The 71,906-nt window shown below is 44.4% G+C and overlaps 2 protein-coding genes across 2 annotated transcripts; both read right to left on the bottom strand.

Annotated features, from left to right (window-relative positions):
* Positions 1-22,200: 22,200 nt before the first annotated feature.
* LOC129736142 (glutamate receptor ionotropic, NMDA 2B-like) lies at positions 22,201-36,988 on the bottom strand. The gene is made up of 5 exons (XM_055711048.1): positions 36,827-36,988; positions 30,337-30,497; positions 27,970-28,157; positions 25,949-26,187; positions 22,201-24,108 (listed from the first exon to the last, which is right to left on the bottom strand). The coding sequence occupies exons 1-5, from the start codon at positions 36,986-36,988 to the stop codon at positions 22,201-22,203; spliced, it is 2,658 nt and encodes an 885-aa protein (XP_055567023.1).
* Positions 36,989-46,507: 9,519 nt separating this feature from the next.
* Positions 46,508-53,401, bottom strand: LOC102049246 (glutamate receptor ionotropic, NMDA 2B). The gene is made up of 5 exons (XM_027808351.2): positions 52,953-53,401; positions 52,462-52,633; positions 51,641-51,794; positions 49,982-50,107; positions 46,508-46,947 (listed from the first exon to the last, which is right to left on the bottom strand). Exons 1-5 carry the CDS (start codon positions 53,204-53,206, stop codon positions 46,520-46,522), a joined length of 1,134 nt encoding a protein of 377 aa, XP_027664152.2. The 5' UTR covers positions 53,207-53,401; the 3' UTR covers positions 46,508-46,519.
* Positions 53,402-71,906: the final 18,505 nt, after the last annotated feature.

Here is a 71,906-nt window from a genome sequence, read left to right as displayed (position 1 = left end):
TCATTTTTGCACTAAGTCACTGTCAAAAAACCCCAAACATTCCTCGTCAAAATGGTACTGTTTTGAACTCAGAAATAGAAGGGTGAGCACCTCTGCCTTAGTAGTTAAAATACATGTATTGAGACTGAAAAACAATACCTTGATACTTTTTTTTTTTTGCCTTCTGGTATCACTAAGGTAGCTATTGCACTGGTGGATTTTGAGGTTGGGAAGAACCACTGTCACGAGACCATCCACACGAGCAGCTGAGTCATTTCACTGCAGCAAGCCCAGTGCCTTATAGCTGGTAAGAGAACGGGGCAGGTACCACAAGGGACACAGAGCTGTGAGAAGGGAGGCCTGGAGCTGAGGCCCTACTACTGCACCCCTCAGAAAGGTGTCCAGTTGGGTCTTAGATAATGTCCCACTTCCTTTGGTGAGGAACAACAGTGCTGACGTTACCTGCTGTCTCTCCAGCTTCTTATCAAAATGGAGTATTGAACGTTTCAGTCTCTTCTGTGCTATTATTGACTTACCTTTCACAGTTAGTACTTAACATCTATTTTTGGGATTCTCAATAAACATGTATTCATGTATTTATGTATATATAGTCTTTACCTTTACATCTACTAGCCAGGGATTTTCTTTCCCTGGCTCATAATTTTGCTCCCCTTACCAATTATCTGCATTTACTAATGTTTAGTTTCTGTCAGCTGTTATGAGGTCCCTTGGCTGAACACTTTTCCTGTTCTCAATCTGGCTTGCTGCATCTGAGTTTTTCTGTGGTGTTCCACCCTTTTAATTGCACAGCACAGGTAGTCTAGCATCCTGTGACTGGCTCAGCTAGTCTGCTTTCTTTATTTTTAGCTCCCCTAAAAATAGGTGACTGCCCTCTCAATATTAAAGGTTACACAATGCTCCATGTTTCCAAAACTTGCCACTTCTTAGCACTTCTTCACAAATATCCTCTTTGACCTTTTCGGTTGGTTGAATCAGGGTTACCTCTGCAAAGATCAACTTCTTCTCTCAACTTCCCTGTAGTCTTGGGGGTCACGATTAATGGCTGGTACCAAGATGAACTGACATCTTTGGAGACCTCCCTATCATCTTTGCCACCTTGTCCTCCTCTAGAGTCCCAGACTGGGCTTTGTTTTATGAAGACAATGTGCCAATGCCTTGTCACTTGCTGGCCTGACAGAAGATGTTCAAGACAGCTCCTAAATACTACAGGTTGTTTAGCAGTGTTATCAGCAGCTTCATGGTGGCCTTCAGTGTGTAGCCCCCAGCCAGTTTCCAGGCAGTATAAGGAGATACTCAACCCATGGAGATGGTCTTACATTCATGCCTCTGTCTCAGTATCTGTTTGTGCTTCTCGAACGTAAAAGGTGCTAGAACCTATTCCTGCACTCTCACCATGTAACCCTAAGACACTAGCCTGGACCCACTGCTATTAGCAAACACCAGGACAAAAGCCCCTCTCAAGTAACATTGTATTCCTAATTTCATCCCTATTTTAGACTTTTAAAACACCATACATGCAGCAAAATTCCCAGGCATTCTCCAAATTAAGAACAAAATGAATGAAGACAACCAAGAAAATGTTCTGATTACGGGTTCCATTTTTTTTTTAACCCTGATATTCTGTGGTAGGTTTCTTTATTTTTGAATATAAAGTGACAGAAATAATTTGTTGTTAGAAAAGAGAAAGTATCTTTAACTATTTACAGGTTTTGTACATCACAAAGATTTTCATGGGTTTTGTTGATTTTTCTTCCTTTTTTTTTTCTTTTATTTTTTTTTTCCCTCCACATTCCTTAAACAATGTTGAACTGGAAATCTCAACAGTTCACAAAAGCTCTCTTCCCCAAAAAGCAAACCCCAATGAGAAACAAGAGAAATCAAAGGGGAAAAAATCAACTCTTTTCGTAGTTCTCCAGGAAATCCATTTGCTTAAATATATATATTTATATATTTATATATATTATTTTTTTTTCAAGTTCAAACACCAAAATTCAAGAAAGGAAGGAAAAAACCAAAACAAAACAAGTGTCTTCCCCGCCCCCCTCCAGAATCTGTTGATCCCTGCTTGTCCAAAATCAGAAAGAGTTATTTACAGAAAGAAGAACCGGAGGGGGGTGAGGGTGTAGGGAAGAGGAGGATGAGGTTGTGACTGGTGGAGGATAGATAGTAGGATTAGGGCCTCGGAGAGATGAGGCAAGCCTGAGTTCGACTGCGCTTTCCCTTAGGAAGACGCTACACTGGGAAAGTATCCACAGTGTCCCCTTGCACCCATGTTCAGTGCAAGGGTGCTGCCTTTCTGGGTCCCCGTCTCAGCCCCACACCAGCTGCTTGGTGGTCATCACTGCCCTCCTCCCTACATCCTCCACTGCTCCTCCCCATGTCAGCCAGCCAGCCCTGAACATCCCCAGCCAAAATTACTACAGGGAGCAGAGCAGAGCATCTCAAGGGTCTCTACTGCACCTAGCTGAGCACCTTCATGAGGATCAGTGCCAAGGTAACTAGGCCATTTCTGACAGCAGTGGTTGCTGGCCCTTCCCCTCCCACCAGCTCCTCTTGCTGTTTACCCATTTCACTCCAAGCCTAAAGTCACTGAGCGTGCAACTAAACTGCATGTCCACAGGAGCCTGACCCTGGGGCCACAGCATTACATGAAACTCATCCTGTTGCCAGCTATCCTTGGCATCTTCTTCTTCTGTTTCATGGCTGCAGGGTATCGGCAAGTAACGGGTGCTAAGAAAAGACCACAAATCCACCTCTGATCCCTGTTCCTCCTTGGTTTTGTTTTCCTGCTGTATCCTGACTTCAACTGCAACCTGCTGGAAAAGTTCTGCTAGACAAGTCAAATATTACATTGCACAAAATGAAGTTTATGCTGCAGATGTGACCCTGCAATTTACACATTATTTGTGTGTATTATAATGTATTAATCAGGAAACACTATGTAAATGTGTGTAAATGCAAACCACGATCTTAAATCAGTTTTGCATAATGAAAGCAAACAAATTAGTCTCCCAATGTACTTGTAAACGTTAATAAAAAATTGACATTAATCATTAAGTTTAGATAATGTTACTGGGTGAGAAAGCAGTGTTGCATGTCATATGTGCCCTTGAAATGCAAATGAGTAAAATTTACATGTCCTAGACATACATGTTCTTGAGAACTCAAATTGCTGTTTGCTGCTAGTCATGTAAGCTTTACTTTTTCTGCCAGCAATTTCATTTTCAAAAACTGCCTCCTCCCTGAAGAGAGTAAACCATCCAAAATTAAATGCATGGAACCCTTGAATATTTGAAGAGTGGCAGCGATGCTGTAAGCAGGAGTATGCATAATTTAAAGGGGTACTTGCAAGGCAGAACTAAAATTTTGGAGCAATTATGAGACTGGAACTTGAATTAAGCTGAACTGTAACCCTAGGATGATTTTATCATCCTAGCTTTTTGAAGACAAAAGGAAGCTAGGTCAGCCTCTGTCCGCTTGCATGTTTGTTTGCACTACAAAGCATCCTGCAAGGTTTGGAAGCAAAGCCCAAGAAGAAGCTGGCCAGGAAGCTCAGTCACTATTCAAACAGATCAGGAGGTCTTGGATGAACTTCATCAAGAGATGCCAAGTTGGATGAGCACTTTGCGTGGTACAAAGAGGCTCTTGATGAAGCCTCTCCAATGTGATAGCCTGAGGTGTTACTGCACACTGGTGGAACCAAAAAAGGAAATTATTTTCTATACAATGTTTTGACAGCCTCCCTGTAAAAGCTGAAAGTTTATAGCAGGCTGACAAAAGCAGCAGAGGAATGTTCAAGACTACTTGTGAGGAGTACACTAAGACCTTGATGTGCAAGTTTCCAAGGAAGGGAAATGAGTTGTATTTTAAATCCTAGCAGAGCCTCCATGATAAGCTCAGAAGAGTCAGGTCAGTGTGGCAGCAGAGGCTGAGGCCCATGCACTGCACACACCCTCAGAGAGCCTGTACAGCCCAGCACCTCTCTGGATCAGATCCCAAGTACTTCTTCATGCTACCTGTAAAAGTGGAACTAATTAAAAATGCACAGAGAAAACTGCCACTATTTGTGGTTCATATTCTCTTTTTCCAAGGCTGGGATGAGGTAGGCTCTGCCCAGTGGAAGAAGTGAAATGAAGCTGGCAAACCAGAGCATTGTCAAAATAGCAAAATTTCTCACCAAACTCACCTGAAGCAAAAGCTGATTGCCCTGGGCATAGCTTTGCCAACAGTTTTCAACCCTTCATGACCTCCAGAGGAGTAAGAAGAAGACAACAACCTGCCAGGTATTGAAGTGGTGACAGGCAAGTCTGGGGTCTGGTGGCCTGCTCCTATATGGATCACAGACTTGCCTCCTCACTGTTCCCTGCCTGTGTAGGAAAATCTTGTCCACTTACCAGATCGGGGGAGCTCAACTGAGTGGTGTTTACACAGTGCTGCAAAGAGGGAGTGTTTCTCAAATCTCAAAAAAAAAACCCCCAGGCTGAGACCCTGACTAGCCCTTCAGGTTGAAGACTCAACATCCCAAATCATGTCTCCCAGCACGAGCTTCCTGCACTACTTCTGACCATATCCCAGAGAGATTCCTACACTACTTTCTCCAAACAGCAACCATAAACACAATATTTTTATGTATGAAAGTGTTGATGCCCTTTTCCTCTGCCCCTGGGCTTTACCACAGTTCAAACAAGCCACATCAAGTCACCTAGCTTCTCATATGTCTGGACGCCTCAATTATTTCCCCTATAAAGTGTACATCTCATTTAATCTCAAGAAAATCAGATGCAAATGCATGCGAGATTTCAGGATATTTGCATAATATATGTAAACTATGGCATCTGTCAATTTACTTGTTAATGTAAATGCTAATATTAACGTATTTCAGTTTAGCATCAAAATTGCAAACTCTTTGAAGTAAGGACTATGGCAGCGCAAAGCTTCAAATGGACAAATCTTGTTTGAAAACAGAACCTAAATGGTTTTGATCAATTTTATGTCAGGGTTTCACCCTGCTGGCAAAGCATTTCACTTTACATGCTGCTTCCCAGATTAATGACTGATACTGACACTGTCCAACTCCACAGCAATAGTGTTGTTTGTTATTAGGAGAGATGGAGTCATTTTGACCAACACAGAATTACCCCTAAAGTCACCAATCACTTCTTGCATTCAATGTGCATCCCCAAGCGTATCTTTCTGATGAAATCCTGCCCAATGTGCTACCTACTCCTGCTTCCTGCTCTGTGGCAGGTGCTATTAAGGAAGGAGCTCCTGCACCCTCTGAAGGTAGCTTTGTATCCTCCGTTCAATCCAGGGCATCTTCCAGGAGTAGTTGCTAGTTAAGATTACTATCACAATATTTTAGGCTCAGGAGAGCTCAACTGGTTTACCTCACTATTAAATAATCTAGACCCTTCATAAAGAGATTTTAAAAAAGAATAAACATTCTTAGCTTTTGTAGCAGAAATTTCTAAAAGCACCTGAGCAGCTAAGCACTACTGGCTTTCAGTGAGATAGGGTTTGTTTTAATAAATCTCTCGGGTGCTTCTAAAAATCCTCTACTTGACGCAAACATGGTACAAGCATTTACTAATTATTTCTTCCTAACACTCAGTGCTGCTGACCCACAGGCATGTCCAGCTATCCAGGGCGTGTAGTAGGGTGACTTGAACAGAACCATGCAAGCACCAAGTGCTTGAGGCTCTGGACTCATGGCTCATCCCTTGAGACCAAGGTGGCCCTGCCCTTTGTAACAGAAACTATGCTATTCCCTCAAGATAGAGGATGTAGAAACACAACCAGAGCCTGTGTCCAGGCACCAGCCAAAGACCTGTCTTATTCTAGCATTGTAAGACAGTACTCTACATGGAGAGACAATAGTCTGAGTTTCAGGGGAGGGAAGAACCTCCCCTTTCCCCTTTTTCAGGAAGTTTTCCCTTGGAACCAGAGGAAATAGACAAGGAGAAAACCAATCTCTTCTTTTCTGCTAGATGCAAGTCTACACACCAGTCATGAAAGAGTGGTGAGTGCATGGTGTAAGTCACTTAGCATTCCAGTGCACATCCCATCTGCTAACAGCGCAGCAGCAACCTGCAGCTGAAGGGTGATTGCTTACCCAAAGCCTAACCTTGTGGCTGGCAGGCCTTGGTCTCTTGCCTCCTCAGTGAGGATAACTAATCAGAGAGCCACAGAGGCAGGTCCAAAACGTCATGCTTCTCCAATTTTAATCTAATGCCTCAGATAAGAAAGCAGCCACAAAGCCCTTACTCTCTGCATATAGAGAAGAGGAAGGTCAGCAGGGACAGCAAACTGGGCTGCCACTGCAGCACAGGGAGAGACCAAAAGTGGCTTGAGGAGCAAAGAGAACATCTGAGCAGTTAGTCTCTAAGCAATATGAAGCTGCAAAGTTGGGAGAAGGGGCTGGTTCATTACAGCTAGCTCTCTTTGGTAACAAAAGGGGTGCTTCCATCTGTATCCTAGTACAGCGAAGTTAAGCTCCCAGAGCTGAAAAGGGAGCATCTGTGTGCAGACAAGGGTCGTAAGAGGTGGTGGAAGTGCTTGTATCACTTGGGAAAGTCCCTATGTGTGGGAGGTCAAAGCCCTGCAGTTGTTTGCTCCAAGAAGTGAAGTCAGCTAATATCCCCTAGGTAGGGGGTATTCATCTTTGCAAATGCCTTGTTCTGTAACTACAATCCTAGTACCTTGTTCAAATGTCAAAAAGCCATATTGAATAGCCCTTCTTCACTGACAGAATCTTGTCTTCCTGATGCACCATGCAAACCATCTGTGAGGGCAAACCAACCCAGTGGCATTCACGTTAACAAAGACACAGAGATGTTTCAAGGAGAGCATCTAGGGCTTGTGTGCTCAAAACCCCCAGACTCCTGCCCTTGCTGTACACATGTACTGGAAGGACTTCTGCCCTTGCTCTGGCCTGGTTGAATGTCTGCCTTGAAAGATCTGAGCACTGAAGTGCAGAGACAAGGTGGGCAAAATGCAAGCTGTTCCACTTCATTGTTAGCTCCCTCTGGCTATGATGAGGCATGATGGCTATGATCTGCTATGATGGCAGATGAGCCTGCCCCTTCACTCCAGGGAAGGGAAGGTGAGTAAGTGCAGAGGATGGAGTAGGAGTAGAAGATTTGCTTCTGGCTAAACTTCCAGATAGCATAAAACATGGCCAAAGCCCCAGTTTGAGACATTATGCTTGGAAATCTGAATTTTCAGAGCATTTGCTAAGTTTCTGCTTTAGCTCTGTTCCCCTCTACTTCCAGGGAGTTGTTTTCAAAATGTACTCCACCCAGACCCATATTTCCAGGCCATGATTTTCCTCCTCCTAACATCCTGTGCAGCAAGGGTATCTGTTCTTCTTGACTACATTCATTCCTCTGCAGACATTTCCTGATGAAAGGTAAAGCCCCCAGAGCTGAGGTTTTAATTGTGACTTTTCTTTGCCTGCTGCCAGAGGCAGCACTTGTGCTGCCAGGTCAGCAGCCTGGGCTCTGATGTGCACCATGCAATTTCAGCACCGAAGCTGAGGTCCCTGCATATGCTCAGACCCTTGCGCTGTCCCCTGCCTCACATCCTCCATGGGGCAACCTGCTGCCCAGGGAAGAGAATGGTGGAGGAGACAAGAATACCTGGGAGTCATAAAGTCACAGTAGTGAGAGCAGCACTGCATTACATGGCCACCCCCATATCACCCTCTCCCTGATTACTTTTCCTACCCTATCTTGCTGCTACTGCTATGATCCTTGACTCTGCTAAAGAGTCACATATAAATAGGAAGCTGCTGGTAGAGCACCAGTCACAGGATGATTGTCCAGGCTAAAGATAAGAGGCTCTTTTTGATTCTCCTTATTGTCTTGAGTGAGCAAAAGCCAACTGGTAACACAAACACAGACCTAGTCCACAGTGGTCACAGATGTGAGATACCATGTTCTTTGTAAGGAAGGGAACTGGAATGTCCAAGTCACTGGAGGAAAGAAAGGTAAGCAATGCCCCTAAGCTGCATGTAGTGAATTTGCAGCCCTCATGGTTCATTGAAGGACACAGAACAGTACTAGCTTCCTCCCATAGGAGAGAAAGGGCCCCTTTTCTTAACATGCAAGGACAGGAGGCCACAGAGAAATACTGTTCCTCACAGCAAGACAATCTTGCTGTCAAGATTTGATGGCAAGACAATGGAACTAGGAGACGGAGCAAGTGGGAAGAAGGATAAATAGCCAGATACTCACTGGAGGAACAACATGGATTTGTAATTAATAATGGCAAAAGCTTTACAAGGCAGAGGAAAGTCACTCTCTGCTTTCCTGTAGGAATCAAAAAGCAATAAAAGATAGTGCATTGTATAGAGATTGGCAACAGCCAGAGACAGGCTAACTCAGACCTGGATAAGCCAAGAAGTTGCTTCAGGATTTGGACTCTCCTATGCTAAAAGGACCCCGTCTCTCTTTCCTCAACCAAGAGGTAATGCTCCCATGGATCTTCTTTCATACCTATATCTGGTGGTCAGAATTCAAGAACCCACCAGTCAAGTTGGTCTACACCACCGCTGCCTCCTGGTCCTCCCTGTCTACTGTACCCAAGCCTATCCTGACTTGAGCAGGAGATAAGACTTTGACCCAGGTGACTTTCTCTGCACACTGTCAGAGAAGTAGTGTAGGCTAATATTGAGTCTTTACTGATTTTCATTCTTCTCAGTCAGTGCTGAACCCATACTTCAAGCTACATAGTGTGCTATCTGTCACCTCCCTTTCAGCCTATGATGTAGAAGACACTCGGATGGCAAGGACAGGAGCAACAGAGAAAGTCCCCTGCTAGCTGATGGGACAGTGTTTTAATGATTGTGTGGGAGATGAGAGCATGAGGGAGGAAAGATGAAGTTCATATGTAGGAGGTCTGATTCACTCAGGCACAAGGAATATTTTCAAGACAGAATGGACAGAGCAACCTACCAGCTTCCCTGGGACACTCCAGAAATAAGCATCTCCTTTCCTCTGACAATTCAAAGGAGGAACACCTTGATCCACAGCAGGGTGGGTCGGGTGCTACCGCCTCCTCAAAGGCAATCTAGTGCTCCAGCACCTAAAGTCAGAGCCCCCAAAAGAAGCAAAGAGCAATGAAACCCCACTTCCTTCGGGGGAGCAGAGAATCACCATCTCTCCAGAGGGTCTGGAGTGCTGAGAGGATATTTTGTCTGAAATTGGGAGAGGCAGTCTGCTTCCTTTAAGAAACCTGTAATTTTCTTTTATTTCTTTCTTTCTTTCTTTTTTTTTTTTTAAGGAAGAGTGATGCCAATATACCCTGCAAAAGGACACTACCTTGTTCCCTTACTCATGAGGAAATATGAAGAGACCCTGGTTTAACTCCTGTGCCTCACGTAACAAAACACAGAACTTTGTCAGCCCTTTGTTAATGTCTTACCTCCTTCACACCTGCCTCCCCTATACTGCAACTTCAATTACTCAAAAATCATAAATCAGGTAGAAAAAATTCATGATAGCTGTTATCGTTTAAAAGCAATTCATGGCCATTTTCAGTTTGCCTTTTATTTTTTGAATCTTTGGGATTAATTTTGTTCTTATTTTCAAGGTTTTCTCCACAGCAATCAGAAATAAAAACATCTTTTCGTAGAAGATGAAAATGAGTTGTGTTATTTTCCTTTTTTTTTTTTTAACATAATCACAAGAATCCAGTTACCAAGACTGAAGAAAAACATAATGTATTGTAAAACTCACAGTAAAAGCCATGGCAATAGCATCCCTCTCTCATACATCACTGCTTCTCTGTTCCTTCTTTTTCCTCAACAACTAAACAAAAACACCCTCTGCACAGCTTTTATTCTTGATCATTTTATTTTGGTGGTTTTCATGCTACATAAAAATTAGGTTTTATATCAAAAAATTATTCACAATATTTCCAAAATAGTTCAAGGGTTTTTTTTTCTTTTTTGTGTTTTTTAAATATTTTTAATGTATTTTTATTTATTTTTTTTTTTTACTGCAGCTAGGGTTACAAAACATCCCATTTCCTCTCGCCACCACCAATTCACTGTCGGTTCCCGTTTACATTTGCATATGTAAAAAAAAAAAAAAAGAAAAAGAACAAAACTTTTTTATCATTTACTTGAGAAATAAAAAGTCGTTTGGCACTCATGTCTCTGTGGCTCTGATTTTCACCAGTGGAGTGGCTGGAGGTGGGCACATGTGTGTGTGTGTGCATAAAGGGAATGATGAGGAGGCAAAATTTAGGCAAAGATGGTTTCAGAAGCAGATAGGATATATCTGCTGTGTGCAACAGCCTGATGGGTGGCCAGGTTCACCACAAGATACCAACAGCTCAAGAGAAGAGGAGGTAGCAGTGTTGGGCAGTAGAAGACTTGCATGAGAGGTGAGTATTTCTTTTTCTTTTGGTTGATAGATTGAGCCCATCAAACATGCTCTTCAAAGTAAATGTACATTAGTTAGAAAGCAAATACAGCTGAAGCTGACCTGTGCCAGCTCTAGAGATGCTACCTGCCCCAACCCTAGTAGACACGACAGTCCTCCACTACTACTCTCAGCCACTTCCAAGTGCCAAAGGATGAAGGTATTGGGCTTTCCCTTGTGTGTCATGACATTAAGAGCTGGCCAGATACCCATGCACCACCCTTAACCCCTACTTCATGGTCTGTGAGGCTCTGCTCAGCCTTGAATGACATTGTCAGAGTCGAGGGTCAGCCCTACTCACTGGCAAATAGCTCAGGAGAGGCAAGGCTGAACCCCTCTGGCCTGTTTAGGGTCATTCATTTGTCCCTGTTGCGAACCGATGTGCCCTGCTCCTGCTCCCGCATGGGAAGGGCTGAGCAAGGGTCAGTGAGCCATCTTCCCCTGCTTGTCCTCCAGCCTGATCCATGTGCTGATCCTTAGCACAAGCCAGAGGAGATCTCCTGAGGATGCTCATTCTCTTTGGGTCAGGTCCCTCAGCAGCCACAGGGTCCCTGTCCCACGAATGGCCATGGAAACTGCCAAAAAGGACCTTTCTCCTTCCTCTCCCAGGCAATCCTGCATGGCTTCAGGAAGGCAGGACCCAGGGGTCAGACACCCTTCCCTGCCTCCTACCCACCTCACAGAAGCCTTTGGGGCAACGGCCAAAACTTGCTGGAGAATCTTTTTTTTCTTTTTTTTTTACAGGGAAAAAAGAGAGAAACAAAAAAAAAGGAAGGAAAAGACGGGGAGTACCAAAAAAAACAACCCCAAAACCCACCAGTGCAACAGTTAAATAGTTTGCTTTCTGTGACTTCGCAGAGAAGTCGGTGGAAAGCTACTTCCCAAAAGGCTGCTGCCTCCTCTATATACTAGCCCTTGCCTCCAGTTACAGATGGTGCTTTGGTCACTGGCAAAGAGACGTTTCAAGATAGCCCTGCCATTCAGGAAAAACACATACAAAGGAAAGACCCCAAACACAGCTAAACCGTACAAACAGTAACTGCACAGAACTGAGGTCTCGGAAAGTTGTATTGCTGAAAACACCTCCCTGCTCCCACTAAAAGGACTGTATAAACAAACAAACAAACAAACTAAATCAACAAACATTTTTCCCCCCATGTTAGAAATTTTGAAAATGCAAAGCTAAAAAGAGCAGTTTGCTGCATGTCTGAACACATGTGAGAGAGAGCCTGCTCCAAATATAAGAAAAGCAACCAGACAGGCAAAGAGGCCTCCAAAGCTAGCAGCTTTCTGTGCTAACCTCCTCACTAGCTGCTGTCTAGTGGGAAGGTCATTTCCTACAGCACCTCTTGAAGGCTCCAGCTGGCTAGGAGCTTTTAGGTGTCTAGCATGTTGATAATAGTAATAATACTTAACATACACACACATGTGTACACGCACTCACACACATATATCTTCTCTTCCATAAAAGACAAGCCTGGCAGAGCACAGGATACAATTTGATGGAAAGGAAAGAGCAGCTGAACATGGAAGAAAGCAGAGGAGGTGGATGGATGTGGTCTGATAGGAGTTGTCACTGGAGGCCACAGATTATTCTGTTACATTTTATATATATAAAAAAAAAGAAACCATCAAACAGGTCCAGTGACATCAGCACTAAAGGGCTGGTTAAGCAGACTTGGTATAGATGATGAGGGCCCTAGCCCCCGAGTGTTGCTCCTTCCTTATCTGACTAGTCATGGCATCTCTTCATCAGGTCCTGATTGTCTTTTCTGGCTACTGATAGACAACATCAGTGTCTTGTTCAGCAGTTTGCCCAGTTAAAGTGCTGTGCTGGCTGGCACTGTAAGGCCTTCCCAGCAGGTCATCCTCTCTGGTGCTAACAGTGTAATGATCTCTCCCAGAAATGAATGGGACAGAGAACAGCTGCAGAAAGTTCACTCCCTCCCACCCCTGACTGATCTCTCCCTGACCTCCCTTTTACTAATCCCTCTGAAGACACTGGACCACTCCAAATCTTGGGATTTGCAAGCTCTGTACCCAGCTCCAAGCAACAATGGTGAGGTTCTTCCAAATAGCAGGAATAGGAGATCAGTGCACCACAGCTCAGCTTTTGCCAGTGTCTATCTCACACAGGAGCAAGGAAGGACAGGCTAGTGTTCGCTTGCAAGTGGAATTTTGGTGCTTGCATTGCCCTAGGAGGCAGTGGAAAGAAAAGCAAGGGAGCCTCTTGTTTTAATCACAGGACAGATTGACCAGATCTCTCCCAAAAGATCTTAACAATCAGTGCGCGATTGTCTTCCTGCTCCACCTACTAGTTAAGGCCAAACTAGGCAACGAGTGTCACCCAATGGTTTGTAAATATGGCACAGCAGATTCAGCACAGAAGTGAATGAACGCATGGAATGGGTTTCTGGTGCTGTATTCAAACCATCTCCAGGAGAAGCCTGTGTCCCAGCCTTGTCATTGATTCAGAGCTGGTCCCCCAGAGTCCAAACAAAGCAGCCATGCCAGGGCTTACCAGGTAAGCAAAAGCAACAACAGGGTTGCCAAGGTACCTACAGGTACTTATCACCTGGCTTTAGCAGCATACAGCTTCAAAGACTTTTCTCTCCGCTCAAACACATGCGTACAAACACCTCAGCACACATACAGACTATGGCACCACATGTACAAATGTGTGCAGGCTGCATAAATACACATACCAATATGAGCCCACCCCTGCCCCCCACAAGTAGACACGTGCAAGAAATACAGACAAGTAGCAACAGGCATGCAACATACAATGGTGATCCCAAGCAGAGGGAGCCCCTTTAAGCTATTTTCAGGCACGGTGAGTTCCTGGGAGATGAATCCTGGCAAAATGCATTGCAGGAAGAGGCCCACCCAAAGAAAAGAATCCATAAAAGGCATTCTAGGCATCTGAAACCCCTAAGCAGCTGTTTCAAAAGGTCCTTGAATGTCACAGTTTAGCTGCCTGTGTCAATGGATCTGGTTTCAAGTCCTGGAAGGAAAGCAGAGGGAGAAAGCACAAAACTTTCATCTCACCCCGTAACTGGTTTTGACTGTTCAGGGACAGGTGCAATCTTTCCCCAGCTGAGATGGGACTTAGCAGCCAGTGCCCATGGGCCTAGATAGAAGTCTCGTGTGAGAGACATGTTCTCTCTGGACACCCTGAAATGTTGCCTGTATGTTGTGCTTATGGCACATTGAATAAGCAAAGGAAACACAGTAAGGACGCTGGTAATGCTGAAAAGGTAACTCACTATTTTGGCCAAAAGCTAATCTATGGCATCTGCTCCCAAGGAGTACAATGCCCACATCTTTGGGGTAGCACCAAATGGGCCAGCAGTTTCCAACTTCACTTATTTTTGGAGTTCTGCCAGGAGTCACTCAAATGCACATACACCTCCTCCCACACTAACATGTATCTGCAGCCAGGTATTCACAAGTACACAGGCCACTGTGGACCACTCTGGGACAGCCATGTCAAGGTCATAGCTAAGGTACATGAGAGGGATGTCTACCCTGCTCACGCCTTTGAGCAGAGCTCCATTCCCATGTGGCTGTAGTGGTTTATCCCACCCAGAAGTCATAGATGCAGGCCTGCAATGGCAGGTTGAGCAAGAGTTAGCTGCAGCTGTGGGAAGACTGCTGCTCTAGAAGACTTCTAGTCATGCTGACCCCTTCCATTGCTCCCTGCACTGCCCATATGCTTTCATACAGTACAACTCAAACCTTCAAAGACCATGGCACATGGCAACACACATGCACACTGTGTTTCTCAGGCTGTTACCAGCAGACCCAGATGTCTTCAGGGATGAGCAGCCAGTGCCATGGCTGTGGAGGATGGTAGGTTGATGGGTTCATTAAGGAGCAATGCAAGTTGTCCAAAAGGGAAGGAGGGAGGTGTCTTAGCATCTGCCTAGAGCCCCCATCAGTTTTGCACTGGCTCTGTCTTTGCTTATCCACCATGTCAGACCCTGTCACTCTTCTCCCTTACTGACTTGACACTAGACCACAAACCCTAGGCAGCTAGTGCCTAGCACAGGTTATAATGACTTGTCAGACAGAAAGGGACCAAGTACTACCAGGCATTCACTCCCAGGTTTGCAACACAACAGAACATCATGTAGGTGTTTACAAGCCAATGGCCTTTAGGCAATAAAGGAAGCTAGCCCTGTGCTTCTAAAAGACAGCATACTTCTCTCCAGCAGCCTTGCCTTATCCACACAGAATAAAAGCAAAGAAACTCTGCCAACCCTGATGCAAGTCAACCTAGACTGGATAAAAACTGTATCTGCCCCTGCTCTAAATTCATCAGTCAAACACCAAGAATGAAAAATATGTTCTTTCTCTTGACTTTCTCAGAAAAGACAATTTCGCTGCTTCCTTGCACTGGCTAATTTGCCAGACTGATCATTCCTTATTTCTTGCCCATTGATGAGTGGGCAAGAGCAGATCACCTCAGTGAAAGTGACGCAGAAGTCAAAAAAGGCTACCAAGTATGATCTAAAAATCTGGTCAATGCTAGAATTTTCCAGGAGAAGAGAAGTAGAGGCCTGCCTTTCACTGATTTTCTGCACAGCATTGCACAGTTTGATGAAGACAACAGAGCAACAAGACAGTAATAAGAGGAGCAGAGTGGGCAAACAGCCAGTGTAAGTCATTCTGAGGGAAGAGGCGTAGAGATGAAATTGAAGAACTAGTGTGAGTAAGATGGGAAATAAGTAGATAGGAGGCCAGGGAGATGAGGCAGTAAACTGCTGGAGAGATCAAAACACCTGAAAATGAGTTTCTTCTTAGAGGATGGAGAAAGAGGGTCTAAAGGAGAGGAAGCAAAGTAGACAAGAATGGCACAGAGGGTCTGAGACTATGCCGCCTCCTCCCACACTGGTACTGGGAAGGCCACAAAAAGAGGGAGATGGAAGAGCTGGTCAGGAGATAAAGGCCCAGAGAGAGATCCCTGTAATCCACAGTAACAAATGTACTCTGCTGACGTCCCAGGGAGAAGACAATGGGGACCAGGGAAGAGAAAGTCATCAAAGAGCAAAGCACATAGAGAAGGAAACAGCCCTGTGCCTCACACAAACAGTCCCTAGCAATCAACACGGCTTTTATTACAGGAAATTATTAACACCCTCTGCTACCCACCACCCCTTACCAATCCCAAACCTCCCCTGTTTGGGGACCCTTTCTTGGCACACACATATAACATCCAGATAAACTTTCCGAACCAGCAAAAGCAACCACTGAAACAACTTCAAACACCACAGACCAATAAAACCACAATTTAGAAGTTAACTTTCCCAGCCCCCCCCATGCCATTATTTAATAAGGAAATACTGTACAGATATAAAACCCACCCTTTTCCCAACCTGAATATAATTGCTTGAGTTAGTCTCTGTACATATATACACACATATTTACACAGTAATGCTGCAGTCAAGAAAGCAGATGATGTAAAAGTCACAAAATGAATACATAAATTAAATATCTACCAGCAGAACATTAGGAAAGGTCACGTTGTTCCTACTTGGCAAAAATGCATTGTGGGACAGAGTCATTAAGCGTACTGCAATGTACTGTGTGTGTCTGTGTGTGTGTGCGTGCGTGCAGGCACGCAAGCCTCACAGCTTCCTGCTGTGTCAGGTTTGTACATGTGTGTTTCACTTCCCCAGTATGTCTCATGTGTGTGTGTGTGCCCAGAGGAACCCCGTTCCACAGTGTGGAATATTTTTCTGACCTGTTGGAGTGTATATCGGTGCTTGCTGTGAACCTTTAACGGCAGGAGGCCAGCAGGTTAAGAGATCTGTAACGCATCACAGAGATCCTCCTTTACATCAGCACCCAGGCGACTGTACCCTTGGCATTGGCAGACATGAGTCCTGCTCTCTGTATTACGGCTTCATTGCCTTATTCTATACACAAGCAGATTCATGCCGTGTCAGTTTTGTTGTCAGCAATGACAGAAGGGTGCCAGAATTCACTCAAATGGCATGGCTAGGAAAGGAATTTGGGGATGCTGAAGAAATTAAGAAAGAACTCAAAGCCAATTGCAAAGTGGGTTTTGTTGTTGCTGTTGTTGCCATTCTAAAGGCAGACACCCAGGTCTGTCTGCAGTCAGCCACAGGGAGGTCCAGAGAGCCCATGGTGAAGATGAAGCAATAGTATTCATATTGCCAGTGAGAAAGTCAGCGCCCCAGTTTGCCTTTGACAGGGGAGGAGGGAGGGAGCCACAGGAAAGTGTAGGTGGGTGAATGCAGCGAGGGTCTATGGCTTGGAAATCTATTTGGCTGCAAATTGAAAATAAGCCCTTGTGGGGACAACAATCAGGTCCCACTAGTTACTATCTCAATGTGCCCTGCAGCATCCAGCAGCATGGTAGGTGTGTTCCAGGTGGACACGCCAGGTGTGTTCAGCAGCAGGGAAGCACTTATGGGAAAGAGTGGGTGCAGACGGGGATCGTGGCATAGAGTCCGTCCCCATTTGTTGCCAGTAATCCAGTTCCTTTCTTGCACATGGCTGCCAAGGGCTCCTGTGGTGAGCCAGGCACACACCAAGGAGAGGCAGTATAATTGGACCCTACTCTTTGCCAGCTTGCATTAAGCAGACAGGGTGAAGTGTAATTCCTTAGAGCAATGGTGCAGAGTCAGCACAAAGTCCCTTCAACACTCCTCATCTTTATCCCCTCTCCTTTTTCTTTTCTTCTTGGCAACCATAAATATGTGGGGAAATGCAACCTCCCACCCTTCTCCATGGGAAGGGCTCATCAAAGGTTGCTTGACTGGAGTGGAGGATGTGTGAAAGGCCTAAGTCTGATCATTGGCTGTGTTCCCAGGCTTGCTTCCATCTGTTGATAAGCAATGGAGGCGGGAGGATATGCCACATTTGATAGAAAGCTCTAAAGCAAAGACTTGCCTATAAAGATCCCTGAGGTATCTCTGATCACTCTAACCTGTCACCACCATCATATTCATTCTCTGTCTCCCCCTCTCTCTTTTGCTGGCAATGATGCTGTGAGAAACAACCCTGATTTGAAGGTAAAAGGGGCTTTATTCAAGATGGATGTTAGTGTCTTCTTGGAGTGAGGAGTTCAACATCAGCATGCATTGCTGCAAAGTCAGAAACAAAGAGGCCCATCCTGGCAACTCTTAACTCTTCCACCAAGTCCTTCAGGACATAACAAAGGAACCTTCCTCCCACCATGCACTGGAAATTGAAATATCAATTCCCTAAAGGGCAAAGTTCATACTTGCATATTGCTGAGCATTTTGAACCCACTAGGGTTCTTGCCTGGAGAGTTCTGACAACATGTGCTGGATTTCAGAGAGAACAGGATGGTTTTTTGCTGAGGAGATGGGGCCAGTGTGCTTCACTGTCTCAACTGACAAGTCCTGACTGCAGCTTTTCTTTCCTGTTTCTGATGTGACACGGCAAGTTCTGACACTGCCCTCACTGGGAGGAGTGATGGGAGACAGAGAACTGCTGCACCAGCCTGTGTTGTGTTGCACTACAGTATAAAGCTAGTGTGAATACTCCAAGAAGGTTTATGATGTGATCCACAGCTGCAAGTTCTACCTGCCAGCTGCTTTCCACTGTGCATGGCACATCTCTGATATTTTTTGAATATTCCCTCCATCTCCTTCATACATATCCTCCTTCAGCTGAGTACATACTTCAGTACCACTTCAGAAGATCATGGCACATGAAAATACCTCTCAGAGAGACATGCCTGGGGCTAGAGTGAGGAGACAAATGTCAGAAACATTGCCAAAGGCGCCTAATCTTTCCCTGGAGGCTGGCTGCAATTATGTACAGTAGAGGTCACCAAACTGTAGAGGACACAATGGTTTTTGCTTGGTATTCTTGGGTGCAGAAACTTTCAGAAAGGGGAAATGTTCCCAGACACTGCCCCAGAAAATTCTGGTGTTCCTACAGGAGAGAGAGAGAAATGGCAAGGGAGGGGATGTGGAGTTTTGTCAGGCTCTGGTATGAAATCCCGTTCTTTTCTGGACAGGTAATAAACAGCACAGTGGTGGTTTTCTAGTATAGGCAACACCTGCTGCTAACATTACCTGATTGATTCACTTGAATACTTAGAATGAAAATACACCAAATCTAAAATTCTAAATATATAATCAGAGTTTAATAACATCATTGATTTATTTTCTGGATTATGAATTATGCCCTCCCACCTTCCACCCCCTCCCCTTCATCTCTGTCCCAAAACTTGTTGACCTGTCAGAACTAAAATAAAACAAAGCAACCAGAAAAGATCGCTTATAGGAGAAAGGATTAACCTGATGGACACGTGGCCTAATCTATTATGGGAGAAGGCAAAATACCAGGCTCCTGTGGTTAGACCAGTGGTTCAGTCCAGAATTTCCAGTTCTTCTTTTCTGGTTGCCCTAGAGCATTCATTTGAGTGGTTTGTGGCACAGTTAATATTTGCAGAGCACTCAGAGTGTTAACAGTGCTACAACAGTATCAACACTAGATAATGATATTGGCAAACTATCATTTGCCAATCAGTGGAACAAGGGACAGACCAGTTCAGAGAAAATACGAACCAACTTTCACCCCAGAACACAAAAATCAGAACCTTTAAGAAGAGATTTGAAAAAAGTTCCATTAACTTCTTTTTGGTTTGTTTTCGTCTTAATTTCCCTGCAGAGCCACCCTCCAGGTTTCCTCGTTCCAGGTGGGGAGGGACGGAAAAGTACTGAGATAACCACCAAAGAGATTAGCTGCCCTCTCCAGCTGTCAAGCTGCCCCCCAAGCCCTTAGGAAATACCAGAAATTATCACGAGCTTTCCCAGGTCCAAGATTTCTAAACCAAAGTAGCATTGGAGAAGTCTCTTAACGTCAAAGTGATGGTCCAACCTGAGCAGCCAACTTGATGGTTCACCCCACCACTATCAAGACAGCGTAGTGCCTTGAGGCCCAAACTCCACAGAGAGATGCTGGTACAGAGAGTTTATATGCAAAAAGGAATTGGGGGTGTTCCCATCAAAACATGAAACCCTGCTGGCAAGGCTTGAAGTGACGTTCCGGCGTCTTCCATTCATGAAGATAAAGGTGACAGGGCAATACGGGGGGCCTCAGGGGAACACAACACACATGGGTTTCTCTTTCTCTCTCTCTCTCTCTCTCTCTCTCTCCCTCATTCATACGGCCTCGACCCGCGTAAACCGCTTCCAAAAACACAGCCTGAAAAGTTGTAAAAAACAAACAGAACGGAAACAAACTTCCCAACCCTCCCACCCCACGACCTGAATATCACGAGAAGAGAAACACCAATTTATACAAAAACGCAATAAAAAAGAAATATTTACAAATGAAAGGAACGTCTTCTCAGTGGCTGCTGTCAGAGGCATCTGACAAGCTGCTATGTGTTCTGGATTGCAGATCGCTCTGTTAATTTGTTTGGTTTCTTTTTTTTTTTTTCTTTTCCTTTTTGTCCTTGTAATGAGATAAGAAGGAAAGAGTAAGAAGCTCCCTTACCCTGAAGACTAAGGGGTGGCATTACAAAGACTCTCCCCATCTTCCCTCCTTAATTTCCTCAGTGAAATGTAAGAAAATAATTCCCCTCACCAACCCTGCTCACCCTCTCCTCACATTCTTTGTTTTTACAGGCAACTCCCACCCTCCCCCCACCCCAGCTTTAAAAAATAAATAAAATAAATAGGCAAATAAATAAAAGGCCTTCTGTTGGCTTAAAAAGAGAAAGATAAAATCAACCAGGGTGTGGTGAGGAATGTGAGAGGTGGCTTTCAGCTCCAAGAAATGTGGCTCATAAAGATGGGGCTGCCATCCCCTTCCCAAGTCAGTCCCCAGCAGTGTCCCCATACCCTAAGCACAAGGCTCTCTCAACCCTTCCCCTGGTGAGCCACAGTCATCAAGACACTGTCACAGACCCAGGATAAGCAGGAGAGACTTTGCCATATCTCTCAGGACAGTAAAGGTTGGCCCACACACCCACCTCAGGGGAAAGAAGACATATGAAAGGGGAAAGCTTCTCACTTCTACCATTGCTCCCTTCACTTTAGTTTAACTTGCATCTAAAATGAGACAATGGAAAAAAAACCCCACTTTTATCGATACTAGTTGCACCAGGAAAGCTGTCACTACAACTGCAGGGATGGGAAACCCTAGGCTATTCCAGCTTTGCACCTGTGCTAGTATCAATCTCTCTTGCACACAGAGGCACACGTACATGTACACACACATCTCAGCCTTGCACATTCTTGTCTTCAGCCCTCAGCACATGTTTCTGTGCTCTCTGGCATTTATTCAAGCACACCCTTTCCCAGGAAGACAAGCTGTGTACTTCCCCTGTACATTCAATAGTAAATATACATATGTGTTTCCCATGGGTGCATACACACTCCTCCCATTTCCACACGTGCAAGGAGGCATTGAAACAGTCCACCAGAACCACCACCACCACACACACCCTTTCAAGGCATTTTTTTTCCTCTCCAGCACCATGCCACCATTGGCAGAGGACACCCTATTCTGTTTGTTCCAACCTGCTGGCCAAGGGTAGGGAGAACAGAAGGACAAAAACCCTTTTTCCCCTGCCCTCCTTGCTGAAAGGAGATGCCAAAACAGGCTTGTTGTCCCCTGAAGTGACAGTGACAAAACTCCCCACTTTTTCTTATTCTTTAGTTCTGTTCCACTGTGTCTGTTTCCAGACACTTTATAGGATTGTGGGTTCATTTTGCTTTCTCCACAGATATTTCAAGTATAAAGTTATTGTATATACTCGCATATAGGCTAACCCATACTACACACTGCTCCCACCCTTGAAGTATGTCACAATTAGTAAGCAATTCACAGCTAATGAACCAACCCTGTGCCCCTTCCCCCAAACTCCTCTCATTTCAGTGCAAACCAGCATCCTCTGTCAGAGATCCCAGCAAGCCTCCCTGACTCCAGGGCTGCTTTCCCAAACTCAGACCCTGCTTCCTTTCCATCTCTTCCACTGGTCTGCCACAGATTCAATGGCTGTAATAGCCATAGTGAAACCATTAGCCAGACCTGCAGACAAGCCTTCTCTCCCTCCCCCCACAACCCCCAGCAGACAATCCAAAATTTTAGCATAAAATCTCTCAGCATATACGCAAATATATATATATATATTTCAGCCCTAAACCCCCATAGTCTTCACAAAATAATGTAACGAGAACCTCAGTATAACTAACATATAAGTGCATCGTCAAGTTAGTTGTGTTATTCCCCCTTCCCTTTCTCCACATCTTCAAACACTACTCTTTGCTAGGCAGTTTTAGGAAGAGTTGCCTGAGCAAGCGTATTTTCCTGCATGTCCATTACACTGCTTCTGCTGTCTTCTCCTGCCATGTGTGTGTGCACATGCCTTTCTCTGCCAGGAGCCAGCAAAAGTGAAACAGTAGAGTCACTGCCACTCTCCCTCAACCCACCCCTTCCCTGCCTTTTTCTCCATTTCCTGAAATCACGAGCAAGGATATCCAACTCCAACGTCACTGTAAAGTGCAATGGCCAGGAATGGAGGAGAATGGAAGGAGCGAGAACATGGAAAAAAGATAAAAGGGGAGGGGTGGGAAAGAGGAGGAGGAAGAGGGGAAACCAAAGAGGTGGCACTTGTCACCAGTGCTGCACTACTCAGAACTCCAGTATCCCACTAACTAAGGATGACCCAGGAGAGTAGCCAACGGGATTGATCCCACCCCACCCTCCCACACTCCACGTACACCCCCAGTCCCTCCCCGCGTTCTTCCCCTCTCACTCAAACGTCAGACTCAATACTGGAGAGTTTCTCATAAACATGCCCGTTGCTGGAGCCATTGAAAGCCCTGGGGTTTTTGTTGTTAGGCACACAGGGGTTGGACTGGTTCCCTATACAGATGTCCTTCTGGAAACGGGCTGGCACAGCCCCGTGAAGGGCTGAGACCACCGGCTTGTTGGTGGTGACAATGGCTCGGAAGTCTGGCCTGGCTTTGGGCCCTCCTGCCACCACAGGCTGCCTGAAGAAATAAGATTTGCTGCCGTGGAGCAAGCATTGGTCATCCCCAAAAGTGGGGATGAAAGGGTTTTGGGTGACCCGGTCGGGGTAGAGCGACTTGCTGAGCATGTAGCCCCCGCTGCTGCCGGGGTTGTTGTGGTGGTGGTAGCTGGTGGCGGGCACTGAGGACTTGTTGTTGGCAAAGGTGGTCTCACTGGCTGGCATCTCAAACATGTGGGCGTAGGGGCTACCCTCCAAAAAGCGGCCCTTGTCCTTGAGGCTGACGCTGCGGGGGGCCAGGGCTGAGTCATCCTTCTGCAGGTCCACAAAAGTGTCATAGGAGTGCTGCCGGCGGAGCTTGTTGCGGTTCTTCTTCTGTACCTTGGAGGCAGAATTGGAAGGGCTCTGAGGATATTTGGAGGAGGAAGTGGCGCTGGTGGCCATGGGCACGGGGGCAGGTGGCTGATCCAGCTCTTGGAGAGAGTTGTCCTCACTGATGTCATACAAGTTGCCTGCTTTCTTGCAGGCCTCACAGCGGATGCAGGCCTGGCGGGTGGAGTTCTGCCCCACCACTGATGGCGTGTAGTTGTGCAGCTTAGAAGGGCAACCACGGCAGAAATTAGCCCCAGGCCGGTCCTCCCAGTCTAGATTGGTCAGGTTCTTCTCCCACGGTGCTGGGACCCCACTCACAACGCCATGCTTGTGCTCGTTGCCTCCACCAAACTCGCCTGAGCTGTGCTTGTGGTGGGCCCTGTTGGTGCAGGATCCACCTCCACCTCCTCCTGTGTCACGCTTAAAATCATCTCCCCGTTCTTTGTAGATATCCGTCAGATCCACATGTTCCCAGTGCGGTGAGTTCTCTTTTGCCCGAAACTGGTCTAGGTAGAAGTCCCGTAGCCCTTCCTTGTCCCTGAAGTAGCGCTTGTGGTCGGGTGAGCGGGGCGGACGCCGGCGGTAGGCCAGCTCTATCTCATCAAACTCCCTCCGGGACTTGGCGGAAGCCGGGCGCTTCTTCAGGCTGTCCTTGTACTGCTGCTTCCGCCGCTTGGCTGCATTGCCTTCAATGTTGCCATAGGTGACCGTGTGAGTGGAAATGTCAGAGACATCTGAGCGGATCAGGTCGTCGTGGGCCCCACTGCCCCCATAGCGGTCACTCTTGAAGGAGAACTTGCCATAAAGGTCACCCAACTGGCTGTGCTTGGCAGGGGGTAACCCCAGGTCCAAGGGTTTCTTCCCAATGGACCGTGACTGGGCATTGAAGGGTGGATTGTCACAATCATAAAGCCCGTCGATGGAGCTGGTGCTGCCAATGCTGTGAGGGCGGTGGTGGTGGTGGTAGTGGTCCTGATACACATTGCTGTCCTTCAGCTGGAGGTTGCCAAAGGTCCTTTCCACCTCACTAATATAATCACTAAAGAGGTTCTCCTCACAGGGGGGGTTGTTGTAGGACTTGCAGTCTGAGTGAGTGAAGCTACGGCGGTGCTCAGAGATATCATAGACCGATGACTCACGGCGGATAAAGTCCAGGGCACTCTGTGGTGAGCCATTGACCCCTGACAGGTTGGCCATGTTCTTGGCTGTCCGAAGCAGGCGGAGGATGTTGGAATGGGTGTTGTTCATAGTCGCCGTGGGGGAGTTCATAGCTGACTGGCGTTCCTCGATGGCCACGCCATGGATGCAGCTGTAGATACCCTGAAATTAGAAAAAGCAGGAAGGTGAGTGGTCCTGCAAAGAATACATGAAAGAGGACCTGGCCTGGAAGCCAGGAAGCACCCTGTGCAGCAGTAGCATGTTCCTCTAGGACAGAAGGCCTGTCAGCCTTCCATCATGATGTACAATCAAATCAAATTAAATCAGACCTGCCCTACAAACCCTTGCTGTTTTGCCCCTCTTTCTCACCTGTCACACATTTCCTTCCCCCTCATTCCTCTTCCTCTGCTTTGCCTCATGTTATATCTGTAGGATGCAGGAATACCTGTTTGCATCTCTAAGAGTTACTCAGATCTAGTAGGTGTAACAGAATTGCTAATGGGGACAATAATATCCTTGGGAAGAAAAGCATCAAGACAGATGATTCTGTGTGGATGAGAGGAAGAAAGTCTGTTTTGGCCCTTGAAATTCATCTGGACATCAGTGAATCAACAAGACAGGAGCTATCTTAAAAAGGGAACAGCTTCATTTGTCATAAACCGAGTTACATTAATCACCAGTACAGATTAGAAAGGGAAACAGAGAAAGAGCAAGACTGCCGAATAGGTATTTAGGTCTTTTGCATCTGGTTGAGTGAGGTACAATAGAATTTTTAATTGCATGCTGTTAAATTTAACAGTGATAACAGCCTCCAAATTGACATCCCAGATGAAAGCGTAAAGTCCTCTATTCAACCTCAAATCAGCCAGCAGAAGTGCTTGGTTCCTTCACATTCTCCACTAGCTCATTTCATCCATGACACAGACTGTTTGCGAGGGCTACCCCTAGGAGCAGAAGGAAAGGGGCTCGTTCATTCCCTGGCCTGCTGAATGGCGCCTGCTTAATAATGTCAATTGTAAAATGAACACCATCACATCATGTTACCATGGTTTCTCAGCAGCTAGAAGATGATTAACACTTTTCATACTTTTCACCAACCTGGTCCAGGTCTAACATAACCCTAGCTGAGGATCACCAACCACAATTCCGCACTGCATCTCCAGAATAAACCAGGTTAGAAATTAACAATATAGAAGAGAGGCTGTGCCCCTGCCTTCAAAAGGCTTTGTCATTTCTCTTCAACGATATGATATGTGACAATTATATACTCCTTTCATAATCAAAGTTAATTCTGTTACGTTGGACACTGAAGTAAAAAATGCTGAGATTTGACCTCACTTCAGAATGGATCAGGGGAAGGGACCAGTGGCTTAAAAGAAGATAAAAAACCTCCAAATGGAATACTGTTACAATAATATCAGAAAGATGACTCAGAAATGACTAGAACCTGCTTTAAATGTAAATATTATACCCTAAGGCAGATGTGCATAAAGCAATTGCTAAGTTTATGCGGTCATCCTCTCTGGAAGGATTTCTGCATGGTTTAGGGTATGGCTTTTGGTTAGGGACTTATGACTGTCCATAACAGCACACTTTTAGTTAACATAAGGTCAAGTGAAAAGCTGGAATACAGAGGACAATGAAAAACTCCTGAATTTCTAACCATGTTATCCACCGTTACTTGACTTACTCTCCCCAAATCTGGCCTTCTTGCAACTCACTTTGGAGGAGCAGACAGTTACACTTTACTTCTCTTTATACTGCATTTTCATTTCCATGGTAAATTTTCATTTACATGACCATAATCCAGCAGAAACCAAAGGTGTCACAGAAAACCATCAGATGTTCTTGCAACATTAATGGTGAAAAGACACCAGCCTTTATCGTGCAGACCACTACTCTATGCTGTGTGTTAGACAGTCTTGGTGGATTTCCCCTTCTCCAGTACCTAGGACTGTCTGAATAAAGCCTCTGTTCATCCCCACTAGCCAATGACACTCACCCTGCTGATGGAGAAGACTACACCGGGCTTGCCAGAGCAGACGCCCATGAAGCAGTGGCGGAATTGCCAGTAGAAGAGATGCTCACAGATGAAGGTGATGAGACTGAGAGCCATGGCTGCTCCCAGCATGTAGAAGACACCTGCCATGTTATCTATATCCAGCTGGCTGCTCATAACCTCGTTCTTCTCATTGTGACAAATCCCAGTGAGCCACAGTGCTTCCAGCTCCTCCATCTCCCCTAGAAAGACAGAAAGAAGGAAAGAAACAGGTTAGATAGACAGCTCTGCAATGGTTAAAGAACTCAAGCCAGGGCAGACTGAAAGCAAGAAGCTGATCTAAGGTCATTTCCAGTGGCCATGCTTTTTTTCCACTTCTATTACATCCATGAAATACCCTGACTGCCCTTCTGATAGGGGCAAGTGCAATTTGTCACAGGGAAGGCAACAGTATTTTTCCACAGCCACAAAACCCGTACCACAGGACACAGCTATCACATTTGCCAAATGTCTACAGTGAGATCCTGAAAAAGTTATCCACCAGATGACTGAAAACTTGGCCTCAGAAATTTCCACTTTCATATTAGGTCAATGAAGGGGAAAATCAGTGACTGATATTGGTAGACAAAAATTAATCACCTCTAAATAAAAACATTGTATGTTTCCAATTCAAAATTCAAAATGTTCATTTTTTTAAATGATTTTGAATTTGTTCCCATCATATCCATAGCTCATTAAAACTAGGTGCAATACTCCCAAAATATTTGTGCATTTTTACATGGTTTTCTTCCCTTCAATTTTGTTCAAATTCAACACTTCCAAGCCCTTTGACCAATCAAAAATATTACTAATCTGTATCAGTGCGGAACAAATGTTCTGTAGTCTAATTTCATACCCCACTTACTCCCATTATATTATTTTCATGAGGAGGGAGAGAGATAAACACTCTCACACACACACACAGAGACATACACTGAGATATTCAGAAACAAACTAATTTTGCAGGTTGGCAATTCTTTTCATGTTGTTAGGAAATCTAGTTTTTCACTTTTTCAACTTCCAATCCAATGACAAGGAGGAAAAAAATCTGTATATTTATGTGGTGCTATAGCACAGTCTTTAAAACTTTATGGAGAACTTACGTTTCTTTCTGAAATAATACATATTAGGCTGTTTAGATGACAGAACGCCCTATCCATCAGGTGGCCAATTTTCTGCTGAAGTATGTCAGAGCTACGTTCTTTTCATATTTCTTATACCATATGTTATTTTCAGATTTCAGATAAAAAGAAATACTTATAAATAAAATAGCCTGTGAATTTTATGTATTCAGAAAAAGGGCACAGCAAGATATAATACGGAATGGAAAGGGAAAGCCAGGAAAATATTTTCTAAAAAGGAATCCCTTATCCCATGAATAATTTTTTTAATAATAGCAATTTCTCTGTGAAGGCTAATATTGAACTAGGTAACTATAATGTTCTGATTAAAAACTCACTTCCAAATATGTTTCTGAGTCTCAAGTGTTTCCTTGGGGGTTTTTTTTTATGTTTTGGGAAATCTGTGTTAACTTTTTCATACATAAATATTTATTCTTTAAGTCTGTAAACTCTGCATGACTTGATCCTGGCTAGAACTCTAACACATGTGATGACCACAGAAAGTCCAGTGTAATTAGTGGGTTTGGTCATAGCAAAACCTCAAAGGTAGTGCAAGTTCACAACAGAAATCTTGTTTTTACAAGACATTCTTCGCACAAGATATTTTTCAAACACACGTGAGCTGGTCCTATGAAACCTTTAGTGCTTTTGACATTGCCTTTGATGATACTTCTACCCTGCATCAACAACATAAAACAAGTGACACCCTTACATTTTTGGTGTAATGTCTCTAATGAACCCTTCTTAATAATTTCCTGTTCTCAACTGAAATCTGACATGCCAATGCCAGGAACTTCTATTTCATACATGCAAAACTTGGAATTTCTTAGGAAAACCCCAACTCCTCTTTTTCTTGTCACTTACCATCTCCAAAAAGCTGTAGAATGGCAAGATCCACCTGGCGCTTCCAGCCTGAGTCCTTTTGGATGGCAATGCCATAGCCAGTGGAAGCAAACACTTTCCCACTCCCAATCGTCACCAGCTTGCAGCCTTCATCTCTGCCAGCCATGTAGTTTAGCACTGCTGCATCATAAATGAAAGCATCCAACTTCCTGCACAGGTGCAAGAAACAAGAGGGGTATAGTACAGAAAAGACAGAATCTGTATAAGTTCAATGGTGTTCTTGGGTAATTAAGGCAGAAACAAACTTCCTTCAGACAGACAATAGGTTGCACCTTCACCTTTATCAGTTAACTAAAATCTGAGCCTAGAACCTGTTTATAGGTAAAGTTAGATTATAAATGAGAACTATTTCTTTCTGACTCTTTGATAATCATAATTTCTGATCTGAAAGAAAATTTGGAATACAAACATACTGCAAGATAAAGATGAATGAAGAGGAAGTCAAGGGGATCTATAGTCCTAAGAATAGCCTGTATTTCTGTACTGACTTTCTTCTCAAAGGAATCTAAAGATGCTTTATAAAATCATAGAATCGTTTAGGTTGGAAAAGACCGTTAAGATCATTATGGAGTCTGACTGTTAAGCCAACACTGCCAACGTATCAATATTAGATAGTAAAGTAGGGGCTGAAGTAAGGAAAATATCTCAAATTCAAACTGCTGGCATGACTTAGCTGAGCAAAATGCAATTGTTTTCAAATTAATATAGTCAGGGCGTCGTGTTTAACACCTCAGTTACTGTGAAAAGCACTACTGGATCTTTCCCAGTGTTCAAGGGGACATGACAGCAGTTTCATCGTTTACCATGCTGAGTAGCTCTTTGGTAAAGAGTGCTTAGAGGAAAACCAGAAGAAAAAATCTTTTTCAACACAGAGAAATCTCCATTATTGGCTGGGATGGGTAGACAGCACAACAGACTAATGAAAGCCTTCCTCTCAATGCAACAAATTGATTTGGATGTGGGGGACAGTCTCAGGGGGCTGCATCTTCCACATAACCAAAGACAGCGGATGAGTAAATCTTCCCACTAGATCTGAAAAGAAGCACTTTCCGATAAAAGACTGAAGACCTTCCACCTTGCACATTCTCACACCCACGCTATCTTTTCAATCCACCTCCTGCACATGTATTTCCAGTACGGTGATTATCTCAGTTCAAGTGTGTATCTGTGGGGAAGTCTGTCCAAGGGTGGATTTGAAGCCAGGATGACATCTACCACAAGTGATGAGCTCTATTTCATCCATATATTTCCAGGACAGAGCATATTTATTTCCTGGATTATGACTATCCTGGCAAACGTACCTTCCCAGGATACCATCCAACAATGGTACAATCATTTATAATGGGCTGTGTGCCTTTGAACCTGGCAATCAGGTTTAGGAATATTCAGTCAATCTAGTAATTAAATTGGCTGAACATCTTCATTCGTGCTTTGGAATGAACTTTCTTGTAAGGATGCAATAGGAGTGTAAGCAAGCGTGTTTTTTTTTCACTGGGCCTGGGCTATGACAATCAAAATGGTCAGCTCTGGGGCAAGGTCTTTACCTGGGAAGATAAAGGACAAAAGCTTGCAATATGGTGTTTTAAGTTAGCTCCTCTGCAGATTCACTGATATTAAAATAGGATGAGCTGTTCAAACATACATTTTGCTAATGATTTTTCCCACATTTCCCAAATTACCCAAATAAATGCTCCCATTTTATATACTTCTTTATTATTCAAACATTTTTTTCAGTCCTTGACACTAAAACATTCCAGAGAGAAGGGCTACTTCCAAACTATTTGCTTCAAGCACGCCTTCCATAACAGTATATTAGCTGGTGATACACTGGGGTGGGATTGGTCTGGCAAGGATTGTTTCAGCTTCCTGATTAACGTAATCTTTTATAACCAGAAACAACAGCAACAAAGGGAAAACAAAGGAATTTCGAGGTGACAGTATAAATGCTCTGAAAAAAAAACTTTGTCTACAGAGGTCTGTGAGCTTTTCCTGCGTATGCATAAGGACCCATCAGCATGAAACACCTTGATGAAGCAAGGACTAATATACACTAATACATACTAATATACACAAGGCTAGCATACACAAGGATATGGAAGATCCTCTTTCTCTTAAATAGTCTTATAAACACAGCAAAACCAGAAACTCTTATACAGATGTCAATAGAAAAACCTAGCTAAGAGAACCACAGAATTATTCTCTTGTGCTGTTTGTGGTCTTAATCATGGAACGATAATGGAGGCTCATTTTCCAAACCCTACAAAAAATTTTTCAGACAAACATGCAAAGAAAGTTTCTGTGGTGAGCAAGCATGAAAGAAAGCCTTACCCAGTCTTCAGTGAGAACAGTGCATCATCCACCCCCCTCTGATTGAATTTCACCATGTAGCTGTGCATTTCAGGGTAGTTGTTGCGAATGTTCCTTTCTGTGCTGCCATTGGGAACTGTCCCGAAGCGGAAAGGAGGTGAGAAGTCATTGGGTTTCTGGAACTGGAGAGACAGAAAAAGAACATTTCTCACAATCTTTCAGCAAGAAGCAGTCATCTGAATGGAAGAACACGTTCTCCTCAGAAGATAGTTCTGATTTTATTTTACTATCATGTAGAAAATAATACTGAGAAGATACTATATTTCACCGTTTTCAAACACAAACATCTCCTGTTAGTACCTAAGAACCAAGAAGTGAATCTGAGCAATGTGGTCTTTCTGTCCCCTCTGGATTAAGTGCAAAAAATAGCCAGTGATCAAAGATTAACAGGAGGATAGATAAAAAGAAAAAGGAAAAAGGGAAGGGAAAATGTAACGGCAGCTTTGGAACACAATCAAGAGAAGATTTTCAATAAAATCTATGTGCATTTTATCTACAAAGTGTCATTTATTTTCTAAGAAGTATCTTTTTCAGCTCTGTGGATGTCTTTGCACTTCCTGATTCTGTCTGAAGTGGAAAAGTAATTAATGGTGAGAGATGCCTCTCAGAACACCTCACACCGACTTCACCAAAGGAATGATCACCTTTCAAACTTTTGGGCAAATGTCCCAAATGAAATGCTGTTAGTGGCTCAAGTCACTAGTAACATTTGATGCCCTGAACAGAGCTGGCAGAATACTCCAAACCTTTTGCTGCTCCCAAGAAATACATTCATCATAACATTCCCCTACGGCTGAAAGGCTGTGAGATTTTATATGCCACTTGCTTAACTCAAGTCATAATCAATGCTCTCTGGTGTTTTATGAGCAGTAAAATTTAGACTGTAAATTATCGAGACTGCTTAAAACCCCTAGAACTAGCAGACAGGAAGGAGCACGGAATTGTAAGCCAGGAACTGAATAAGCAGTAAAGAAAAAGGTGCAAAAGTAGGTTAAATGGAGAGAAGCTTCCTCCTCTCTCGATTTATCAAGCAGTAGCTTGCCTGGTGTTAATTCTTGACTCCCACCTGTGACTGTTTATTTGGATGATCCCGAGAAGCATGCTAAGAACATGCTAACCATCAAACCAAACCCATTTAACAGCAACAGTTCACCTGTACATGAACATATGCAGTCATATACTGCGACCTTCTATAGTAGAAATGTGGCTGCAGTCTACAGCTATAGCTTAAAAAATATGCAGATGAGCCTTGTTCTTGAGTTCTGCTCAAAGCCAGTTTGGAACCCGGTCAACTCAGCTGAGGAGGCCAAAGCCACTAAAGCAGTGTATCTCATTCACATCATCTCAGCAATAAGGCCAACCAGGAGTTCTGTCTGTGGATGGGTGAATACACCGTTTACATCACCCGTTTCTACATACTAGTCAACACATCCAGCTGTGCAAGAAAACATCTCTCCAGTTTGGATGGTGAGATGGGCTGCCTTGTATGTGCACACATGAGTGTGTGAGAGAGAACACGTTCTACTGCTTTAAGCCAATAGAAAACAGCAGGCCTGTTTTTTGAAACACAGGTTAGCACATCACCAAAAAGAAGAGGTTTCACACAGGATGAAACAAGCAGTAAGGTGGCTCTTAGAACCCCGTCACACACCCTAGGGAGGAAGACAAACTCATAGCTATCAAAACCTGTAATGAAAGAAAACTTTAATGGGAGAAAGATCACTGCAACATGCTAAAATTATGCTTTTTCTCCAAGCTGACTGTAGCAGCAACTTAGGGGACCCATCACAGGAGTCTGCAAAGTGGACAGCTTGTTTTCCCAGCCTTGAGGCCGAGGCACCCTCCATCCCCAATAGAACCCTCCAACAGAGTAAAGTTAGCAGAGCAAACAGCAGCAGGCCTGACCAGCATCGGTGTGACCTCAGCTTCAGCATGTCCTTTGGAGAAGCAGCAGCTATGAGACCCTCTCTGGGCCCAAAGAGTGTTAAGAGAAAAAAAGACCCATCCAATGTCTATTTTACACTTCCACTCTCCATTTGCAGTGACACAATTTCTAATTTTGTCTGCTTCCATCACTGCACCTATGAACCAGAGCAAGAAGGATTACAGAGTTAAGCAGCGCTGTGATAACCACCCACCTCTGAACTATCTACTGTCCCCACTGTGTTCAAGGGACCATCTTAGCAGTCAGAGATAAAAGGTTCCATATTTAATTTTTATTTTATTTTATTAATTGAATTTTTAACCTCCTGAGAAATCAACAAATAAATGAAAACATTCCTCCAGAAGGAAATTATTGTTTTCAGCAACTGGAGGAGCATGTTTCTAGAGAAGGAAGCCAGGCTGATGCCTTCTACAAAACCACATACTGCACATTCACTCATCATCCCTTACCCCCTGCTCATTCCTCAGTCAGAACAGATCTGTAAATGCAAATTGTTCTCCACACACCCACATGTGCACACACTTCAACCACAGTCTGGTGGACAACAAGATGAGAAACAGTCTGAAAGGATCCATAAGGGACTCACACCAGAGAGCCTTAGATTGAATGCCTAAGAGGAACATGCATCCCCAGCCACCTGGTTTGGTGTTTGCAAAGCTGGAGCCAGAGATAAGCAGCTAACTTCTCCACATTTTAGAAATAACAGGGGTACACAGACACAGCCTTCTTACAGGAGATGGCATCTGAAACCCCCCTGTGTTTGTTACTTGGCAGTATATGAGCATAGCTCAGTCCAGGGATGAAGGGATACCTAAAGAGCTCTCCAGAGCCAAAACCAGCTGCACCTTTATGAGCTCACTTCTGTCCTACACAGTTCATACTGAAGGAACAAGAAGACATACAAGCCTTCCCAGAAAATATATGGGACAGATGGGGAGAGTGTGTCCTCTCCTGGCAACGTGGTGGAGGAACATGCGTGGAGAAACTGGACAAGATCTATAAGAAGCAAAGTTAATTGACACTGTCATGTTTAACCCCAGCCAGCAACTAAGTACCCCAAAGCCACTTGCTCACTCCCCCCTGCCCTGTGGGATGGGGAGGAGAACTGGGAAAAGGTAAAACCTGTGGGTTGAGCTAAGAACAGTTTAATAATTGAAATAAAGTAAATATTAATAACAACAACAACAACAATAATGGAAAAGAGAGAAAGGAATAAAACCCAAGAAAGACAAGTGATGCACAATACAATTACTCACTGCCTGCTGACCAATGCCCAGCCAGTCCCTGAGCAGTGATCAGCCCCTCCTGGCCAACATTCCCCAGTGTATATACCAAGCATGACATTCTATGGTATGGAATATCCCCTTGGCTAGTTCAGGCCAGCTGTCCCTGCCAGGCTCCCTCCTGGCTTCTTGTGCACCTGCTCACTGGTAGAGCATGGGAAACTGAAAAGTCCTTGGTTCAGAGTAAGCAACAACTAAACCATCAGTGTGCTATCAACATTATTTTCATATTCAATCCAAAACACAGCACTGTACTAGCTATGAGGAAGAAAATTAACTCTATCCCAGCCAAAACCAGAACAGACAAAGAGTTCAGTAAGGAAAGGCAGTTGTTTGGCTTTTGCCAAATGCTGGAAGACTGGTCCTGGATCAGAATTGTCAGTCTCAGGGGAACAAGGCACTCTGGCAGGCTTGTCTAGAAGGAGTCTGAGAGACATGTGGCAGGAGCTGAGGCACAGTGCAGGGGCCATTACATGGAGGCAGCCTGCACAAAGATAATCTCGATGCCTCAGTAAATATCGACAAAGTAATTAACCACAGATATTGACAGAAATGGTCAAAATTTAGATTAATGAGAGAACTGTCCCACCATTTCATGTAAATGTTTCTCCTGTCAGAGCCCCAAGTCACTACTCTACCCCAAGCATGTGCCAAGAGGAGCCTTGTGAGGCTTTGGCAAAATGTATGGTGATAACAGGGGAAGGGAAGATTAACAACTGCACCGGTTGCTGAGCAAACCCAGCTGCAAAGTCACAGGGAGCCGAGCCACAAACAGGGCTGTACAGGGTCCGCACTTGCAGCAGGCCCATCTCACATTTCCCTGCATCAGGATCCCTCTCCTGCTGCCCAGCTCTGCCTAACTCGAGGGGTGCCTGGGAGGGAACCCACAGTGCATGGCTACAACCCAGCACCCAAAGAGCCCTGGGCAGAGGTGTAGCCCATCTGCGGTGTCATACTTGCTCACCATGGGGCTTCAGCCATGAGAAGGTCCCCTTGTACCCAAAGTGATGTGACATGCTCTCACCCATGAAAGAAATCCCTTACGGAGCTGGCTTCACATCAAATGTAGGGAGGAGGTGGATGCTAGAGATGGGGGTAGAAGCAAACACCAAGAAGCATGCCTGAAGGGCTGGGGTAGCTTTGGGACATGAGATGTCTGTGCTCAGAGCCCAGCGGCTGCCCACTTCTTCAACCCCTTACTTCACAAATTAAAATCAAGAAACATTAGGTTGAAATCAGACCATGGCTTTGGGAAAGTAACCTCTCAGAATCAGACAGCAGAAATCTTCCTGCTCTGGAGAGCGATAAACACACAGGCTGGAAGCTATTAGCACATTCAGAGTGGAGAGACCCTTTCCCACTCCCCCCTGCAACTCACCATGAGAGCTGTCAGCAGCAGCAGCAAGAGAGGGTTTAAGTGACTTGTCTGGCAGAGCTGTTTCATTAGCAATTTGGAGCCCTGCCGTGCAGAAAGCAGCATTGTTCTCAGATGTTCGAATATCAATCTGCATAATGAAACAGGTGATAGGAGCTCTTCCCATTCAGGCAGTTGCTGTTGGAGGGGATTCAGGGATGAGGGAAGGGGTTGTGTCTAATTGGCCACAATTAATTTGATGAGATTTTTTTTTTCAATATATTGTCTATCACCAAATGGTTCCTGCAGAAAAGCACATCTGCACTTATTTATCTGCCTGATGTAGGCCCTGTTTACACTGTAAAGTGTTTGCCAGTAGCATTGAAAGCGGTTTCCCAAGCTCAGCAAGCTCTCACAACAAAAAGGCTCTTTTATCAGTCAATCTACTTTTACATTGCTTTTAAAAAAATAATCCCCTGCTGGATAACATAATGAGCTGGCAAAACTTGGTGTGTGTGTGTGTACGTGTGTACATGTGTAGTACCTTACCCTTACACAGATTCTCTGGGAGGGCTCCTTTCACTTTGTAAGGCCCAGACACTCAGTTTAAATTTTCTATCGCAGGAAGCGCCACAGTCCTGACCCACCAAAATAAAGTCCACATGTACAGCTCCTCTGTTAGCTGCAAGTCCAAAAAAAGCTTAAGACCATGTTAGATACTCTGGGTTCAATTCATTTGCCCAAGTGTTAAGTGTCAAGTTGAGATGCTGAGGGAATTTCACCCTGGCAACAGTTGTCTCCTAGGCCCTGTGTCAGATTTGCCAGCCACCCAAGTATCTTCGATATACTAGTGCACCTAAATTGGCTCTAGACATCTACATTTGTACAGCTGAATCTAGCCACTGGACCATTTGGCCCTCAGGACAGTTTCTCCCACCAAAAGCACAGGAAGCCAGCTGCTGTGGGTAGCAGACAGCCCAAAGTGCCCACCACTCTCTTGAACTTGCCCATTAGGGCATCAGTCACAACCTTTCGCGTAGGCACCTATAAGCAGCACTCTGCCTGCTCTTTGGCAACCATACAACCCACAGATAGCTGTTGCGGCATGGGCCAAATATCTCTAAAAAAGATGGCATCTATGAGTGAGCTGCAATGTAAGATTTAGTGATATCAGGCTAGAAAAGTGAAGTCCATGCTCAGGTGCACAATTTTAGCACAACCTCTCTGCATTGCCCAAACATCTTTGATTATCCCCTCTTGCTCTGATTCAATTGCATGTCACTACAGCCAGCTTGCACCTTCCTTCATTGCCTGAGAATCCAGTCAGGCTGTTTGCACAGAAACTTCATCCAGAACTTGTAAAAAATTGTAGAGCAGATCAGTGGTTTTCAGGTCTAACTCTGAGGTAGTTCTATCCCTACACTTAAGCCTTGATAGACTACACATGTCCATAGCAACATGGCTTGCCCTAGTTGCCTTGCTTTTGTATCCTCTGCTTCATCCAGGAAATTAACTCCTTCACAGCTAATAGATAGCTTTCAAAGAGAAGAGGCTTGTCCTTTTCATACCACCAAAAATTATGCCATTTTTGTCCCCAAGTTGCACCATGAACTATGCCACAGAATCATAAACCTGGATCTGGCCCCAGTAAGATATCTGCTCTGCCCCTCTCTCCCTGGTGGGTGTCTGCTAGACATCACTGTTCCTGACAGCTCTTCATTCAGACGGCTGTGGAAGATGCCAGGTGCTAGAGATCCCCCCCATTCCCTGAATAATCAAGACCAGGGCTTTACTATTGGAAAGTTCCTCCAAGTGTCTGAACTAAAGCCTTCCTGTTGCAATCCAACTACAATAATTTGTTATCTTCACCATGGACATGGGAATCAGAATAGTTTCTTCTTCTCTGAAAGTGCATTTTATGTTTTTGAAGACCGCCAAGCTGTTTCTTCTCCGTGTTATTGCATTGGGGATAAAGAGGCCCAGTTTCCTCGGTCTTTCTTTGCAAGCTGTATTATCTAAACCTGTAACCATTCTTGCTGCTGTCCTTTGGCTGTATCCAGTAGGTCCTTCCTTGACTTGCCTTTGGTTTGTAGACATGCTTTCTACCATACCAAGAACAATCTGATCAGGACCCCAAGATGCTGAGAGAACAACACATTAAAAAAGCCTTCAGCAAGACAATAAAAACATTGCTAGTGAGAGTAATGCTCATTATTACTTTCCTCAGTGCCTATGTTATATCTTTTTCCCTCTGTCCTTTAGTCTTGCAAGTTCTTCAAAGCTGTAACTCTGTCCTGATTTGCATTCAGGTGGTGACCAGTTTGTTTCAGGAATGTCAATTGTCACTCCCAGCACTGTCTTAGGGCTTTTACTGTATTCTTTTCTTCATCCAGCTTGATTATGCACATAGGCACATCCACACCACTGTGCCTCATCACTGGTTCTGGTAGAGGAAGTGCACTACAGATTCCCAGTGTACAGCCTGCTTTATTGGTATGTTGGTTCAGGGCATTTTTACATTGCTACAATAGCATCCCAGCTAGAGGCATGCCAGCCCAACAGTACAGGTAGAAAATCGTGCTGCAAATCTAAATCATAGCACTGATACAATAATCTGTGAGGAGAGAAGACTAAAGAGACTGTGCTTGTCATTCCTCTATTACTCATGAATCTCTTGTACAAATACTTCTCAAGCTTCATTCCTAAAGCATCTTTCTCCCCTCTGCACCAGCACCTAGTTTTGACATTTCAGACATTTTTTTCTTCCAAAGTGGAACTCATACCATTTCTAAGTGACTACAGGTTTTCAGACCCTCCTTTTACCCTAGTTCAAATTTCCTCTCTTCTTCTGTATTCTTTCATAACATCATCCTCCCCCTCCCCAGCAGTGGCTGGGACTCTTCACAGCTCAGAATGGAGTCACCACATCGATTCTTCCTGATTGTTGGGCCCAGTCACAGAGATCAGCCCTAAGATTGCAGTGGCAAAAACCTAGTTTCTTGTCTTCACCAGTCAAACAATACATTGCTTGCTTTATTTAACAATAAAATAAAAAAAAAAAGAGGGGGTTGGGGGTGGGTAATGAACAACATCAAATCCAATATAAAGTCAGTTCTGGAGGAGCATAAAAATACCTTGTGCTCTCTCAGACTTTGACTTTGTGGTTAATCTTATTATTCAATACCCAGTGATGTTTCAAATTCTCTGGTCTTGCTTTGCATACTGCTTTCACCCATGAATTCCTCTAGATAAGTCTGAGAAAGGAGTTATCAGTTAGTGCAGCTGACTGCAGTAAAGTTGGCAAAGAATTAGATTAAAGTCACTTTTAAAGGAAAATGTAGGGTGGGTCAGACCCACAAACAAGAAAAATATCTATGTATGTCTGGTGGTGAAACAGGGACATGTGTGGGTCAGGGAAGGGAACAGAGCAACCTAGTGACAATGCAGAGGTGAGGGGGGGGGAGGTGAAAGCAAAAGAAAGAAGTTCAAATATAGCAACTTCAAAAATAGTTGCCCTTGTAAAATAACAGATTAAAGCAGAGATCCAATTGGTGGAAGAAGCTGCCATCACATGCAGTTACTGCCAGAGCAATGCACACAGTAGGGCTGTGCAGCCTCTTTGCAAGCTGGATTGCTATGTGCAAACTGCTCTGTGCCACTTCTGCACAGAGCAGAAAACCGAAAACCTTAAGCAGCACAGCATTGCCCCAGACAGATGGCATTTCAGGGGTCCCACATCTTCCATAGCCAGACCTACATGTGCATGCTGGGACCACACTGCCTTTCTGCTGACCCAGGCGTTATGGATACACCAGGCCTGTGGGCCACTCCAGGATGAGACCATCACATGTGGAAAGATTCCAGCCACCACGAACAAACCAGGTGTCTTCTGGGCCTGCCAAATATGTAAGCATTATGGACTCAGTGCAGCTTCTCCACCCAAAAGGTAACACTAAAGCTTTGAAACTTCCTTGGGACACATTTGGCAGGCTATTAGGTTCAAGTCAGTCACACTGCTAGGTTGTCTCTCAAACTTGATCAGAGAATAATGTCTGCAGTGGAATCACTGAGCTTCACCAGTCAGAGACAAAAGCTCCTTGCACAGCCCTCGTATTAGTAGGTGTGGTATCAGATGAATACAGTATATCTATTGCAATTGAGCTATGCGATCTTAGCTACAGCGCATTCAACTTTTGCTTGCATGCATGTAGAGGATGGAGATCATCTGTTTATCTCAGTATCAAATCATGCCATGTATTCCATCCTGGGAAGTCAGCTTCACTGGGGCAAAAGGCACCTACTGAATAATCCCAGGCAAGCAGAAAACAGAAATTAGTGAGGCACAAAGACGCCAGTTAGTACACTCATGTTAATATCATTAGCAGTGTAGATGTTCATTCAGAGGGAGAAAATTAACTGATGAAAAAGAACTTGAGAGAAGAAGTGGCAGCTGAGTACTGAGGAGTTTGAAATCTACTTTTTTTGCACATGAAGCAGGTAGTTAACAAATCACGAAACACTGAGAAATTCAGAAGATATAGTTTGGTGGAGGAGCAATTCTATTTTTCATCCATTTTCACTAAAAAAGGCAGCTCAGAGCCTCCTGTCTTCAGAACACTAATAGTAGCCAACCTGCTTCAGCACCTTGTATGTGGATACCAGCCACTGGGCAGTAGGGTGAGATGCTGCACACGTCTGACAAACCTCCCAAAGACTTCACTGGGGCCAGAATATTCATTCAAGTAATTAGAAAATACTAGTCATCGCATTAGTGCAACTTCTTAGGCACCCCTGTAGGCAGGGAGGCAAAGCAAAAAGCAGGGCACTTGAGGCAGGGCAGCTGGGGCATCCCAGCACCATCCCAGAGGTGGGAAATAATGTCTTCCTTTGGCTTACTGCAGAAAGCTGCCTCCCATCTGCAAGTGCATGATAGCGCAGGAAGGAAAATCGTATCATTCCCTTGTGAGTACTAGTGCACTGGAACAGGTAGACCCAAGCAAGCCTTCTGGACCACCAAGACTCAGGAGAAGCCTGACCTTGAGTAGCCAAAGGCCTGGGAGAAGCAGAGCTCCTTTCCAACAGGTGAAGTGAAAATGTCTCTGAAAATACAACCTGCCAAATATTTATCAGACATATATATGTATATGTAACTTCAAATGTCACAGTCACTAGGCAGAAGCAGTGAAGGGGGGGGAGGTGCGGGGGGCAGGCTGTTGTTTAGGCTTTTTTAATCTTGTAGATCTCATCCTCCCGTTTCCTTTCCACTAGTAATTCAGCCCTGATCATTCAGATGAAGGAGTCCAGCTCTCACCTCTTAGGCTGCCAAATCCTGGTGGCAGGGCCATAGTCTTTTATTTGATTCCAGAGTGCCAAGTACATTTATGGCACCATATAAATAATACATAAAAATATTCATTGCTTGCCTCTCCACTGACTTAAAGTGATGTGAGAAGCAGGACAATCCTTTGCTCCCCCTCTCCCTTTCCTCTTATGTAACTCTGTGAAGATGGCTTTTTCCAGACGGCCAAGCAATTAGCATGGAAGCGACCAAACTTGCCCAGAGCCTCCAAAGGGTCAGCTCCAAGAGCTAGTTAAAAGGAAGATTAAAAGGAAGGGTCAGTGGTGGCCAAGGCCTGGGAAAAGCCAGGATGGCGCAGCAAGGGGAATGCAAAAGCTGCAAGCCAAGAATTGTGCCACAGTCCCATCGCTGACATCTCTCCTTCAGTGACTCCCATCCATGCTGCCAGCAAAGCCCTAGGGATTGCATCTCTCCTTTTCCAGCAAGGATTAATTAAGCCTATGGTCTGACTCATGAGTATCCCCTTCCCTTGTATCTTACCTGCTTAAGTTCCCAACTAAACTGACTTTTAACTGGCACTAATCTTGAAGAGTCCCATTACAAGTTTTTAACTGCCATTAAATCCCTCCAAATCAACAGAAAAGAGAGAATCCTGAGAGTCAAGGCTAAAGCATATCACAGCCTCCTCACCACTATGCAGCACTGAGCTTAAAAAAAGAGGGTGAATGACAAAGAAACTAGGACTGAAGTGGAGGGAGAAAAAGCATGCTTGAAAACCCACTGACTTTAAACATTTATAGCCTTAAAACTACTGAATCACTTTTTAGCACACAGACGCAGAGGTTTGTTCCAAGAATCTCAGAAAGCACAAAAATTGTGCCAATCCAAACAGTGCAGAATGACTAAATATACAATAAATGTACCCATTTACAACTGCAAAAAATTATCTGAGATCATATTTATGTACACAATAAAATGTAAGTCACCAGTTAGATCTATTACTAACATACGATATGCTGTAGCTGTTTTAATAGCTATTTGTTAATATGAAGACTTTAGCATAATATATAATTACACAGATATGTACTGCACTATGTAGTATTTGTAAATAGTTCATACTATACTAACATAATTTACAAAGAGGTCCAGAGAAATCATCAGATTATAAGGCATAAAATTTCAGATTATCAGGGCTCTGAGTTTTCCACACTTCACTATGAATTAATGTTTGTTATATTAAACACCAGTTAGTAGTACTAAGTTTATATATAAAGGTCATATTTAAGCAAAAAACCTGAACACAGTTCAATTTATTTACAGGAGGATGTCCCCCCAGAGAAGAACAGTGGAAAGAAATTTAATTCCACCCCACGACATAAGGTTTGGGGGTTTGGGGACTTCCTTATTTTTTTTGTTGTTTGGTCGAGGAAGGTACACCAGACTACACATTTTGGAAAAGGTTGTGATTTATCACAAGAGGACAGAGTTGGAAGTAGCATGGTCTAACTTCTGTCTAGCTAGCTCATATCTCCACAAAGGTCTCCTGACATTAAACATCACACTGCTGATGAAAGGACTGCATATTTTCTGCTTCTGGACATGACCATATAAAACTTATTTTGTACCATGCAGAAACATGTGGAAGTACCACAAATATCTGTTGACAGTAAATGCACAGTCCCGTGGAAGGTCTGTACTGCCTCCAAGCCATCCAGTTAGAAAATCTTCCCCTTACAGATCTTACAAGGTACAAGACTGACCCTGTTGTTTTTCCCTTGGAAAATCTGTAGCTGACAGATACGCTCTGAATTTTTCCTGGACTTCTCCAAAACAGATATTTGTTGTACAAAAGCTGCAAGTTCAGAAAAGCATTTAACTTCTATTATGCCCATTGACTTTAATGTTGCCACTCATGAGTGCAAAGTTAAGCACATGCTTAAGTGTTCTGCATATCTGGGATCCTTGTATAATTTAAATTTAATGTGCCGCACAGTGCAATGTGGGAAATAATAATTCATTTTTCAGTTTCATGGCCAAGCATCTATTACTGCAGAAACACAGCAGATACTTTTCTGCAGGTTTTTCAGTGAAACTTTTGCTTCATATCAACCTGAAATGTTTCATTCACCTCAGAATAACATGTGCTGTTTTGTCTTCCAGTTATCTCCTTCTGTCCCCTTCCTTTGTTACAGAAAAAAATCTTTATTTTCCTTTTTTTTTTTTAATGTAGGTCAATTTTATGAGTAGCGCCTTTAGAAAATGAAAAGTCAAAAAAAAATAATACATGTCAGAAATATCAAACCAAGTATTTTGTTTCAAGTAAATTAAAAGGAGCTACTTTGGCAAATACCAGAATTTCATTCTGCCTTCTTGCCCTCTCCTCACATTCCTTTACATTAAAAATATTGGCCAGTTTTAACTCCAAAACTTATTTTTTTTGGAAAAAAAAGCATATCTATTGAAAAAAAAAAATAGCTGACCCCTGATGCATACAAACAGGACTTTTGTCTCAACATTTCATTAACATCTTAAAAAGCAAGTCAGTCAAATATGTGTGAAATTTCAGCAATCTGTATTAATTTGCAGGCATGCAGAAATCCATTTCTCTCCCTTTTATGTCAATTACAAAATTACCATTTTGATACTTTATTAGCTTCTTTGGCATTTCCAACTAATTTATAGGCATGGATACTATTTTTTTTATTATTATTAACCTACTGCATTCTAAATTATTTTATTTAAATGCCCTGCTGGCTGTCCACATTTGGTTTTATTCTATTACTACTGTACATGAATGGAAATTACATATAGCTATTAGATTATTTCACACATTAGTTCATTTTATATAATCTTTCCTGTATTTATTGCCTTCGTTAGTCTGAAATACCTCAGGCACTTGTTTCTTTAATGTGTCTGAAGCTCTCCTGTTAATGGAAATTGGATTATATCTCCTGATTACAGTCAGATGAAATCCAGACCCAGGAGTCGCATGCAGTATTCTGTGACAGGCCATCTTACCGGCAAGGTTTTCACAAGGGGCTGGGGCCGTAGCAGCCCCCTACATGGACCCCAGACAGATGCAGCCCAGAGGCATGTGCAAGGATGCTCCAGCTGGGCTTGCCAGCGCTGCTGCCACCGAGCAGAGCTCCAGCCAGGGAGCTGACCCAGCCAGAATGGCTCTGCCCCCACAGGTCCACATCCAGCTGCTCCACTGCACAAGGTAGACCAGCAGAGACAGCAGGTGCTGGTTTGGCATCTGTGCAGGAGGAGAGCAGCTTGGCATGCTGCAAGCACAGGGAGCTGAAAGGGAGTTGTCAGAGCAGCTCTTTACCTGCAGGACTCACAAAGCCAACACTGCTCTCAGGAAGGAGCAGATCTCTCCTCCCTCAAACTGCCCACAGCTGCACCAGATTTAAGAGTCACAGCTTGACATATGATTTAGCAGCTGCAAGGGTTAACATGGGGGAATTAACAGGCATGGTGAGCTGGGTTCCTGTGTCAGCTCTGGCACCAATTTTGGGCCAGCTGAGCACAGAGGGGTGGCACTCAGCAGGGTGAGTATCACCTGGCTCAGAGAGAGAGTGACAGAGGTCACTAAGCTCAATACAGGGAGCCTCCAGCTGCCCTCAGTCCAACCTAGTACTCTGGCACAGAAGTATCCAACTCAGCCCAGCTCAGACAGCCCTGCTTAAGCATCCACACAGCACAGCAGGGATATGACATTAGTCACTGTCTTGCATGTTATTAGGGAGTAAGTACTGGGGCACAGCCAAGGCACCATCTAAGTCCTTAGACAGCTGGAGCATTTCAGCCCACTTTTCCAGAGAAGCAGCGGGTCAGCAGCTGGAGGCATCTCTTGGAACAGGTCTTTCAAGGTAAAGTCCAAGGAAGAGGGTCCAAGGAGACCCTCAGGGTGGCTCTCGCAGGGTGTAGCCAACCTGACCTTGACTAGCATTCCCCAGCCAGGCACGGTAATGGATTTTGTGAGTGCATCTGGCATTTTGGCTGCTGTACAGTGCCAGTGGGGACACCTTCCCCAGGTACTGTCATGCTACAAAGACATTTGCAAGCATATCTAGGTCTAGGCTAGTAGGAACAATATCACTCGAAATAACTAGCCCTTTGCCTACTGGCTTGGATTACATCCTCTGCCGACTCCTTGTGCTGGACACAGCTGCCCTTGACAGCTGAAGTAGCAAGGCCTGGAGGTTAATGTGCCTCACTTCTGCTGTGGACACCAGATCACACATTGGAGATAAAAGAGACTGGAAGCTATAGTTCGTCCTCTTGGCCACCTGGCATTGGTCAGTGACTGCCTCCCTTGAAAGTCTTAACCAGCTAATTTAAGTAGGCAGGAAAAGGGAGGTACAGCACAGCACACCTCCATCTGCCCTGGATGTGGCTGCTCCTTGCACCCCGGCCAAGTGGGGGATTGCGGGGGTGAGTGAGTTGCAAGCAGTATGTGGGTTTTGGAAGAGGGAAAAGAGGAGATTCAGAAGAGTGAATTCATCCCAAACAAGGGCATCTTGAAGCAGCATGACATATGCCTGAATGGCTGCTCCCAAATTCTGCAGGGCTCTCTGCACATTCAGAAAATGGAAATCCATGAGCCCAGTAGATCAAGCTTATTTACTCACATCTTTTGGATGGAGTTAGTCCCACCTGTCTTTATTCTCCAGCGGCAGCAGCTGGCCTTCAGTTTTTACCAGCCAATTTTCATCTGATTCCAAATGCTCTGGTAGATCATAATTTTACCCAAATGCTGTACTTGCACTAGCAGCTGTGTTTGAGGCACACCACAATGATGTGAGTACGTACTATGGCCTTTCTCTTCCCCAAGAAACAAAGCACATATGTGTTAGGACGGCAAAAGCAAACACAGGTATGTTGGCAAAGAAAAGTAGAAGAAAATTACTGCAATCCAATACACACCGGTGGCCCTACAGAGAAATTGATGAAAATAGGCCCAGAAACTTGTACCCAAAGGCTCTGTGAAGCTCCAGGAGTTACCGCTTTCAACTGATATTTCATGCACATATCTCTGCAGGTATGAAGAATATCTTGAAAAACGTGAGAATGAAAGCCTGGCTCTCTCCATGAGCCTAGGCACAGCCTGAAACAATAGATCACAGGTATGAACTATCCCATTTAGCTCAGACAGCTGAAAACCTAATGATGACAAACTAATGTTAACTTTGATAGGGCTGGCTGGTTTTGAACAGTGTCTTTCAGTCTGAGGGAGTCCACAGCTTTGAAGGAGTCTCCACAATAACCTCCACCTACCAGAAAAGCATCCTCCCCTCCACCCCCTCCTCAACACAGCACACTGAAAATATGGAGACAGCATGAAACAAATTGATGTTGAAATTAAAACAAATAACAGGAGTACTTTGCATGGTTTACATTATTCTGTGTCCTATTTCATTCCAGGAAAAAACAACTAAAGGGAAAAAAAAAACCTTTTAAAAATTAATCCACCACAGAATTTCTAGCCTGCTGCACAGGACACAGTATACACAGGGGGCCTGGCCACAATTTATTTCTGGACTGTTATGGGGGACACAAGAGGCAGTAACTATAACCAATTCAGCAGCAGCAAACTGACATTTGCAGTCCTCTTCTTGCTGCTATCCCCGATAGCAATGTACACGACCTATTGCTATTTGGTTGCCCTGCAATGGCATGATCCCTTAAGCAGCCTCAGTGATTGAGTAACAAATTCAACATGGGCAACCGAGACTGACAACACTTAATTCCTTGTGAGTAACCTTGCCACAAAACAAAAATAAAGCAGTATACAAAGCTTCAGACCCTCATGAACCAGACAGTGCTACCCTGTATGCATGAGAAATCTCCTCAAAATCTTCAGTGCCTAGATCTGAGTAAAAGGAAATGTTCTGCGAGGACAAAATGCAGTGCATGTAAACAAGGCAGTGAAACACATTCTGAACAGGAAACAATTCCTTGTGCTAAGCTTCCAAAGGCCTCAAAAAAATGAAAATATAACTTCAAATGCAAGCAATAGTAAATCCTCAAAGCCATGCTGATTTACCCCCATGGGCAGAACTTGTCCCCAGAATAAACTAACAGATCATATTTGCTAGCCTAATGGCCAGCATTCCCACACAGATAAATTATTTCATCCTGAAAAAACAGGTTACAGCCATTATACACATTGTCTCCAAAGCTCCGTTAATTCATTTCTTGCTGACAATCAAGGTGTGCTTTGGGATCATGCAAGCAAGCACAGTTCAGTTCTGTTTCTAATTCATCCCCGAAATGCTTAAAGCATGTAAAAATGCAACTGAATACCAATTAAGCGCAGTTGTGCTATTTAAACTGGGGGCTAAAGCTATGGCATGACTGCAAAATGCTGAACTCTTTCCCAATAAACGAAAAGAGAGGGTAGAGCAGCCTCTTTGTGGAAAAGGCTGCTTTGGGGGGTTGGGTGGATCCATTACCTTTTTGTCGCTCAAGCCAGACACCTGGTCCACGTATTCCTCTTGGATCATGAAGGCAGCCAGGTTGGCAGTGTAGCTGGCCAGAAAGATGACAGCGAAGAAGGCCCACACTGACACCATGATCTTGCTAGTGGTACCCTTGGGATTCTGCACTGGCACAGAGTTGTTGAACACCAGCCCCCACAGCAACCAGATAGCTTTGCCAATGGTGAAAGAGGGACCTCCTGGCTCTAGAGTGATTGAGAAACATGATCCCACAGTAAGCATCTTAGAGTAAGTGGTCTGCATTTCTCTTCACATATGCATCTTGACTTCAGAGTTAAAAGCAGTACCTATTCCCACATTTGAGATGAATATCCACAGCTGTGCTTCCCTATGCTCATGACAATATATCTCAGCAAAGTGCAACCCAGAAAAATTATTTTTTTAAAACGTCCTCAGACTTCAATATTTATTTTGTCTCAAAGATTTCTGCTGAAACCTTATACAAAGGTGTTTTGTTTTTTGTTTTTTGTTTTTTTTTAATCTGATTGGAGCATCTAAAAGCCCAAACATTCCACTTTGGTTCAAGTGTTGCCACCAAAAATAGTTTGCTCAAAGAAATTCTATCCTCATTTCTAGCTGTTCAACAGTGATGATGTCCTTGAACTCCCAGCATACACCTGTGCAAAAAAATGGCCTTCACTGTAGTTGTGCAGGTGTAAGGAAGAGCACCATCTGAAATAACAGGGCTCTAACAAATACTTCTGCAAGAGGGTTTAATTACCCAGTCTGCTGAAGACACACAAGCCAGCGAAAATGACAACTCCCTCTCCCCATGTTCTGTGTCTAAGGTACATAACAGTGACATATATTCTGGTCTATCTTGGGAAAATCAGCAGTTCTGCCCCAGACAGTACAGAAGCAGATCCAATGTTTTAAAAGCTGCTATTTTCCTCTTATTCACTTTTCAGTGTGGAAGCTCACACATACCCCAAAAGTCATGTGTGCTCATGAAGCACTAGGCCTGAAAACTTGTGAAATCCTGCCTTGTCTCCTAGCAGTCTCATATCCCTGGCATATGCTTGTTCCATTAGTGGGAACCCAAATGAAAATTTGCTCAACTTGAGCACAAGAGCAGCTGTCAGGGAGACTGCAAATGCAATTACTCCAAGGATCCTGCTTCAGACACCAGGAAGACCCTCTTAGGATGAGAGCACTCTGGCACAGTTCAGGGGTCTGTCTCTTTTCCAATGGTGCCAGCCTGCTTTGCAACCTTTTGGGTTAGTATCTTGTGTTTTATCTCCTCCCTTGGGTATGCTGACTAGTGCCCAGTGCTGCTGCCTGTGGTTAAGGTTGGCTCCAGCTCCAGAGGAACAAAAGGGAAGAAAGTTTTGATGCTCCTCTCCAAGCCCCTGAGCAGCAAATATCATAGATCATCTGAAGGCACTGTGTTACTGTAAATACAACTGAAAGGTGCAAGGGCTCATTTTGCACTCTGGGAACTACACACCAAATTCAAAGCAGAATCATCATCTGGCAAAACTGGAGCCTTTAGATGCCAGGGAGACAAAGCTGCTATAAGAAACATGATTTGGCAGTCCTTGTCTTTTTACATTCTGGAGTGGTAGCTTTATATCCCTCTCTATCTAACATGCCCTAAGACACACAGGTGCAAGGCCTGCAAATCATCAGTGGGAAACGTAAGGTGTAAGGAAATTTTGAGAAGTTCCCTCCTAAAGCCTTCCTTTCTCCACTGATCACCCCATGTGCTTTCACAGTTACTTTGTCAGCCACAAACCAAGACAGCAATGAGAGCCTCTGATCCAAACCAGGGACCCAGAATCCTTCTGAGATCTCCAACTTGAGTGCCCCAACAACAGCGCAACGTCATTTAGGGGCCAGATTAGGGCATGCCCACCTGACCCTGGAGAGAAAAACTTGATATCCGTAAAGAGAAAATAGAGGGGTGGGAGGCAGGAGTATACTGTCGTAGACTAGTTCAAATGCAGCCAAAGTAACATTAGCCAGAGTGTTCATTACCAAACATTACCAAACAAGCATTGCAGTCTCTGCAGCAGATTTCTACATCTTCACATTACATCTGTCAGGGATAATATCTGCCTGATCATGCAGTACCGTTCATAATTGCTCAGAAATATTGATACTTGCAGCTGTAGTTCAGCTAAATTAATAACTGCACAACTGCACACCTGTACTAAGAACTGCTTCTAGTTCTACATCTGTATTAATATATCTCAAGGGACTCACAGGTTTAACAGTATTTACTTGTGTACACAGATGCATGTGGTTACAATCAGTCGCCATATAAAGGCCCTCCACAGCTCCATGTTAAGAGATAAGTTCTCCACTTCTCTGTATTTGTGGCTCTGCTGCGTTCTCATTAACACATATTTTTTTTTTTTACTCTTCTCTAATTTGATAGCATAAATTTACTCAGAGTACTAGATCGGGGAGTGAGTGCATTTACCAATAACTGTGTCTCTCCCACTATCCTGAATGGACCAATAAACCCAGAAAGGTCTGAAGGGCTGATTCATCAGGAGATGAAGATAAGGAGATGATGGAAGGCTCGACTTGCTAACTTGCTAACTGTCATGACAATAAGAAAAAAAGGATGTCTCTTAGGCTGCTGTGCATCTTCTCTTTAACTCATTGGGCTGTCTTCTGAAGATTAGAACCACAACAATGTGTCCTCACTTGTTCCCATCTTTCCTGCTGCCCTTGCAAAACTTCCATCACCCACTACCAGGAAAATGAGCTTCCCACTTTCTCAGTCAGCCTTAGCAAGTTGAAGAGCCACGTGGGGGAGGGACATGCCCAGCTGACAGATGTGGAGTCTGGAGGACACAGCAGTGTGCAGGGAGGCCAGCAGAGTGGCTTGCTCTTTGGGAAGATGCATCACTGAAGGATGGATAGACAGCGCTGAGCGCTCTGATTGCCTCAGAGAGTGCAGCACTATAGGCACTGCCAGCACTGGCTACCAGGACCCATTTTCCCTCAGTGAGAAACGAGTGGGAGCTGGTGCATGCTTTAGAGATGAAAGGCGACACAGCTCCGTCTCCCAAGCCAAGCAAATTACCCATTATACACATTTGCTCTCTTCAGAGCCTTTTTTCTGCCTCCATCCCTGCTCTTTTTAGGCTGAACACAGACCTCAGAGCAGGCTAGACCCATATTGTGTTCAAGGCAAAGGAGACACCCTGACAAAGGAGCTCGGATTGGAAGCAAGAGAGGATCATAGCAAGGAGGGACTCCCCTTACCTCTGCCATCAGCAAGGCACCGATTATAGCCCACAGGGCTGAAGTACTCAAAGACGAAGACAGCCACCGCAGAGATGATAAGCAGCATCACAAACATCATCACCCATACATCAGCACTGAAAGGCTCTGGAGAGGAAAACAAAAGCATGGTGAAAGACCTGATACACCACCTCACACCTCCTTCACCTCCTTTGCTCTCCAGAACACCCCAGTGAGAGTGTGGGGCAAACTGGGCTGGGGAAAAATAGAGTTACAACAAAGCCTCCAGCCCCAGTCTGAAAAACATCTTGAATTGAGACAAATGTTTCTGTCTCTGTAATGACTGCATTCCTTCTTACTGTTATATTTCTGACACATGGCTCCATCTGGAACTAAATGTAGCCATTGTGGCATGCATTGATAAAATAAAATGCATTGATAAAATACTGTTCCCAGGAAGTCCTCCAGCACCATCTGGAGAGAGTGGGGAAAATCAAGCAGAACTGGCAGAGTTTCAGACAAGCATTCCACTTTCAAGATGCTATCGAGCCAAAGAGCATCTCCAAATTTCTGAGGTTCAGCCATAATGATAGTAGTTTTTTCAGCTATTCCTTTCCTGTAGCAATGGGAACGCTGGCTCATTCTAGAAACGTTACTGTTCATGTTCTGTAAGTGTTTGATCTCTGCCAGGTTTTCTATTTCTCCAAGCCTGAACACATAAAGATGGGACTGAACAGATCAAAGAAGCTTAGAACTTTGCTCCAGACTATAGCCTGTTTTAAATTGCAATTTAAAATCTTGGAGTAAACTTTATCATTGCTTTTACATACCCCAGCAATATTGATGGACTTGGCCAAAGGCAAAAACTCCTGAAGAGTGAGTAGTCATGAAACTCCTACTTAAAGAGGTTTAGAAAATATTTTTTACCCATATAAAGTTATTTCTGTTTGTAAATATTCTCAGGGTACTGGCAAAGACCAGACAGTAATTATATAAAACATACACTGCATTTGCTGCATCATAAAACATTTCATGAAGCCAAATAGTAGATACTAGGAAGACATGGAAGTCTTAGGGAAATGCAGTATCATTTCTGCATTCTCTGATCACCCTCCACCACCAAAGGACATTAGAAATCACTTTACTGGAAGACAGTGTCAGCACAGAACCGATGGCTCTACTCTTCTTGAAAAGCTCTATTAGATCTCTAACTTCTACCAGTTGTTCTGTCAAGGGAAGGCAAGTTAATACCTTCTTTACAGAAAATTTCTCGCAAAGTGCAACAATTTATTGCTAATTGTTATTACTAAGTACTATGGCATACCAGCTACAAGGTTTGAATCATTTTTCTTCTGGCCTACACTCCTAAAACATGCTATTAGCTGAGTCACTGGGAAACAATGTGCTGCAGAGTAGATGACAACTCTAAGTGAACCCAGACTTTGCTGGGATTAGGCACACAATTGCTGAGGCATGCCTTGGACCTCCTAACAGTGCCTGTTAGCATTTACCTGGATTTTGCTTGCTTGGGATTTAGAACTAAAACATCAGAGTTTATTTTTATACCCCTGTCCCACAGGTACTCCCAAAAAGGAACTTTCAGGCTAAGAATCACGAGCAACCTTCACCTAATTTTTGATGAACACTAGGTGAAATGTTAATTTTAGATTAAAATGATACCTAAGAAGGCAGAAGGTGAGACAGTTCCATTGCTACGTGACACCATGACGCTGATTCCTGTCTCAATGAAGGGCACAGAGAAATCTACTACTTCTGAACGCTCCTCATTAATGGTGAGGGATCCTACAGCCATATAGGCCCGTTTGGTGACAACCTGGAGGAAGGAAAGGAAGAGATCACACACAGACCTGAGGCACCTCTCAAGCATCACAGCCAAACCCCTTCTCACTTTTCTGCCTTTCCATACAATCCTTTTATTCTTGTAATCCCATTCCCTATATTGTTTCTATCATCCCTCCTTTCTAATCTTTCATCAGGACACCTTCTTTCAGGAAATCAACAGACATTAATCTTCCCCTCAAAGCTGGTATGTGTATAAAAAATAAATCTGCAGAGGTCTTAGGATAAACACATCATCCATTGAGAAGACGTCTTATCTCATTTTTCTGTCCTTGCTTTCTCCTCCCTCTAACACTGCAAAGTCTTATTTCATTCTTTATGCACCTTATATATGATCTAAGCATAATACAGGTTGCAGCCTCTCTGGTGCATGGATATCACCCTCTTTCTTTGACTGTGAAGGCCAAATATGTGACACTATAGAGAATAATAATTAATCGTCACATAGGAAAGGTAGACAAGGTCAGAGTGTCAGAGCCGATTAATTCACCTGGTGCCCAGAAAGAATCCAGGTCAATCATTTCTATGGAGCCACCTCTGTCCCTGCCATGGAAGGTGACCCAATAATGACAGCAGACCAGACCTGACCCATGTCACCCAGCAGAGGGATGAAGCCCACCATGCCCCCCTTTGTTGCTGACCTCTCCAATCATTCCATTCCATGTCCCATTGATCTTTTTCCCATGCTTGCCATTAGTCACCAAGTAGAGGTCATAGGTGAACTTGACAGACTTTGAGATTTTCTTGAGGATGTCAATGCAGAACCCCTTGCAACATTTCTTCATGTAATCTGGCTCCTCATCAGTTTTGTTCCTGAACCATCACAACAACAAGGGGTTAAAACACTAGGGAAAACTCCCTTAATTCCCTTCTTGTGTCAATATGCCCTCCCCCTTACATAATCAGATGTGGAGAATTTAACTTGTGCAGTCTGTGCTGGAGGGTGAGGGGGCATACTACAATGATTTGCCGAAAGGAGCCGGTCATGAATGGACACAGGCTAGGTGGGGCAAAGAGAAGTGGCTTTTCTAGGAAGGATTATCAGGGTATGATGGTATTGGTCTAAGAGACTTTCTACATTCTGCTGTGAAGGGAAAGCCCAATAGGAGCAGAAAAACTCAGGGGTGCATACTCAGTCACTATGCGTTTCTGGCAAGGGACGGTGTTCCTCATGCATGTGCCACTTAGGGGGTCCACATTTTCCACAATGACGAACGGTGCCTCTTCCAAGGTCACGATACTCAGGTGATCATCCTCGCGTTCCTCAGAGTCGGGATACAGCTCAAAGCGGGGCCACACATAATACTTCATCTGCAACTTTTTTTCCTTCCATTTCCCCACCTGTGGAGACATAAACCACAGAATACAGACTTTTAGGTGCCACATCCCTCTGCATTAACCACAGCTCACACGGGCCTGGGCAGGAGGACCACTCTGGAGTACCCAAGCTCATGGCTCAGTTAAATTAAGGACATTCCTGGGGAGAAGGCTCTGAGTAAGTGGGTTCAAACCAGAGGGATGTAGAGAACAAGAAAGATGTCTGGGTTGTCTCATCTCTGTGATACTTTCACCCTCTGGGAGAATGAGTGGATGACCAAGGGGGACACCACTACTATGGTCAAACAGACATGGTGTCTTTCAATTTTCTCAGCCAAAAAACAGAAACAGAGCTTGTTTGTCTCCTTGAAATGTTGACTTCAGCCTAGCCACAATAATAATTCTTTCCTGCTAAAAAAGAGGAAAAATATATTTAAATGGTGAAAAAAATGTAATTTTGAAACAGAAATTGAAATACTTCACTTGAAAAAGTCAAAACAGAACTTCTTTATTTTGTAAAAAATTTTGTCTTTATTTGTTTTCAGTGAAATTCATTAAACAGATTCATTTTAGTCAAACTTCATTTTGTCCAGCAATAACTCTTTGTTCTAGAAAAAGGTTGCCCATTCCTAGTCAGGACTGAGTTCTTCCAAGGGAGGCAACTGAAGAGGGAGATGTTTTACATTTTCAGGACAGTCTTCAAATGTGAAGAACACCGACAGAGATGCTTGCTAGCTGTAGTTCTTGCTATCCCCTGCTAAGGCCTTACTGAAATAACGGCTCTTGTCATTTCACAATGACTTGGTTACGTACCTTTACTGGAAACAAGGAAATGCTCTGTGTCTCTGACATACGAAAAATAAAGTCAAAAAGCATCTATGATTTTTCACTCTTGCTGTTTTTGCTTAATTATATATTGCAATTTTAGACCTTCTTGGTTTCCATTTTTTAAGCAAAGAGAGATCATATCTTCAGTGGTCAGAAAAGGGGGTTGGGATTCAGTTGCCTTATACCTACTGCCACAAATAAGAGCTGTTTTGAAGCCACTCCAGTCCCTGAAGAAATGATACGTGTAGCACAGCCACTGCCCATGGTAAACCATTCCTTGCAAATATTCCAGGAAAAGAAAAAAACTCTGAACATCAACTATGCTTTCAACTATCAAAGTCTTGCCTTTGTTCTCAATTTCCCCCATCACAGTTGACACTAATTAGCACCTTGGCTGGCAGCTGAAGCTGAGAGGGCAAGAAACTAAATGGGCTTTAGAAGGAATTTTCCTGCACAATCCTCAAAGAAAGCCCTCCAAGCCAGGGCTGAGATACGCTGACTTGATGGCAGAGGCAGTGTGAGTGTGTGGGAAGCTTGCACGATTGCTCTTAGTGGTGTACCTGCTTGGTGGGTAAATAGAAAAGCTTCATTCCACTGCAATCCAACACCCCTCCCACCACCCCCAAATTTCAGTAATTTATTTATTTAAATGACAGGAAGGGAGGGAGAAGCACTTATTAGAGGCTCATTAGGTGTCAGCGGTTATTCTGTGAAACTCAAAGCCCAGCTGGGGTTTGGCATTTGAGACCAGCTAGAATTCACATAAAACACTTGTCACCTTCAAAACAAACAAGCAAATGCTTCATCTGGCCATGAAAGAAAAATCCACTCTGGAGGCTTGTGGACAGAGAGGAAAGGCAGAAGAACTCACCCAGAGACGGTAGATTCCCCATCCATCCCTACAGTGTAAACACAGCACCCTCATACTGCTTGGACCAGCAAGCAGGGTACATAGCTATTTTCTCCTTTCTCTATTTTTTTGTTTTGTTTTGTTTTTTTGTTTAGTTGGGTTGGTTTTTTTTTGAGGGAGGTGTCTGTTTTTGTTGTGTTGTTGTTACTTGAGTGGGCAGGTAGAAGTTGTTTTAATTTTAAAATACCTTTTGAGCAGCAGGTGAAAGCTGGCTGGCTGGGAGCCCTGTGAACTGGTGGCCTCTTTTGTCTGCAGAAGACAGGTAGTGCTGTCTGGGGCAGCAGATGGCCTGTACTCATGCTAATATCTAAGCCTGGATGTGAAGAGTGCATTTCTGAGGGAATAAAGAGCATACACTCACATGCCTACCCAGGGTCTGCTCAGACCTAGATTTCCCACTCGTTGACCAAGCAGGTCAATTTATCATCATCTGAGCCAGAGATTTCTGCAGTACAACTTTAGCCCTCAAGTAACTGACCTTAAATCCCCAAAACCAGTTCAGTGAAGCCACCAGACAAGCAGAATAACTGCACACATGGAGCTCAGTAGGGACCAGTGATTAAGATGCTGCACAGAACAGCCCAGACTTCAGCTCAGTAACATTAACTTATCATAGAAATAAGTGGTTGATGAAAGAGACATCTTGCAGAATCTCAGCAGCACTTAGATATCACAGTAATAGGCATGATATAAACCCCTAAGTGATAAATTAGATCAGATAGGCAAACCCAATTCATAATTACCCAGAAGTTCTCTGGGACAGAAAGGGGAGTTCATAAGGCTGCGTGCCAGGCACGTTTCACAGTGTTGTACTACATGGCCAACATTATGAAATTAGGATAACAATGACAGTCTTGCCACAGCCTCCCTCGTCCTGAAGGACTTAACCTGCAAATACAGTTGTCCATATAAAATCATTCTAAATTGCCCATAAGGAAGAAAAACAGGATGTAAGGGAATGTTCTGACCTAAATTTTCAAATTAACTATGGAGTGTCTCAAAAATACGTGCAAATACTATGTTTCATTGCTAACCTGAACAATCAGGCATGCCATATACCTGCAGACATGTACAGATATGAATAAGCAAAGTCAGAAAAGGTTTATGAATTAAGAGGTGGCAGACTTCTTTAGATGCTCATGGAAGCAAAGGTCAAATGTGTATGCACTTAGTTAGAAGAGCAGGCTTAAGCAGCATGTGGGCAAGGACAGTAAGGATAATAAGAAACACCACATGTGCAGAGGATGGAGGCAATGCAAGAGTGAGAAAATACAAATGTGCATCATATGCTAGATAATCTGCCATGAGAGGAAAGGAGCAATTCGCTGTGGGGACAGAGGTTAGCCACAACAGAATTAAATGTCACAGATTTGTCCAGGTAATGAAGCCTACTCTTAAAGAATATAACCTGTCAAGCTGTGCAGAGCAGAGCAAGGCACTCCTGAAGTCTCAGGGTATTTGGTATTAACAGCTTGTGAACTGTTATTACTTAGGTTTTGCCCAGTGCTTGCCTCAGCAAAAAGAAGAAAAATAAACCATCCCAGGCATCCTACGTATTGGTCACCCTGCAGTTTCAAGATCCACTGGGTGTTCTCCAGTCAGAGTCGTCATCCAGACTCCCACCGGGAGCCCTGGAGGGTCACAGAATCAGCAAAAGTAAGGATGCTAGGGATATTTAAAATCCCCTTTCTAATCATATTCTCCAGTCTCTAGGTATGCTCCTGTATGGCAGGGCAGGTCTACTAAGAGTCAGATTTTCACCTTAACTTCCCTTTGCTCTGTACCACATGTGATCTGGAAAGCTATTTCAGTTGGGATTAATTTGGAGGTGTTGAGAGAGGATAGCAGCTAACTTTTACCTTAAATATAAGATCCTACTTTGGAAAACAAGCTGTTGGAAGTAGAAGTCCAGTAAATTTGCAAAGTATGAAAGTGAGAGCTATTGTAGAACAAAATGTTAATCATATATACTATTGGTTTGCCAAAGTATATAAGCTATCCAATGCAGACAAAAGGTAAGATTGCCTATGCCAGGGGAAAATGAGAGCCTTTCAAAAGCCTTCCAGCAGGCTGGTAAATTGCCTTAACCATGGTATAATGCACCCAGAATAAGTGTTCTGCAGTATGTTAACGTGCATCTTTAATGAAAGGTATATCATATTAGTTCCCTGAAACTAATTCTTAACAGAGGCTTTTCTCTCCTCCCAAGGGAAGCTAAGGCTTGTAACAGCCATTTGTGGCAGATGTTTGTCTAACCTGTCCTTACACTGACAGAGAGCCCAGAGTCTCCACGGGCAGTCTATTCCAGTGCTTAACTATCCTTCCCATTAAAAAGTTGGTTGTTTTTTTTCCTGATGTCTAACCTAAATCTTCTTGCTGCAATTTATACCAGGAGAGTGTATTTCCTTATTCTTCTACATGTGCTCTTTTCAGTGTTATCAGGTCAATAAGATATTTATAACACAGAGGAGCTGGTAGTCTCATTCAGTGGATAACTTACATCCTACACTGGCAAAAGCAACTGCGTGTTCAAATGACCAGCACCCAGTCTCACCATTTACAAAATCCTTACCCAGATGGGTAGTACAGACAAGTGCAAGCTACTCACATGAACTTCCAAAATTGTATGTTCCAGCCAGAGCAGAAGCCAGTCTCTAAGCATCTCCTAGCATGCAGGACTTCAAAGCACAGGAGCATCTGGAGAAACCTCTAACTAATGTCAACAGATGGAAAACCAAAACCTCCTAGAAATTTGGCTTTCAAGGACTAGGCCACAGAAGACAGTTCTGGATAAAACCAGAAATGTTCAGATATATTTCTCAGGCAAGATGCTCAGAAGCATTACATTCATATTTGGGGTGAAGATTCAGGGGAAGGCCTGACCCTTCAGGTGCTTGCTTTTCACCAGGCTGCAGGAGAACTATGTCTGGGCAAAGTCTTTTGATAGTTTTTATTTCATTCAGGCTCCCATTTGCACCATGCCCTGAGCTACAATCTTTTAATTTAAAATCTTCTCTCAATTCCTGCCATTCCGGGTATAGAAGAAATACAAAAGGAACAAAAAGGATTTGGTTTCATTTACAGAATAAAAGAAAGACCATCCCAAACTCTCTTAGGACCTGAACTGCTTTCTACATTTCCCCAAAAGTTCTATGTTTCCTCCCTTATTACGTGTTTTTTTTTCCAGAAGCTGAGGGGCTTGTTCATTCTAGTGGGGAAACACTAAGGCAACAACACAGAGCATGGATTAGAAGGCAGAAATTCCCTATTCCACCAAGGACCTTTGGAATCTGATCTGCACCCTTGTGCCTCCACTCCACATTATGTAAAATGGAGATAGTGGTATTTTTTCACCTCTGGGGTGCACTGGGGACATAAACACAGAAAAGGCCATGGGGCTTACAGGTAGTATGGAAATGAGGAGACACACACATGTGTCTAGAGCTAGATGAGAGAACATATACAGCATGCATCTGTGAATGGTGTAAATATGAAACTTCCTGTCTTTTATATTTGCTGTCAGATAGTTAATTGGGAAAAACTTACATAACTTTTACACCTGATTTTAATACATGAAAAAGGGAAGATCAAATATAGAAAAAGTAAAGGTAAGATGCTGGGCAGCAGGCAGAAAATAGCAGTGTTATTGGTAATGAAGCTGATGGAAAAGCATACTTAACCCCTCTGGGAAGCAGGGAGAGTCCAGGGAGAAATAAGAGTCTTGTCAGTACAATTCGTACAGGTCCTGAATGAGGACATGGGAAAACCAGAACAACTGGGCAGGACCAGAAAAGGGCTACTGTAGGAATAATAGCACCATAGAAATAGCAATTATAACTGGGACACTGCCAATGGAAGTATGCACTGCTCAGGGTACATAAAAGTAAAGGTAAACCTGGGCAATGCTGTTTTAACCTTAATGTTGCAGTAGACTGTGAAGAAATAAATCATGCATGAATAAAGTGGAATCATTTGGGACTGAGATAAGTTTTTGGAAGGCTGGTGCAAGATATTCCACCAGGACTGAACTACAGAGATCTACTGTAGCTCCACAAGCTTGACTTTCAGTCTGGATAGAGATGATGTCATTAATGTTATTAAAGAGAAATTATATCAGGAACTAAGTCATTATGGGAGACTAGCTTTAAAGAGAAAAGGCGGAGAACAAATGCAAATTTTAACAGCAGTACCCTGATGTCTTTTTCTCTGGATTTGATAGCTGACATACTTCTTCAACCCAAAATTACTCAACAGGTAATAGGTCATGCTGGTTTACACTAGGTTTAGGCAAAGCAGTGAGGAACCTTACAGAAAAGCTAGTTATCGGAAATAACCTTGGATTGAGCGATTAGGGGAACAGAGAGCCTGCCTTAAAAAAGAAGATTAAAAAACTTGTTTAACCTAGATAAATGAAAGCCAAGAGGGAATATGACTGCTCCTTATAAATAAAGGGGAGACAGATAGACAAGCGAGGAAGAAAGGGGGGTTTTAAGAAGAAAAGCGCTGTTGGTACAAGAACAACTGGTTGTGAGGAAATTTGCCTTGAAAATAAGATGTATTTTAACCATCAAAGAAGGGAAGTTCTGGAACAGCTGTCCAAAAGGAGCTGTGAAAACAACTAAAATGGAGTCAAGAATAAACACAACCGGTTTGTGTAGGGCTATATGATATTGCTGTCTAGAGCAGCAGGGATGGGACCAGATGAGCCTTTCCAGTTCAGTGGCCTTGAGTAAACAGAAGCAAGAGGAGGAGTTCTTCTATGGATAACCTCTTTTCCTTGACTTTTCAGCCTGCAGATGTCAAAACTCAGGCTTAATCATTATATCTCTGTCCCTCAGGTAATCTACATGAATACAAAGATTCTTGGTATCTCCACCTCCTAGGATCATACTTCTCTCATTCAGCAGCAAAAATTTCTCCAGTGCCCTGAGAATAGAATATTCCTCTTAGCCTTCACCCAAGCTGGTTGAGTCTTGACTCTCACATGTACAGTGCTGACATCACAGCCATTACCAAAAGTATAATTCCTGTGATGCTACAGGTCTGTATCCTCACATAGGCTGGTCTACAGCAGGTGGAGAAGGGATGCCACAGAGAGCAAAAATCTCCTGTTTACAGACACTTAAGGTGATTAATTAGCCACATCAGCCAAAGCAGACAAGAAATAGTTGTAAATGCTCCACATGCAAAATTAATTAACGCAGAAACAACATTCCTTCCTGAACCTCAAGTTCACCTTCCACAACCACCTGGGGAAGGCTGCTTTCTTCACTGCACCTGCAGAAGCAGGAATTGCTTCAAACAGCCTGTCAATTACATGTGTAGGCTGCAGGAGATGGTGGAATTTTCTTCCTTCTATATTTATACAGCACCTAGCATATGCTGGAGAGAGGTTCTGCTTAGAATACAGGCAGGGTGAAGTACTTGCTTTTGCCTTGCAACTCATTCTGGGAATAAAAGCTCTTTGCAGAAACACAGTCAACCAGCTCACTGAGGTCTGGCATTTACACAGCTCTTGCCATTTTTGCTGAAACATTTCTTTCCTGGTGCATTTATGTTTTTCGTAATTGCTGAGGTCCTGTCCCCTGCCATGATTAGCCTGAGAAGGTTAATGAGATATACTTTGAGTGCTTCTGACTTCTGCAAAATCAGTGAACTATGGAGCTCCACTGGTGTCACAGAAAGGTCAGAGCTGTGAGAATGCCAAAGTGTTTGTCTTGGTAATCATTCTTCCAAACCAGAAGGTACCAAGAGCTCACTACAGGCATAAAACCAGTGAGGATCACCTGATAGCTCTCTCTGGGAGATGGTGTTGTTCTTGGTAGTAGTGTTAACTTGGTAGTCCAGGAAGTGGTTCATCCAGGCAAAGCTGACTCATGCAGAAGCAGCATGGTTTCCAGAGGGACATACTTGTTTGAGGTCCTCAGTGCTATCTGATGTACACATAACCGTGATTTATGGAAATGCAGGCTGCAATCAGCACAGGCATAATTAGGAGACATGAGGGAGAGGTTACAGGAAGATGTTGATGGCAGTGTGGGTAGTGATCTGAGTAGGCTGGAGGATGTAACTCAGCAAAGCCATAGCTTCTAGAGGGGGGCAGATCAGGTGTTAGGATTTTGGAAGAAGAATTAGGAAAAAATGCATATCTTAACAAACACTGCAGATTGACTGTACCATCCAACATAACCCACCTCCAGCTAACAGGCAGTGACAGCACCTGACTCAGGCTCTTCAATAATGTTGCATCCTTTAGAGCTGTCATGCCCTTCTGAAATTACTCTGAGGAAAGGTAAGTTTAGTACAATGTCCTAAACACCAGCAAGATCAGTCTATTCTGATTCTGGTCTGAGAAATAAAATCCAAAGACAGGGAGCTCACACTGCCCCTAACATTTCTCATCTAAGGTGAAAGAAGATTTCACTTTGAGCATCTCTACTGCTCTGCTCTGCAGAACCATGGAGCAGGGGAAAATATTTCAGGGATACTGGTAAGCTTGCAGTTTTTCTGTCACGGGGGGTTCAGAAATCACAAAGGTTTAAAAACCCCTGTATTTTTATGTGCATGTAGAGACATCTGAATGGTTTATGAAAGCATTTCACGGTCTCTAGGAGTGCATCCGCATTGTGCAGGTGTGTGTCTGCATCCAGTACGTGTCCATGCATGTAATGCCCTATCTAATGATTTTTCCCCTTGGCTTTCCCTGTTGAGCGCTGGGCTTGGGTTTGCATTTTGCTGAGCTTTCATTTCTTTCACTCAGACTTTTTTTTCTTAAAACATGTTACACAGAGGGAGGGATGGGCTTGCCGATTCACACTGTAGCCTGGGAGATGGTTTAGAGCTTCAGCTGGTAAGTGGGTCCCATACAGCAGTGTACAAAACCCCAACATGTGTTCCCCTGTGCAGTGACACCTACTTTTTACACAGAGTATCTCTCCCAGCATCTCTTGTGATCTGAGGCTGAAGGAATGTTTGAAAATGCAGATCTAGAGGAAGGACAAAAACATTTCCTTGTGATGAGAAAAGCTTAATGTTGAAACAGGACCTGGCACGGTTAGGAGAGGAGGCAACATGAAGAGAGGGGGTGGGTTGTCTAAAACTCATGGTTTTCTGAGTTGTGCAAGCCAGACCAAGGGCACCAATTTGAAAAGCATCTCCAAGAATATCAGCAAGATCCTTTAACCTTCACTGGGGGATGCTGCAGCAGGTGAAACCTCCCCATCCTGAATACACCAGCCAGAGCACCTGCCTTCTGCACAGCAGCCCCACATTGCCCCCATATAGAGATGCACACCTGTGGAGGGAGGCACAGGCAGGCACGGCTGCATGCACACTCCTGCACAGAGAGACACAAGGTGCTTAGCTCCTCTCTTGCTGGTGAAAAGGGTTGGAACATGCCTCCTCTGGAGGAATTACTGCATATGTGAGGAGCAAGACTCAGAAGAGGCAGCTACAGAACTGCATGTCCCTGTTTCTTTCCTCTCCCACCAAGAGCTCGGGCAGCTGATTGCAAATGCTGTCCCTGCCTGCCGCACACCCTCTGTCTGGATCCTGGCCCTGCATTCACACTGGCATAGCCACTAGCAAGCCCCACACCTCCACACCTTAGAGTGCATGTCTGCATGCCCCCCCACCCCCAAACTAGCACATGGTGGGGACCCTCATGCACTGCACTGGGGCCATCCCAAGGGACAGCCAACTAAGCTGCTGCTCAAAGTTGCCAGTGGATCTCCAAATTGAGTTCTGCTCTGCACTCTGGTTCTCTGCCAGGTCTCTTCACTCAGCTTTGCAAAGGCACCAGATGGGAAGCAAGGCTGTGGGATAGGGGCAACCAGGGACACTCTTGCTCAGGGGTCCTCAAACTTTTTAACCAGGGGGCCGGCACGCAGATGCAGTGGCAGGCAGTCATCTGCGGCTGCTTGGTTCCCCCCCCCCAACCCCCGGCGGGGGAGGGGTGGGGGGTTCTCTAAATATCGGGGGCGGATTGAGGACCCTGGGGGGCTGTATCCAGCCCGCGGGCCATAGTTTGAGGACCCCTGCTGAGTCTTGCTGCTTTCCTTCTATGCCATGTGTGGTTAAGGGGGCTGCTCTCTGGCATCCTTGCACCTTTTCTTAACTACAGTCTCCTTTGCCTGTCTCTACGGAGAAGGCATGGAATAACCTCATGCTCTGACTCAGTTTCTTCCTCCCTCCTTCTTTCTTTTATTCATTCAGGTGCTCCCCAACAAACACAGGAGATAGGGGATGCGAGTGGGGGAAGTAGAGGCAACAGACATCCCATGTCTCACCTGTGTGAGCAGAAAGGGACGGTGGTCCCTCATGCCCAGGCTCATCAGCACCCTTGTTCCCACCTACCCACAGTCCTGTTCCCCATCATTGCTGTGCACCCATGGACATTGTCCCCACTGCACAGACCTGTCTCCTCATGTGCTGACTTCATCATATCTTCAGTCTGCTACCCTGATGCCCCCATGGCAGGATTTGCCACAAGAACGAGACCAGTGCAAGCAGTAGAGAAACCTGCAGGGATGAGATGTTATTTCCCCCCGCTGGCTTAGCTCCCAGTGACTTAGACCTGGGCTGGGTGGTTTGTCCCCGCCCCAGCAGTGCCCAAACCATAGCCTCACCTTTGTCTTGAAATGAAGTGCTGGCCCAAACCACACCAGTGCCAGTACTGCACATTTCTGCCAGCAGTGAGCATTGCCAGGGTACTTCTGTCCATGCTGCTGCAGACCAACCCCTCGTGCAGGAGAGGCTGCCAGGCCAGTCAGGGCTCCCAGGAGTTGGTGTGGGCTCTGCTCCCCATCTGGAAACTCCTTCTTTAGGAGCACATGTTTCAGCCTCTCTGGTGGAAGAGGACTCCAGAAGCAGAGCCCATGAGCTGCAGGACCCCCACCTGACCCACTGCTACAGCCAAGCACTGGGCTTTGCTTGAAAACCGTGGCACTCTGCCAAGTTTCAGCAGAGCATTAGACAAGACCCGCCAGCTCTACCTACACCCTACAGAGAAGACCTGATCCTTGGATGGAGCCCATCAGTGGGACATCTGGTTCACTGCACACGTGTGTATTACTGTCATGCTGGCTGGAGCCACTGAGCGCTCTATGAGCAGCAGGGAGCAGATCTGCCAAAGATCTTGCTGCTTCCCCATTTTATACACAGGTGCAGACACACACACAGAGGTACCCCCAGAAGCAGTTATCCTAAGCCGATCTGGGCTTGGAGTCCAGGCAGAACTGCCAAGGGCCCAGCTGAGGCCATCTGGGCTGCGAGTTATCTCTGTGCAAAAGGAGTACCATCAGACCTGAGTATGGACAGAAAGAGAGGTAACCTTGAAATCAGCAATTTGGGAAGGAGAGAGAAAGCTGTGTATTTGCCAACCCCATCTAGCAAAGACGGGTTAAGCCAAGGACTGCTTTCCTGGGAACACGGCTTTAGGAAGATAAAATCTTCCCTTCTCTTAGCCCCTGTGGACCTCAGGTGCACGTGCTTTTCAAAGATTTGTCTGTCATTTTGTGCCTAAACATGTCAACACAAAGCAGATCTTGTGCCATTCCCTTTCTGCAGCCTAAAAGTAGAAGAACAGGCATGACAGAGGCAGTCTTGGAGGCACAAGATAAATCTAAGGCTCTCAGCAGGTTGCAAAAGGTCTTTTGTGGCACATGTAAGTCCACACATGGAATGACTTCTTGCAGTCTGGAGTTAGCTGGATGACTTCAAATGCGTATTTAAATGTGTATGTACTGTATAGTTACCTCTGTTATAAGGGGAGCAAGTAGTAAGCCTGCAATTAGGTTCTCTGACACTTTCCATTACAAGAGTCTTCAGGCCAGTTCCCTGAGAAAAGCCAACATGTCCACGTTTTACAACAGGCATTTGAAAGTCAGCAGGGGAAAAGCCCTGAGGCTAAGGACATGATTTTTACTTTGGCCCATCAAATTCACTCTGGACTGCATTGTAAACTGTTAAATAATCATAATTTCTTTTCTGTCATTTTCTTACAGAAATCCTGGCAGACAGCCCAAACAGCATCTGAGCATAAACATTTTAAGAGCTAAGTCCATCAACCCGGTAAATCAGTGGGGACATCCCCACCAGTATCACAGCCAGTACAAGGAACACCTCAGCTTTGGCAGAGCAAGGGAGAGGCAAAAGCCCGATCAGGCTGCCCACTAAATGTGGACAAACCATCCAGGTTCTCCTCTCTCTTTTAAATGCACCTCACTGTCAAAAGGTCACTTGGACTCCACCACTTAGGATGCAGAAGAAAGGAAAACCAGTCTGAGCAGCCATGACTCTCTGTGGAACAAGTACAGGTTAGTCACTAGGCTGAAAAGTCAGACTCAGTGCCAAAGGCTCAGTATGCATGAGAATGAACAATACATTTCTACAGAAAATATTTTGGGTTTTCCCCTTAAAAACAAAACAAAACACACACACACAAAAAACATAAAGCAAACTACACTAAAGGAACCTTACTGAGGTTGAAATATTAGGAAATGACAGGTTTACAGTTTCTTTTTCAGCCTTTCTTTCATCCCACTTGTGTGTGGACATTTTGATTCAAGTTTTAATTAATAAGTGCATGAAACTCCCTCCATGGGATCCCTGCCTCAATCATTGTACTGCTCCTTCAAGTTTCTTTGCAGAATTAAGGTGGCCTGGGAAACAAGACTGGCATTTCCTAGCTTGAAATCACAACCTAAAAATGAAATCACTGTTCTTTCATTTTCTATATGTAATTGCTTATACAGCTTGAATGTGCAAAAGCTCTTACAAAACCAATAAACAGGCCAAGAAAGTATCAGTGAAGATGAAGAAAGAGCTGTCCATGAATCACCAAGCAGTGGCAGAGGAGAGAGGAATAGAGACGGTGGTGGACAGCAAACCAATCAACCACTGTAGAGATTATGCAATCCCGTTTTATGACAATATAAGCAGCACTGACCTTGCCGAGGGGTTGAACAAGGCAAAGAAAGTAGAAGCCAATTGAAAAGGAGCACTGGAGAGAGGTAGAAGAGGGTGAAGCTGGCAGGTCCCTCATGGTCATGGTGCCCAGAAGGTGAGAGGAAAGGAAGGCACTAATCAGGCAGATTATGCTGCAGGCAGGTTTCTCATGTTGCAGCACTATGCTTGTAACAGGCTAAAGGAGAGAGAGGGCTGGTCTGCACGGCAGGTATGGACAGGACCAAGCTGGTCTAGTCTGTGTAACCTTCGAGTAGAGGCATGAGGGTGGGGGTATATGGCACAGAGACACCAAGCCACTTACTGTCCAGATGCTGTCTAGCTATGTTAGCTCAGCAGGGCTAAATTGAGAGCCGAGGCATCTTGCCAGGCTCACGCAGCTGCCTTGCACCATGCCGAGCTGCTGCGTCCCTGTGGCGCTGCTCTGCATGTTGTGGATTTACTATCGCAACCCTATGCCAGCACAGGCATCGCGTAGCTGAGTTTCACAGGGCAAACTTGCCCTAAGCAGCTGCAGCAGCTGTGCAGAGCACAGATGCTTTCTCCCCAAATGCCCAGGAGTGAAGGGACCCAAGTGCTGGCTGTAATCTTGTCCTGTGCTTACTCTGTGACCTTAAGCAAGCCACTGAAGCTTTCTGAAACTCAATTTTCCCTCTATTAAAGGGTTTTAATAATCCAGCCCACATTGCAAGGGGCATGAACAGGGTCCTAACAGCTGGGAGCAATGACAGAAGTCAGTATAGTAAGGAGATGCCTCAGCTTATCCATCCCGCAGGAAACTGTGCAGCTCAGGGCTGCACCTACAACACCCTCATGCCCCACACCAGAGGAAGGAGCTTTGCCATAGAAGAGTAATAGTTACTGTAGAGCAGGTGACCACACGGCAGTCAGCAGTGGAAATCTTGCTGGTTAATGACAGAGCAGCAGTACAGCAGGTCAAGCATGTGGATCAACAGCTGTAAAAGGAACAGCGGGATTATATATGGTACTTGCTAAGGACTAGTTTGGGATCACGAGATTAACTAAAGCTCAAGAGCACATTCTTGGTCCTCTCCAGCTGCCCTGAAAGCTGAAATGGCACAAGTGACCAGGCAGTTGTCTTTCCTGGCTCTCTCAAGATACCTTTCCTGGAAGAAAGAGCACAGCAACATTTGAGCTAGCACAGCATCACACATCCCTGCCCCTTCCAGCCTCCAGGAAGCAGAGCCATCTCACCACCTACGCTCAACACATAAAGCTCTATCAGCTGAGGGCCCAGGCCACAGCTCTACCTCGTGGTTCTGAGGCAGCCTCTCTATCTTGGGATAGACCCCATGCAGTAGGTCTCCACACACATAGGTGAGATGTGGGTGGGAAGGAGGCTGCAACCTCTTCAGAGGGCAGAATCACTTCTCCTGTCCTGCCCTCCTCAGACCCTTACTCCAGGGATGTTCCCCAGCTGTGGCTCACAGCTGTGGTTCACCAATGCAGTGCTGTCTTGTACAAGGAAATGGAGGTAGGCTCCAAGACCTGGGCAGGAGAAATGTCCTTAAGAGAAGGACCAACTGATCAGCAGTTCTCAGTGATGAGACAGGCACTGTGGTGGGGTGGCCTGCCAGGTGCAGAGCAGCGCCATGGCCAGGCTGAGGCACATACAAGTGCAGATTTGCCTCAGTGCCAACTTTAGCCCTGCCTGCTTTTGTGCTGTGTCAAGAATATCCAGCAAGCCAGGCCTTACCGTTCTTGCAACAGAAAAGATCGTGCTTACGACTGAACATTTATCCCTTCCAGTCTGCTGAGTATTTCACCAGGCAACCTTAACATTCCATTAATATCAGTCTTTGTGGAGCTAAATATATACACTAAGCACATATACAAATACATATAAATACATCTCTATCTAGCAGAGAATCCAATTAAGTGAATATGTTACGCCTTTGCAATTAATGAATTCAACAAGCTGAGCTTCCTCTTGCATATGATTAAAGTTCAAGCAATATCAATGACAACAGCAAAAATATTCCCAATTTTCCTATGTGCTATCTACAAAGTGATTGTTAACACTTGAATCAATGGGCAAATTCAAATGTGTTTGCAAACCTGCGAAACTCATCTTTCCAATGAGATACAGCCTGTCCTTCAACTCATAGCCTTCTTGCATGCAGCATCTCACACTATTCCTACCCTTTCATATATCTTTCTGCAGCATTTTCTGGATGGCAGGTCTGTAAAAATGCTGGTGTCCTATGGGTCAAAAGAACGCAGATTCCATGACTGAACAGGGCTGTCTCTAACCATTTGACTGGTGGAAATGCTTGCTTTCTCTTGTGTTCAGTGAATTTTTTTTGGTGTTTATATGTTCGTAAGTTTGTGCTTTTGTGCACACGTGTGTGTTCTTTTGTACATCGATCTTTTTGCAAGACAAGGGGCAAAAGACAAGGGGGTTTTGTGCAGTTTCTGCCTCAGCCATGGACAATACTAAGCCCTCTAGGGACTGCTCATTCCCTCCTTCTCTCACAGTACCCCTCCTCTACATTCGTAAGACATTCTTCAGGGGCAAATTCGACATAAACAAATATTTAAGTAGCCACTAAACCACAGAAGATGCAGAAAAGCACAAGGAACTTGGCTGCAGTATTCAAGGCACAGAGGGGAAAGAAGAGAGGCATGGCTTGGAGGACTAGGAGAAGACAAATGATGATGAGAGTTTGAACTGGAAACACAACAACCCCTTCTCTTCCCTGACCCAGCCAGCACAGGAGGTTGTTTTCACCCTGAGATCAGAGCTGATAATAATACAGGTCTGTGTTAGTACAGTTGCACAAATCCAAACACCAAGAAGGTGACTTATTGGGAGGCTAGTAGAGGAAAGAGCCTTGAACTGAAACACCAAAGACACAGCTAAATAACTGTACTAATGCTGAGTCTTTTTTATTTTAGCAGCTCCATTGTTCTCCTTGTTTGATGTCACGCTCCAGAAAGAGGCCTTGAATGCTCAGGAGCAGGCTGAAGTGTCCTTTCTGGGGAATGACTGGTTCTGTCACAGATAAAGACCAGGCCTGAGATCCAGTCCTGGTTGCTCCTTTGCCCCCCTAAGCTGGGTACCAGGGGAGACAGCTGGCCACACTCCAAAACCCTACAGTCACTCACCCACCTTCATCTCTGCTATGTGGCTAGGCAGAGGCTGTTACCATATTGATGGCTTCTTCCAGGCTCACCAGCTTGTAGACCCTATACTCATGCAGAATTATTTGTGTCTACGCCCACAGCACTACAGATTTCACAAGTCTCTATGAGATATCAAAGAATAAAGTTTGGATCTTTTCTAGACCACTTGAGAAACACTGGTTTGAAATTGGGTATTATAGGTAATAGGATATAAAATTGGCCACTTATGTCATCCATGTAAGATGGGTTTGAGGGGTAATAGCCATATAAAATATGCCATACCCCAGGAAACCACACACTATTTGTATACTTCCCAACATATCCAGAAGAGCTAAAAAACCCTCAGAAAATCCAGTCAAAAGCCAGTTTCTGGCAGAGCTGTGGGAGCACACTCTGGCATACACAAAGAGCCCACAGCAGGAACCGGCAGAGTTGAAGGACCACTTATATGGTCAGAGTAGGACATTTTTTGTGCACTGGCATGCAGCTATCAGAGGGTGATGCTTCAGAGCGATTTGGAGATCTTTCCTTCAGGAGTATGTCCCAGATTTTTCACTTCCCCAGAGCCAAAAAGGTCAAGGAAGGCCCCCTTTCAAGTTCACTAATTTTATTTTCTCCTCTAGGTACAAAGATGCTGGCTACTATTCGAGTTGTGGTAGGAAGCAAGCTGTCACTGAGAGATTTGGGTCCAAAGTGAATGCAACCCGCCAAACCCACTTCTTCCCTGTTTCAGCAAGTTCTGCAACTTTTCCTCTGCCTCAGCAGAGTGTTTTTATCACTATTTTACCCTGTTGCACATCAGTGTCCTTTGGGGAAGGGAGACACTTTGGGGAAAAAGTTCCTTATTGATAATGAGAAAATAACATACTCACTCTGCACATAGACATCAAAAAACCCAGCCTTTGCACATACACAAAAAAATGTGTCCAACAGGAATGAGAGAGGGGATGGGGCCTGAACTCTATGTAATAAGTACAATGAAATGTAACTCCACCCCTGGGCAGACTTCTTGCATTACAGGGAGAAGCACCCTGTCTTAGAAATTTGAAGAGTGAGAAGGGCCGCCAGTATCCACCAGAACAGGAGATGGAGGTGCTCTGTCAGTGTGGTGTGTACCACTGAACATGAGAGACTGGTCTGTTCCTTCCACCTATTCCCTATTCTCTGTAAGCAGAGTGGAAAATAAAAACACCCTTCCCACAAATAGTCATCCACATGTCAAAGCATAACTGCAGTTGCGCAGTTGGGATCCCTTGGGATTTTTCACCCCACACAGCCATCACAGCTGATGGTTCCCCAGAGTGGCTGCTGTATTGTCAAGCTCCTTGCAGTCTGCTTTCTCTGTGGCATCAAGCCCTTTCCACCCATCACGTTCCCCCTGTTCATGATTACCACTGCCTGTCAGCACTGCAGTAAATATGTGTATATTTCCGGGCCTCTAATTTCTCACTTTACAGAGATCTGTCTCCTAAAAAACGCAGACTTTCTGATCAGAGCAGACACTAACACAGAGAACAAACAGGAATTTTTGACAAGCTCACCTGCTCCACTCACTATGCATGAAATTACCTGCATCATTTTTCTGCTTCCTGCAGGAGGTTACTGCACTTCTGCAACTGGTGACATTGTAAAGCTGTTGTCATAGGTGTCCATGATCATATAGGTTAAGAAAAAGTCAGGTTTCGTATGACAGCTGGACAAGATATCTCCAAAAAACAGAAGTCTGATGATATTCAGCAAGCAGTGCAGCAGGACTGAGTGAAGAGGAGCTATGTGCTCCAACTCCTGGGTGTGGGAAAGCAAACCCTGCTGCTGGACAGACTGATTCCTTGGAGGGGAACACGGCCAGGTTCCTGACTCCTCTTTGTTATCAGCAATGCAGGTCTGAGGTATGGCATTAAGACCCGGGACTGTTGACCTTTGCAGACTATCATGGTCCTGCTCTCTCCCTTACCCTAACATTTTTGTTAGGGTAACTCTCAGACCCCCACACCCTGCACATCCACTCAAAAGGTTGTTTCAGAGATCATTTACCTGACATCATTTTTCCTCATTATTTTCAGTTTTCCCTTGCCTCCCTTCTCAGCTGCAAGTGCCTCTTTTCCAAGCCACTTGATGCCTCTAATCCCTCAGTCAATAACAAGATGTGAATGCTGACCTTCACTTTCTTCAGTAGCTTTTCAGAGACCCATGTAGCTTTCTTCAATTTTGGCCACCTTCTTGAGGGAGGTACCATGAATACCAGTGATGTCATTGCTTTTCTTTACACCCTACCCTACGTCTCTCTTTTGCCCAGATAGCTGGAGATAATTTGCAGCAGTCAGGCTGCTGATATGCTAGGTTTATAGTCCACAAAGCTTAGAAATCCTCACCCATTTTTCCCCTCATACCGCACTAGCAGATCAATGCAAAAATGTTCACTGCTATCAGTGGGTAAAATATGCTATCCCTTTACAGACTTTCCCTAAAGTATGCACAGCAAGAAAATCCCAGATATTTACTTCTGTTCTTAACTTATCTGCACTCCCTGTGCGTTGACTCTCTCATCTGTCTATGTGAGCATGTTTTCTCAGCTGATACTTACACAGTAAGTGTCTAGTGGCTACAGCCATCATCTTGGTCTCTCTGTGCAGCTCCCAGCACAATGGGGCACTGGTTAATGGCAGGCCTTGTCAGAGACTACAGTAATACAAATAATCAAAATAATCATAATCTTGTTCTGCAAGTTCATGAATCAAACTAACCAGGGCCACTTTTTTGCAAGACAGAGAATGATAGCCATATTGCAGCCCGAGTGCTATTCATTACAGTCTTTGTCTCTCTAATTACCCCTCCATTTTCACCTGTTTCCTAAACTGCCAGTTAGAATGGCTTTGCACAAACAGCTGCTGCATCTCATCCCAAGGAGGTACGGCTGCA

The sequence above is a fragment of the Falco cherrug genome, chromosome 5, assembly GCF_023634085.1.
Source record: "Falco cherrug isolate bFalChe1 chromosome 5, bFalChe1.pri, whole genome shotgun sequence".
NCBI lineage: Eukaryota > Metazoa > Chordata > Aves > Falconiformes > Falconidae > Falco > Falco cherrug.
Note: the sequence above shows the minus strand (reverse complement) of the source record. Positions and strands in the feature narration are given on the sequence as shown.

Coding starts and splice junctions, on each gene's coding strand:
- LOC129736142 (XM_055711048.1), bottom strand. CDS start 36,988: ATGGTTACAGGTTTAGATAATACAGCTTGCAAAGAAAGACCGAGGAAA. Junction 30,498..36,826: donor TTCTGATTCCCATGTCCATG/GTGAAGATAACA, acceptor CTGTCTCTCCAG/TTCCAGAAACCCAATGACTT. Junction 26,188..27,969: donor TCTACAGCTTTTTGGAGATG/GTAAGTGACAAG, acceptor CTGTCTTTCTAG/GGGAGATGGAGGAGCTGGAA.
- LOC102049246 (XM_027808351.2), bottom strand. CDS start 53,206: ATGTGGCACCTAAAAGTCTGTATTCTGTGGTTTATGTCTCCACAGGTG. Junction 51,795..52,461: donor GGAATGGAATGATTGGAGAG/GTCAGCAACAAA, acceptor TCCTTCCTCCAG/GTTGTCACCAAACGGGCCTA. Junction 46,948..49,981: donor GTGCCTTGCTGATGGCAGAG/GTAAGGGGAGTC, acceptor CAATCACTCTAG/AGCCAGGAGGTCCCTCTTTC.